This window comes from Primulina eburnea, unplaced genomic scaffold (genome assembly GCF_022965805.1).
Source record: "Primulina eburnea isolate SZY01 unplaced genomic scaffold, ASM2296580v1 ctg291_ERROPOS245047, whole genome shotgun sequence".
Lineage (NCBI taxonomy): Eukaryota > Viridiplantae > Streptophyta > Magnoliopsida > Lamiales > Gesneriaceae > Primulina > Primulina eburnea.
Genome location: NW_027331118.1, coordinates 144,702 through 215,413, shown reverse-complemented (window position 1 = coordinate 215,413; position 70,712 = coordinate 144,702). Strand labels below are relative to the sequence as shown.

Below are 70,712 nucleotides of genomic sequence, written 5' to 3'. Positions count from 1 at the left end.
AAATAAGAAAAAAGTGCTAGTCATATATTCAGAAAATATGCATGTTTACCAAATTTATTGAGATTGAATATATACATGTATATATAAGATAATATATGAATAGCACTTTTTCTTATTTTTATTATTATTGAAATTTAAATTATTTGTCTTATCTTAATTTTTTTAATGGTTTCCAGAAGTTCTGAACTTAATTAATCTATCAAGTGTTTTTAAGACTTCGAATCCTTCATCAATACATAAGCACCCTTATTATATACTAGCCATTATTAGCATATTGGATAAAGATTAAAGAAAATATATTTGTAGTTTTAAAAATTTTGGAAAGCGAATATGGTGGTGATAAAGAAAATATATAAATTTACTAAAAAATGTTTTTATGATATTCTGTATAAATAAAAATATAGTACTTTTATAATTTTAAAATATCATTGTTGGTATTTTAAAAAAAGTATCATGACATCAAAACTTGTTACTCTATATGCCTCAAAATTCAAAAGAGCATGGATACTATAGAATATACATGAATTTACTTTCGTATGTGGTAAGGGATTGATATTGAATAATTTTGTGTGTCAAATAATATAATTTCATATTCTATGGATTTTATAAATTTGATCAGTACATATAATTTCATATTCTATGAATCTATGCATTTGTAATTAATTAATTATAGAATACACACGGAAATGAATTCTTATTAATTTGTAAATTCAATGTATAAAATAGCAAATTATTACTTAAATGATTAATCAAATATTTCTTATATTTATAGAGTAATTTGCATCATCCTAAAAGCCGAAAAATGTAAGAACATTTTGTCGTTACGAATTTGTGGTTTTGGCATCCAAAAAACAAAGAAGTATACAAAGGACACAAATTAATTAATTGGATAAAGCAGCGTTCACGCAACTTTGTGATATGTCTATCAACTTGCCGGTTTTTCTAAGGACTTTAACAAACTCTATAAAATGAGCAAATTAAAGAGTTCAAAATCAAAAAATCAACAAACTTTATATAGTGCTCGATCGCAAGAATGGCCATCACCTACACTTGGAAGCTTGTTCTTGCCTCTCTTTTTATGTTGCAGTTGTGTGGTTATCAAGCAACGGCGCGCACGGTGCCTCATGCGTCGTCGATGGTCGAGAGACATGAGCGATGGATGGCACAATATGGACGTGTATACAGGGATGACTCAGAGAAGGCGGAAAGATTCAAAATATTCGAGAAAAACGTGGAGTACATCGAGTCTTTCAATGAAGCTGGAGTTCGATCTTACAAACTTGGCATCAACAAGTTTGTTGATTTGACTAATGAGGAGTTTCAGGCAGCCCGAAATGGATACAAAAGGGGCTCCCACCCGATATTACCAAAAGTTTCATCTTTCAAATATGCTAACGTGACCGCAGTTCCGCCGAGTGTGGACTGGAGAAAGAGGGGAGCTGTTACAGGCATCAAGGACCAAGGCCAATGTGGTCAGTGAATAGAAAACAGTTGGCCATAGCCAACATCGACTAATCCCGCCTTTCATTTTTCTCGATGAATACCATGTTTTTAGGTAGAAAATTTTCTCTCAAAGAAACAGATTCTCATGAAACAATTAAAAATGCAGGATGCTGCTGGGCATTTTCTGCTGTGGCAGCAACGGAAGGAATCAACCAGCTCACAACAGGGAGACTAGTCTCACTATCCGAACAAGAACTCGTGGATTGTGACACAAGTGAAGACCAGGGATGCAGTGGTGGTCTCATGGACTATGCGTTCGAATACATCATGGGAAACAAGGGACTGACAACCGAATCTAATTATCCCTACCAAGGAGTAGACGGCACCTGCAACACTCAAAAAGAATCATCCCATGTCGCGAAGATAGCAGGACACGAGGACGTTCCAGCCAATAGCGAGTCATCATTGCTAAAAGCGGTGGCACACCAACCTGTATCCGTAGCCATCGATGCTGGTGGATCAGACTTCCAATTCTACTCGAGCGGGGTATTTACAGGAGAGTGTGGAACCGATCTAGACCACGGTGTCACCGCAGTCGGTTACGGGAAAACTAGTGACGGTACAAAGTATTGGTTAGTTAAGAATTCTTGGGGAAGTAGCTGGGGAGAGAGTGGCTATATTAGAATGCAAAGGGGAATTTCTGCTTCAGAGGGTCTCTGTGGTATTGCTATGGAAGCTTCTTATCCAACTGCTTAAAAATGTAACATCCCAAATCTTGATTTTCTTCGTGAAACACTTGGCTCTAATTATGTCAAATCTTATGTAATATATAAGACATTATTATGTGATTCCTCGTCCAACTCTCCAACATGCATTCCACAATTTTACTTCAATTAACGGTACAAAATGCCACGTGAAAAAGAATTACATATTTAAAAGTAAATTTGAATACAGAAAAGTTTTTACAAGAATAAAGTATAGACATAATACCTATATTATTACAAGAAAAAGTGTTATCAAATATTATTTATATAAAAACATGGGAGTCTTAGAGTAATTACTTTGTATCACATTTTTAAACACCAAAAATACTTGTATAATTCTCAATTTTATTTATTTATCTTTATCTGTATATTAAAAATTGTAAACAAATATATCATCATTCATAAAAAAAAAAAAAAAAGAAAGATAGAAATTCAATAATTTGATAACATTTGGTAAACTATTCCAATGGTATGAATATGCGAACACTAATATTGATAATTAAATTCACTTATTTATTATAATTATAAGTGTGTGGAAGAATGATCCTCGCAAAAACAAGATATACACGAGCCATATAATATTAAGAACTTAATTATAAAATAAAATATTAATAATGTGATTATAAATCCAAACTAAATCAAATATGAAACGAACAATAAATTTCAACTGAAATTGAAACCGTGAAATCCGAAATTTACATGAAAACTAGCAAGGAATCTGCTCTGTGAACCACTTCATCACCGAAAACGGAGCCTTGATCAGCGAAAGCGCCAGCTCCACGATCACCGTCACACAGATGCAACAAGGGCACAAGCAACTCAGCAGAATTCTGCATTTCCCCCCAAAATCAAAAATCTCTCGATAAAAGTGAAGTAAATCTGTATCAAATCAATGGAGGGGCGTGCTTGCGTGTGTGTGTGAGAGAGAGAGATAGAGAAGGGGGAACCGTACCCGACGATCCAGATGACGACTCCGATTATGGAGAGAAGAAGGGCGACGAAGGCGAATGGAAGACCCAACAGAAATCCCAAAGGGCGGCATTGGCAGTCTTCACCACAACTGCAGCACATATTTCTGCAATCTCAATCTTTGTTCGAAGAACGCGTGTGGGTCAACATTGAAACTATATGGTTGTGGACGGATAATGCGAAGCTTCCCAGTAAATTAAATTATAGAATCGACGATGATTAAAAACGCGTTTGTCTATTATCTTATCTCGACATGATTATTTTTGAATAAATATATTGTGAAACGGTCTCACGAATCTTTATCTGTGAGAAGGGTCAATCCTAACGATATTCGTAATAAAAAATAATATTCTTAACATAAAAAAATAATATTTTTTTATAAATGACCTAAATAAGATATTCGACTTACGAAATATGACATGGTATATATTTAAGCTAGTATTTCAAGTAATATAAGTAATTAATAGTAGTATTCAACTAATAAATAACTAACATTCAAACTAAATGAAAGGTATAATATATAATAATAATAAATGAAAAAACAAAATAAATAATATTATTAGTTACATGACATATCAACAAAACACAATACATATTGTATCATTCCAACAACAATACGAAACACATACTAATACATAATGTTGAAAATTGAAGCAACATCAACAAATTATCAAATGAACACATAACTATTATGACAACCTCTTCTTCTTCAATCATCGATATTCCAGATACGACAATCTTATGTTGTTTCCAAAATAAAAATATATCAAACAATTATTTGTGAATGATATTAATTTAATAAACAATGAAATTGACAAATTTAAACTTTGTGACACGTTTAAATATTTGTTCATTGTTGTCTCTCTTTGGTTACAGGTCTATTCATCTCATTCCTCAAACGAGCTCTTCTATTTCTATCACTTCTTTTTCTTTCACGTGTGACGGGGTTGTGATGCAACTAAAACATGTGTGTATCTCAGTATCATTCATCTGAAACAAGTTGAAATTTTCCTCCACATGTTGTTCAGTGCTCAGACATGTTATATCATGATTGCACAAGTGCTATCGGGTCTAGCAAATTCCTTTAGCACTTAGCAGTGCAAATAGTATGAGAACATGAGATGTCAAAAATTTTCCATTTACCACACGAACATTCACATTTTACCACTTGCACATATTTCCCAGGACTTGGTCTTCCTGTAGTTGCAACCGAAGTCGTTTGTTCTCCTACACCATATTTCGTAACACAATGCTCGCTCGATCTTCTTGCACATTCATCATACTTCGACATGCATAATCTGGCCATGGTTGATTTTATTGAACCATATGACGACATTTGTGACATGTTCAATGAAGTATTGTACGCACCTCTAAAAGGTCAAGTGTACAGTCGCATAAATAAAAAGTCTACGAGCACCTTTTAACACACTGTTTAAGCACTCTGATATGTTGTTCGTCATCACATCATGACTCCAACTACCGTCATGGGTTAGACTCCATTTCTCCTTGGAACTTCCAACCAAATACCTTTGCACCAAAATGTTATTGTCCTTGATTACCTCTATTGTCACTTCAAATTTACAAATTTAGTGTTCCATACCCGCTTTCCAGTATAAATATTTCAAATGCACATATTTGAACTTAACATTAAAATTTGTGTGAGGCCCAAGCCCTTGAGCCCAATTATAATCTCGGCCCAACTTTATCCTATAAAATTTATAACCCTTCATTCTTCTCATTTTACACTATACGTCAAAAAAAATAATTCACTCTTAAAACTCTCTCTCTCTCCCTCTCTACAAAGAACGTGAAGTTCCATCTGAAGGTCTTGTCGATGCTACCTGTGGGGGCAGTGTCCCCACAGGATCTGGGCCGTTGATTTTAAAGAATTTGGTGAACCCTGCATATGAATTGGTGGACCCCGCATATGTGTGGTTAAAAGTGGACTTTTGATCTTCTCATGGGGGCAGTGCCCCATGAGGTAGGGTGAAATATTCCCTGAAAGGATTCAAGTTTTCTTGCAGTCAACCTTGATTTCAATACTAGCAGAATATTGTAAGTGGAACGTGCATTTTCTTGATACGTTTATAATATTATCTTTATGGCATGTTAAGTTTAAATATATGATGTATTGCATGACAACATATTTCAACAAACATTTTGTTATTGTCATGATCTTGTTTGTGAACTTTTCTAGTAAGGTAAAACTAGATACTTATGATCCAACCTAGGAGTTAAGCCAAATATTTATGATCCAGTCCGGGGAGTTAAGCCAGATATTCGATGTGTATTGTTTTCTGTTTTAGATCTACTTGTGAATAAGTTTTAATGATATGATATGATATGGTCATATGTAAAAATATTATATTGTTTTTAAACTTGAAGATATGCTCCCTCTAATTACTGAGTGACGACCATATAACTTACCCCTTATATTTCATTCAGATGAGAATGAGATAGAAGAGCAAGAATCAACTGATTCGGTTAGGAAATTACTATTTCTTTGTGTATTTGGCACTCATTTGAATAAGTTGAACATTGGGATTGTTTTGTTTTTGTCATTGGATTGTAAGACAAATTATTTGTTGAATATAAAGTTATTTTAGAATAAAAATATTGTTAAGATTCAGTGTTCTCGGTCAATTTAATTATTAAATTTCAAGAACAATGCCGATGTTCATGCTATGCATCTCGGTGCGTGACATTTAAGTGTTATCAGAGCCGGTCATCGGCAAGGAACACCGAGAAATAAGTGTTATGCGGGACAAAGTGCTACATGCATGAGCACCACATCTTGAACCTACGGGGCAAAGTGTTACATTACGGGAGTCACCTCTTGAACCTGTAGGAGCCACATCTAGATTCTCTGCGCCTGTGGATCGAGGGGTCAGACCATGACGAGAACGTTGCGTTCTGAAAGAGGGTTAATTGTGATACCTCTTTTACAACATAGTACAAATTAAATATTTAAAATGAGTATATAATGGGCTACAATGGATTTCTATAATAACTTGTATTAATAATTTTCATAAAACGAGGACGAATATGAAGTAGTTGCTATAGGGGTCAATTGTGCAGTTACGCAGGCGCGAGCACGGGGCTCGGGGCATGAAAGTTTGAGCATACATGTCTCAAACAACAACGATACATACCATGTGACGGTCGAAAATACAGTACATCATCAACTGCTGACGTAATTCTCTTATGCCTATCAGAAATTAGACACACATCATTTGCATCACAAACAACGTGCTGGCCGAGATTATGCAAGAACCATTTCCACGAGTCAGATGTTTCTTCATCCACTATGGCGAAAGCTAGTAATAAAACTTGATTGTTTGCATCCAGAGTGATAGTGATCAACATTTTGTACTTATATTTTGTGTAAAAATATGTACTATCAACACTAATTATTTTGCCACAATGTCGAAATCTATCTATGCACTGCTTGAAATCACAAAAAACATATCTCAATGTTTTTATCGCTCGATTTTTTGATGTGAGATTGTTCCACTCCACAATTGTTCCAAAATTGTATTTGGCCATGGTACCTTTATATTTTGAAAGTAGTTGCACATAGCTCTCTCATTTACTATAAACCATCATACATTGCAAACTTCGTCATATCTTCATATATGAGATTGTGCATTAAAATTTTTCTTTCACTTGCTCAATTATATACTTGATCTCGAATGAAGGATTACATATCGAACGAAGGATCACATCTTATAATGCCCATCGACATCTTTTTACTTCTTCTTAATTGCAAAATGATCTCTTTGCATTTTGGTGAGTGTCATGTCACCGTTGGCAATTTTATATGGCTTTTATTCTACGTCAGTGAGCCAATTTTTACATAAACACTGTAATAATAGATAAGTTTTGAAAAATATATATTCTACAAGCACACAACACATGCATGTGCTAGTTTGAAGAAAGAATACTTCTTTTACAATAGATATTACCATATTTATTGCCCAGAGTAGTGTCCGAGTAATATGTGAGCGTTTGATCAATAATCAGGAGTTCAATTCTCCTATCAACACTTTCTCGTACGACCTTATCATACATGATATGTCTAATATGATTTACTTGATTAGTCTGATTTGTAGACTGAGGTTTATTCAATGTTTACATAAAACAATAACATATGTGAGTTTTATTATCATATATATATATTAGATGCTACATATTTGTTATACAACCGGGTGAGGGCTTTTACTCTAATGTAAGATCAAATTCACACCTCTCAATGAATAACTCGTATATCTATGTAAATCTAATACGGTTTATTAGTAATCGTCTATAAAATATTGATATAATATAACTTGCTATGTATTAAGGTATAATGAAATTGGAATATTTTTTGCAAGGTTTTAAGATAAGCGTGAAGCGTGATTAAATGTCACGATCAAATCAAACTTCAAGATTCATAAATTTAAGCAAGTTTAATATGAAATTAAGCATTAAAAAGTGTTTTAGTTTTAGTATAATTTTAATTATATTGAGAGGCTAATTGGGTAGGTGACGGAGAAGATGGATGGTTTTCTTGGATATATTGCTCACCATTGGACTGTGACAAATATACATTACCAAAAATACAATTGTTTTTTTAATTAATTCAGCTCCATCTTTTAAAATTTACTAGTATAAATAAGGGTTCGTTCGATCCTACCTGTGGAGGCACTGTCCCCACAGGATTTAGATGGTCTAGATTTAGCCACATTTGTGATTTAAAAAAAAAATAGTGGACCTCATGTACTTGTGGCTAAATCTGGACTCTGGATCTACACATGGGGGCACTGCCCCCACATGTAGGGTGAAATATTCCTAAATAAGCAAGTCGAGTTGGCTACACATGCATTTTAAATAAATCATCTAATGTAGGCCTAAGAATGATATTTTTTTACTTGATTCAAGAAGAAACAACAGTATTTACAATAAAAAGGGGAAAAAACAAGCACACAGAAGGTTATTTCCAGCTCCAGACAAGCTGCACAAAACAGTACAATCCCAAGGAGAAAGGATAGAGCAGAAATGCTAATAAGCAAGTCCATAGAGGATAAGTGGTGCATGAATAAGCCATAATGCCTATGATGGCGCATACCACAATAATAGTTAGCACTTCTGCTGAATAATCCCATGTTAAATCTTTTGCATACACAATAGCCAACAAAGTTGTCAATCCTGAAATGTTGTTCATGATAACTCCAGCATAAATCTGCATCATCCAAATTCATAAAAAAAGATTAATGATGCTAGATTTAATCCTAAAAGTCAAACTTAGAGGAGAATTTTTTGGTCATATACCTCCGAAAATGTTAAAGAAGCAGATCTTTCACTTTTACGGCTTGCGGGCAAGATTGCTGCTATTAGAGCTCTTGCATTCATAGCCAATGGAACTATCACAAATGATATGCAGAAAGATGGTAAACTCATGGAAAACGACAATGCTAGAATACTATTCATTAGAGGTCCTCCAAGAAATGTCAGTACAACAATGCCAAACAGAACTTGGAATACTGATACCATAAATGCCCATTTGTCATACACTTCTTGTTTCCACATAATCTGCAAGTATGAGAGGGAGGCATCAAAGTTCAGATTATTGTTACAAAATTGAATGATGTGATTCTTATCTTTTGAACTGTAGAGCAGCCTAAGTATCACATTTGGATTCTTGTGTGTCAATATATGTAGCATGATAATCAAGCAAGTGATCTTAGATATGCATGATGCTATTGTACAATCGAGAGCTAATCCAGAGCTAAAACTAATGGTTATATTGAAAATCAAATCTTTGAAACTATATAATAGTCTAAATCCCACATTTCTATCATCGTGCCTAAGAGACAACCACATCGCAAAACAAAAACATCTGATGCTATGCAGCCTCACCTTGTCGAATTCATCTATGCTTTTCCTCCAGTCTGAGGTATTTGCAACACGAATGGCCTTCTTAAGCCATTTGGTTACTCCAGCAACAAATTCAGGTTCATCAATTATACTATTATTATCTTGATCAAAATCTTTGAACAGCTCCTTCACTATGTCAACATGATTTTGCTGAAATTCCCCAAATTTCACAGTACTTATTAATTGCTCTAGTTCAGATTTCGATATCGACTTGTCTTTTTCTGTGTCAAATTGCTTGAACAGACTGTCACAACAAAAACGTCACAAACAAGCTCATGAATTATTCAAAGGATCCAAAAGAAAAAGCGAACCAATAAAGAATAAGTTATAATTATTAAACCATTTACCTTCGAATACGCTCAATGTTTGGCCTTCCGTCCTCTGTGATCAGATATTCAGATCTAAGCAATTTTGTTTGAGCATGTTTTAAAATCTTGGACATTATCCTGTCTATCTCTTTAGGATCATCTTCTTTCTTCTCTTTAAATACTCGAAAAAGCTGCAGAAAAATAAAAGGCAAAGAATATATTTATAAAAACTGCTACATTAGTACCAAAATGCTAGTAAATACATTGATTGAGTAGCTTTCCTGCCTCATGAAAAACGTTTCCTGAACCAGATTCACCATGTTCAGATGAATTGGTTTCATCTATCCATTTCTTGCATCCACTGATGAATTCTTTCTCGGTGATAGTCATGTTACTGTCGAAATCAAATGTGTTCATAATCTCTGAAACTGCATATCTGTTATCAACTTTCATTTTCCCACTTTCAATGATCTCAAGAACCAGCTTTTCTATCTCAGTCTTTGTTATACATTTATCCGCGTCTTTATCCGTTTCAGTGAATAATCTGCCCAAAAAAAGAGCATGAATGGCATATTCAAACAGTAAAAATATTTCATGAATAATGTTTGATTTAAGTTACTTTTTTATGACAGGAGTATTGAGTTTCCCATCTTCATTCACAATATCGCCTAGCCGGCCCACGTGTTTCAGAAATCCAGCCCTTAGAAGCTCATACTTCGAGTAGTCTAAACTTCTTTGTTGAATCCAGGGATTCAAAATCTGAGCAAGAACACAAAATTTAATCATACCGGATGTAAAATCATCGCACAGCTAGTAAAATATAAAGCAATAAATTCAGGAAACCTGATAGAGAAAATATGAGAGTAGCGAAAAGATTGCAACTATGAGTGCCATTAAAGTCATCAAACGATTTTCAAATAAATTATTGAAAACGTTAACCAGCTGCACAGTTATGTAAGGAATCAAAGACAAGAGCATAATCCCAGCAGTGGTTCGAGTCTCTCCATCAATTGTAACACCGGTATCTGCAGTAATGATAGAATATTCAGCCCTTGCATATAGAAGTATAACAATTTTCTTGGCAAGTTTTAAGCTAATAGGCCTACCTCTCAAGAGTCGTAGTTTTTCTTTGGCCGGCGAACAAATCGAACCCGATGATTCAATGCGATCAGTTGATTTTTGGGGTAAGTCTCTTCTGCCAAATATCACACATATTCCCCATTGCAAAGTTAAACCAAAGACCGTCATTCCCGCGTAGATACCGACTCCCACTGAGACTTGAGATGCAGCATTCTCTTTGCTCATGAAAACTCCAGACACTGCAAAAGAAAAATCACTGAAACCTTCTTGCAGCCATTCAAAGATTTCCATATAAACCATATATTAAACTTTCAGTTTCTCAAATCTTCCGGAGAGAACTTGGAATTCATATTTGTCTAGCGTACAGAACGAGAAAATCCAAGAAAGTTACTAACCGATCATCAGCATCATCGACGGTAAGGCCATAAGAATTCGAAAAATAATACCCCCGAATTTTCCAGTTCCAAGAATATGGAAAAGCACCTTACTCCCTTTCCCCAGTTGCTTCTCTCCAAATATCAGCAGACTTTGATATACCATTATCTGGAAGATGAATCCTGCAGCATTTTCTGCACATGGAAGGAAACCATACTGATGGATGCACCCGCTGTTCGGAGGCGATGAATCGGCACTTGAAATAATAATATATGGAGACTGATTATACCCAACATCACTAACTCCATCCGAGATTAAATCATTGGAAGATTTGAGCTTTATGATTCTTCCTTGAACTATGCTGCTCAAAAGGATCAAGAGCATTAAATTTACTGCGAGAGCAGCCATTGCGAATAATGATGGAAAATCGACTCAGATTGTTGAACAAAGAAAGTTGATCGGATTCCAAACAAAGAGCAAGGAATCTATATGACAATATCTAGAATCCACCAGGCTGACAATTTGATTAAAAAAACTAGCCTATTGTGAGATGTTAATACTCGAAAACAAGAATTCATTTGTCCCGTTAAAGCTTTATAATATCCCATGATTGTTAGAACTTAAAACCAATAACGTCAAACATATAACATTGCAAGGGTGGACTTTGAATTTTCATGCAAGAAACATTCAAGATACTGTGAAAGCCTGCCTCCAATATGATTTGACTTCAGAATATTTTTAAAACTGTTTGAAAGAAGATTCCACCTCTTGGAATTTTTTACTTACCACGTTCTACTCTAATGTGGACACATATTAATTAATTATTTACACATACGACCACCCCTGTCCCTAGTGTACTAATCCAAGCATCTTTTAATTCTATAATGCATCTTATTCTTTAGATTATTATTTTTAAATTGTGTTCAAGTTGGCCTTGTTTGTTTCCCATTCAACAATAATTTTCCATTCCATTATTTACAAACAAAAAAAATTGGTAAGAACTTGTGTGAGACGGTCTCACGGGTCGTATTTGTGAAACAGATCTCTTATTTGGGTCACTCATGAAAAATTATTACTTTTTATGCTAAGAGTATTACTTTTTATTGTGAATATGAGTAGGGTTGACCCGTCTCACAGATTATGATCCGTGATATGGTCTCACACATGAGAAACACTCAAAAAAATTTAAGGTTTCATTCATTTATTTGCGCCTCACTTATTGCCTCAATCAATTTCGGAATTTTAATGTTGTCTGGTCTCTCCATATAAATTGATTGCATATTTTTTTTTTTAAATTTTACTATCTTTAAAATTGAGAAATTCTGCCTAATTTCTATAGTTTTATTACATATATATTTTTTGCGAGTCCACCCTAAGCATGAGGTAGAATACTCGAGGTATAGTGTACTTGTTGGATTCCATGCAGAAGAAATTAGCTCTGAATTGATAGTTCATACCTGGTGTATTTTATCCAAGTTCAAATATAGTGCATGGTTTATATATAATGTCCTTTAATTAGTTTAGATTAAAAGTAAAATTTGTCTGAAAATAGTTTAAGTTAATTTAAGAATATAGTTTAAAAACATTTGACAGCATGAGCAATCATTAATGATCATCTTGTTACCAATTCATAACATATGCTGCCAAGTTGTGAAGGCATAAATTTATTTTTTTGCATAGCTTCAATCCAAGGACGGAATACGGACAATAGATTCGTGAGTTTCGCATCGTTATATTGTTTAGATATCGTTTGGTATGTGTGATGTGAGAAAACATGTAGAGATAATAAATAATAGTTTGTAGATAAATAAGACAAATTGATAACAAATATGGTATTTGGTACAACCAATTAATTACCAGATATAATAAGTATTGAGTTTGATGTACATTATGATACTAAGGATTTGATTTTATTTTGAACCAAAATACCAAAACTAGCCTTGCATTTAGTCTTCCTGTTTTTTTTAGCTTTATTTAATTTTTTGTTTTGTTTCGTGAGCTTTATTTCGTTATAATTTTTGTTAGTAAATCGAACTTTGAATCTAAAAAACCAAATTAGTTTTGTTATTAAATATAATGACAAGTGCTAGATTATAATATTTATTATATTTTTGAGACCAAAATAATGAACAAAAACTTTTAGAAACAAAATTAGGGTAAAGATCAAGACGGTATTAAAATTTTGAAAATAATTGATATTAAGAATGGATGTTAGAATTGGACGATTTTTTTAAATAAAAGATTAGTTACTTTTTTGTTTTATTTTAATATCAAATTTTAAAAATAGTGATATAAAATTAATATTTTTTTACAATATGCATTGATTTCCTTTTTGTAATTTATTATCAATATTTTATATTACACACATACACACACACACACACATATATATATATTAGTTGGCATAATTATATATACTTTATATTTATATTTGATATCTTAAAAAATAAACTTATATCTATTTTGGTATATTAATTTTAAACAAAATTAAATAATTAGATATATTCGATATCGGATCCAGTTAGTTAACATTAAATATTGAATACATTATTTGTATTTTTTTATTTTAGTTACGAAATCAAGAGAAAACCCATTAAGAAATGAACATATTCGAAAATTTCAAAAATATTTAAATCTTGAGAATATATTAGCGTATTTTTAAAGAAAAAAAACCCAAAATAAATATAAATATTTTTTATGTCAAAACTATATACATTTCTATATATATATATATATATATATATATATATATATATATATATATATATATATATATATATTTATATAACCGCCGTCTTTATTTTTCCACATTAAAATTTTTAGTTACTAATTTCTATATTTATTTTGGTCCATGAAATTTAATAGATATCATAAATTAGTCCTTACGATTATATTTAATCATAAAATTAACATTGAGGATTAATTGTGTTGCTTTTTTTAAGTTTAAGGACCAAAAGAGTGTAAGACTAAATGTTTATCGTTTTACCATAAATTATAACTTGTGGTAACAGTGTAACTCAAATCTTTTAATCGTATAGCAGCTCAAACACCACGTTTCAAATGTTCTACCTAGCAGAGATAATTATCGTACCAAACAATCTACCCCCTATAATTGTGCAGACCTTTCAATCAACGAAAATCGATGTAGACACCTATTAGTTTTCATCTTCAAATAGCAATTTTAGTGGATTCGGGATTTGTATCACAAACTTTAAACTTCAGACAAACACTAGACACAAATATTCATTCAACTAATCTATTCATGGCTTATCAGTCCTACGAAACAGTGCCTTCAGGCATACTTAAAGAAATAGTTCATATGCATGCGTACGTGCACGTGTGGGGGTGTCTGTGCTGGGACAACACAAGACTTCACAGTTCAAGGTGTGCAAACCTTTCACATGGCATAGTGAGCTACTAACAGGTTAGTCGCATCCAATGAACTTCAGTGGCCAACAGGAACTGATCGACACAAAATCGTTGATTGTGCTTGCACATAATAACAAGAATTCCGAAGGGAACACACCAGTAACTTGTCAGTGAGGTATAGGATTGAGCTGTTTGTGCTGGTAAAAATGTGGAGCAGCCTCTGTTAGCCAGGAGGGATCAATAGAGATGACATTGCGCATGTATTGGCGATCAGTTGAGACAATAGAATGGAATACGATCCACTTTGGATTTACTCTGTAAAATAATTTTCAAACACAACACTCAAAAATCGACGTGCAAGAAGATTAATGAAAATGGCATTACATCTGGGTATAACCTGAATAACACAGATGAAGGATGGATGTAAACTTCTTGTGAACTTCTAATAGTTTTGTACAGACCATTGTGACTGAATGCCTAATAACAAGAACAGACAATACAAGTGATCAGTTAAAATTCATAGGAATTTTTTTCAGTGATATTATTTCAGTTCGAGAAATTTATAATTATTTAACACTTACTTCCAATCGACAAGCATTAGCGAAAAATCCAGCAGTGACTGCCTTTCTTACCACCTGCAGCATCATAAAAGGCAAATCATTTAGGTCCAGCAGAAATAATATTATAATCGCGAAAGGCTAGCTATGATTCATAACAGATTGGGATTAAAAGAGAATGTCCATCCATTCAAGAAATCTGTGCGACCATGAATGTGCATGGGAAAAGGAGGAAAGTTGGAATCTTGATGGTTCTTTAAGAATTGCAGGTAACACGGGAAAAAGGCTTGAAACCCACCACAAACTTGTACAAATAACAAAACGATAACTGATAGATATTCAATACTTGTTGAGTTGAATCTTGGTTTATTTAGCTACCATCCAATGGTGCTACTAACTTACCTTCATGTCACCTTCACAAGACTTTAAGGTTATGCCCAGGCGCTGCACAATTCGCCTCAGTTGTAGCCGAATTTCATGGACTTTTCTCTGAGAAATCAAAATGAAGTTTGAAGAGAATGACATATAACAAGTTCATTGAACGCCCCAAAAATCACAGCAACTGAATTGAGCATACCATAGCTTGGTAGTTTAAAAAGTTCTTGTGACACCAGTTTGAAGATTTTCCGGACTCGATAAATCCTTTATAAACATTTAGAAATGTTACGTGGTCACCCTGAGAACAATAAATATATTAATTCATGAATTCAAGCAAACACTGGGCTTTAATCATACAATTTTACAGTCTCATTTAATTCAATATAATGCGCTATCAGTCGAATAAACAAATATCAAGGATGCTCAAAAAAAGCATAAAAAACGAAGATTAAGTCCAGGTACAAAGAATTGGTTCAAAAACCAATAAATAAGTTTCTTAAGAAGAGATTGCTAATTAATTTCATTTCAAGTCTTTAGAACACATTTTCTCACTACTTTTTACTGGCAAGGACAGCAGTATCAAAAGAAAAAGAGTCGAGTTCATGTCCCGGCAGTCAGCACAAAAAATATGTTACTTCACTTAAAAATATCCGAAGAACAACACCAAAACTCATGACTACAGTCTGAGGATAATTTTGTACTTATACATTACTTGTCCAATTACTAAATAATCGTTCCATAAGTTTCAAATTAGCTGACATGGGCAAAGCATATGCACAGGGGAGGAGTGAGCAAAAGAAAAAATACGGACCTCAGAAACAGCAAATCTCAACTTGGCTTCGTCCATTTCTTTTTGTACTCCCTTACTGGAAAACCAGATCGACTGCATAGGTAAAAGAGGGAGGGAAACAAAACCAGACAAAAATAAACAAAAATTCACGCAATATCACATGTATAGAGAATCTTAATTAAAGTAAGGTAGCAAATAGGAAGATAATTTTACCTGTATGGATAGCACAGCAGCAATAGTAATGGCTTCCTCAGAACATCCAAAGTCGTTTGATGCTAGTATCATTTTTGAGATCATTGGATCCTAAAATGAGTATTATAGTAATAATAAGAGTTTTTTTTTATAATGATAAGAAAAAGTCGGACTAACTTGAACAATAATATTTGACCAAAAATATGGGGCTATCTAAACATTTTATTTGGAAAGAGATAGCTCATGGCAAATCAGGACTCATTCTATCTCAAAGGAACAAGTGATGGATTGATTCGGCGTAAAACTAAGAGCACTCATATTGATGATTTATGGGATGAAAACCAAAAATTATTTGAGGAGTGAGGATACATCAAAATATTGTCTACTTGTCACCAAACTGAAATATTGAACTACCACCATAACTGGTATGTCATTTTTCATGGTATATGTATTGTACATTAGAAGGCTGCCCAGAGGATACTAGTTTATTTTAAATCTATAGGAAGAGACTTAATGTATAGTTAATGGACCTTTGCATGTTGAGACCTATACAAATAGGGTAATTGTACTTGTGATGGTGGAAGCATAATGATTTGTGAAGCGAAAAAGAAAAGTGGTTTCAAGGTCCAATGATTTCCAGATGAGTATTGGGTAGCAGTGAATTAATGCGGCTAAAGGCGACTCAAATGAATCTAGAATTTTGATTCCCATATTCATGAATTTATACAATCAAACAGTCATCTGTACTGCTAGTATCCAGTATTTTTAGAGAGGACCCAACATAAACAAATGGATTCTCACTTTCTTCATGACATTGTTTGGGGCAAGTCAGGCTTCAGAGTAAATTTTCAAGTATGTTCTAAAATTCGTTAGGGGCTAGTCAGGCTTCAGAGTAGAGCCCATCACATAGGTCGTCTCCTAGGCAGATACTAAGCGCCGCTAGGCGGATTCCACAATATCAACATAATAAATCACATACTATAACCCCAAAACAATATCAAATTTAAAACGCGTTCGAAATTACACAATTAAATATCACAAATTGACTCAATTTCTCTTCCCCCATAATTTTTAACAAGTTGTTAGTCATCGGACACAAACTCAATATCATCATTGTGATCATCTTCTTCTTCACATGCAAAATCATCCTAGCGAAGTTATCTCAATCTAGATGGAAGACGAATTCCGATGTGTTAGGACAAGCCAACAAATCGCATTTCTTGTTGGACTTTAATTTAGGACCTATAAAAATTACCTTTCGTTTTTTTAGAAATTGGGCTTTAATTTAAATTAAAAGCCCAAACAATTTCAAAAAAGAAGCTAAAAAAATAAAATTAGAAGCCTTATTCGTTTGTGGCGCCTAGGACGCATAGGCCGATTAAGTTAGTGCCTAGGGCCGCCTATGCTTCCTCGCCGCCTAGGCTGGCCGACTAGCACTTTTCGGTGCGATCAGCCGATGCCTAGCACCTAAATGTCGCCTAGGAGCATGGTTAGTAAAGGCGCTCGCCTGGCTGCGTGCGATCGGTCGGCGACAGTGTCTAGCGCCTAAGTGTCGCCTAGGCGCATAGTTATTAAAGGCGCTGTGTGGCATTGGCCTGGGTAATACAACACTTTAAACAGGCGCGCCTTTGCCTAGGCATGAACATATGGGAGGCGCAAAAACGTGCACCTGGGTGCCATGTATTGAGATCTTGTGCGTACATATAAAATAATTCAAGCCCGACAAATTCTAAAGCCTAATTGGCAAAGCCCATGCATATTTAATGTTTCAAAAAAACCCTATATGCATACGTTTCATCTCCCTCGTGCTCAAATTCTCTCTTCGTCTACGAGTCGCTAACCCTCCCTCCTTCCCTTCTCTTGGGAACATACTCTAAGTCACTAACCCCTCCCTCCCTTCTCGCGGAGTGTGTTTTGTAAAATTCACATGGTCTGCACAAATTGAAACATATGGATTTTAAATAATACACGAACTCAGGCAACAGAGACATACTAGTGGAATCTCAGCAACCTGGAATCCAGCAGGAGATGTAAGTTTGGCATCATCATCAAGGACTCCAAGTGAATATAATACTTCAAGTGCTCTAATCAGTGCTTCGGGGGAGGGTGATGATGGCCAATCAAACCCCAATATATTGTCTACCCCCAGGGCTTTTAGCTATCAAGTGAAAAATGAAACAGTAGCCATTAAAATCTCAATATCAAGAAGTTAAAATGGCCAAGTTAGGACATGAAAACACAAACAAAAAAATATACAATGCAAAAAAATTTCTACAGATAAAGAGCAACTACGTAAATAGTCGAAACACAGAGAAACAAGAAAAGAATAAGCCAAAACAATATAAATAATTAACATTTTCATTTAGGATGCATGATCAACAGTAAACCACTATAAATCACTGGAAAAAAGACATCAAGTGTGCAACTTTGAAATACAGTGACGCAATCCTTTGGAATTGCCTGCTTTGCAATGGGGACTTATAACAAGTTTCTCCCTTTGCTTCATCTTTATCTTTTTTCAAAAGATAGAAGCACTAGCAACAACGAGTCGGATACTTTGAAAAACAGAACAATTATAGGTAGAATTTATCCAAGAAAATGGATAGACCGAATAAGAAAACTCACCAAATGATAGGATTCTTCCAAGGAAAGGAGAAAGGAAAAGCAAATCACGGGAAATTATAATTTTCATATTTTTCTTTTCCACAAATTAAGTATAGTTTCAGCTGACTTTTGGATCTAATTAAATACTAAAAATAAAAGTTAAAAACTACATTTATAAATCAACGATACTGCATCATTAAATTGTTGAAAACATTTCATTTCTCATAGTACCATCTAAACCACATAACTAATTAACCAATAGCTCATCTTGCAATATCTAAACAAAATGAAAGAATGAGAACTATTCACCACCCATTCTCTCACCACCAAAAGACAACGAAACTATCCTGAGGTACATAACTAGAGGTGTGTGGGTCAGATGGATGATCATAAAGCAAAAAGAAAATAAAAAGGCTAAAAGTGAACTTATTTTCTTGACCTGGAATCTTGAAGACTTGAAAGAGTAGTACAATATATATGTTTCTACAACAGGCATACCTGAATGAAGGCATAAAATATGTTTCTACTATAGGCATACCTGAATCACACAGGGAACAAGATTTGATCTCTGCATCTCTGGAATACCATAAGCAGACATCTCATTGATAAAATATTCTTCAGTATAGAGCCTGTAATTTTACCCACAACACAAAATGCATGTTGATATTTGTTCTCTCTATATATATCATTTTAATATTTTCCTATCTTTAAAAGTTTTCCAAATACAAGGGAAACTATGAGGAGCAATGAGGGATCTAAATAAATTTTTTTGCTGTACAAATCCAACAATTGACATTAATACAAGATTATTTTAAGCTGATGTCAACAGATGGCTAGCAGCTAATTCAAAACTGAATTTCCTACTGAAATATCGAGAAGGGAAAAAAAAGCTAATTCACAAAGAAAGCATTATGTTGCTTGGTGAGGATGTCACTGACGTCCTTTTCCTTCTTGGGGATCTCATTTTAAATTTTAGGTTAAGTTTTCGAACATTAACTGAGGTTGTTCCGACTAACTCTCCCAATGATCGAGTTCTTGAGGACATATATTTAGTTGCTGAGATTTTTCAAGTAAATTGTCATAAACACTATAGACATGGCATTCAAATTTTTCATGATAGATGTTTTGAACGGGGGTGGAACCAGAAATTTGTATTCGGATGGGCTAATTATTACTCTCTTACGATCCTCTCACAATGATTTCACCAACTTGCAACTTTTACGAATTGAATATGTAAACTTGGTCTAATATCTATTATAGGATCTAACATTTTCCATGTTCTCAAAATCTAAATAGAAAAAATAAAGAAATTATATTATGGGATAATGATTAACTTGTTAAAATGATGCTAGTCTAGAGATAGTAAATTTAGAAGAAATCATTGTTAACATCACATATTATTTAATTGATGATGAACCTAGGGACACTATAATTTTAGTGCATGGGACACCCAAATATAAAATTTTGGATTTGAAATTCAATTATATTTATTTTTTCAAAAATAAATAATTATATATCCATATGTAAGATATGAAGCATAATATGTATAATGTATTCTCTACATCTATCAGTGAAGTTTCCAATAATTTCAAGATTTTTTAAAATTTCTAAAATACTCTTTATACTAGTATCCACGTAGTCGTGATTTACAAAAAAAGAATTTTGAATTCTATTTAAAAAATATATTTTTTTGAATTCGTTTTTTTGAAAAAAGATTTTTGTATTCGTTTTATTTATAATCATAAAAATAAAGATAATTGTAATTATTAAAATTGATGAAGGATATTATGGTAATTTACAAAATTGGTAAGTGGTAGGATGGGAATTGGAAAGGTAGCCATACCACCGTATCATTCCCTCCGGCTTAATGTAGTATAGCGTAAAATTGGCAATGGATAGGATGGGAGTTGGGAAGGTGACCATACCTCCTTGAATCAAAACCAGTTAGCCGGACCCCAAATACCACAAACAAAACTAGTTCCTTAGATCTTGACATCCTTTGCTTAATACTCTATATAAGTGCCAGTCCCCATATGATGAAACTTGATCCCATTGAAAGAACCACATAGCAGATAAAAAAGACAATCAATGGATAAGGAATGTGAGTCAACTCACATATGTAGATGGTTTTGTGTATGTTAGCAAATTTAACAATATCCAAATCAACTGATGGTTTTGTATGTTAGCAAATTTAACAATATCCAAATCAACTGACTCCCTAATTTATCTCCAAGAAATGTGTTTTTTTGTTACGTGAAGATACTCATGGTTCTAGGAACATCTGCTTTACATTATTTGTGAGTTTCGTTAATTTAAAATTTATTCTCGTATGTATTTACTATATCAAACCTACCAGAATAACAACCACGTCAAATAGGTCAAATTATTACTATGATACCGATGATTAGAATTTAGCAAGTGTCTTTAAGGTTCATCACCTGTAACACTTTCCGGGCCGAGTTCTTCCAGCCCTGCCAGCCCTTTGCCGAGCAGATGCCTTCGATATTGATGTCACTACCAGATTTTCAATATCAGTCATCTGTTACAAAGTAAACATAAACATCAGAAATGATGTCAGGAGTCAACTTTTAATAGTTAAAGGTGCTTACTTACATCATTAAATTACAATACAATCATAGCATCTGATCAACATAGATGTTTTCAGAGATGCATGCGAGCGGGAAAAAAATAAAAGGTATTGGTCAAAGTCAATTGACCGACACTCTTGGATTTGTGTAATTGCAACTCTGACAAGCTATTCTCCATTACAGGGGTTGCCAACTTTCATGCGAAGTTGGGAGAGAAACTGGATTTCCTAACAGTCTCATTACTCTTGCAAACTGTTATTTTTATACAAGAAACTCGTAAATACAAGTTTCATCTCTCTTTAGCATATTTCTGTACGGTAGCCGACATACAAAAGTTGCTAGTTTCCAAAGGATAAACAATAATCCTTTGACAAATTCCAACGGACTTCAGAAAAAGAGAAACGAGAAGAAATGAAAAGCAACAATGCATGAAAGCAAGCAGAATGGAAAAACATACCGGATTATAGATACGTTGCTTTGTGAACCCACAATCCACGACATAGACAACACCCTAGAAGACATAGTAAGGAATGGAATTCAGCTGCCAATTAAATGTGGTGGATGTGATATTACAAATCTTCTCCTGCGAAGTGAAGATTTTTACCTCCAATGTCAAGGATGTCTCTGCAATATTTGTTGATATTACCACCTTTCTCCTCCCACGAGGGGTTGGTGAGAACACAAGATCCTACAGATAAACCGAAAAGAGAAAGGTTCTTTTCAAGATTATGTACTAAACACAAGGTTTTTTTTGTTTTCTTATTGACCAGGTAAAAAAATTAAAAACCTGATCTGCACGTGGAAGTCCAGAATACAGAGGCAAGACTATCAATCCTGAAAGAAAACAGATGGGAAATGCACAAACCAAGGGCATCAAAAGCTGAATATTAAGAACATATAGACTCTTGACTTGAGCAATTAATTTTGCCAACGCCATCACATTACCAGCGTCTAACAAATTACAAGTTCTGGTAAGAAGAGAACCACTGGTGATTATTCTAATCAATCTTTTTAAAAGAAATAGATTATCTAATTTAAGCAGCACCATCATCTATACAAGTACTATAGAGTTTCAAAAGCAAAGACATATAAGTCTCAACCCAAAAACATACTAACTTGATTTCAAAGAAATTAAAATATGATGACAGCCAGAAAGGAACAAGGAAAAAATTTAATAGTTCTCAACTATTTGAGCCTGTCTATAACACCTTTTTTCCTATTACTCTGGGAATCTTCTGTAAGCATCTGGATTGCAGCATCAATATCATCTTGACCAGTAAGAAAAACCAGAACATCTCCCATTGGTTCCTAGATAGAGATACAAGATCATTACAGCTAATATAGTATTATTTGGTACCTTACGAAAGTTAAACAAGTGATGATCAACAAGAAAAGTTGATGAGCCAAAAGTAAACTAAATTAAATTAGCCTCACAAGTCGATATTTTACAGATTATTTAAATGATCAACTACAATAATTAAGCCTTAAACATGTCACATCATCAGATGATTATAGTTATTATTTGCAATGGTTACATGAAGGAAGCCAAACCATGTCTGATATCTTACACGGCCCACTCCATAGAGGACACACAAAGCACAAACCCAATTTACCCCCTTTCTTACTATTTAATTGATAAGAATCATGGATGCAAATGTTTTCAAACATGCAAAATGAGGTGCAGGAACTATAAAACAAATGAATCCACAAGCAAACCAAAGCATTACGTAGTACAAGATAAGTAATCAAAGAATTAACATTAGATGGGGTTAAGTAGTATATTGACACTTCAACTCACATTATAAGGGGTTTTTTGTAAATCCAGGACAGCATGTATTACAGAGAAGTAGTATTATAAATCCATTATTTCCCAACTTGTTGTAAGTTTCCCTTCCTTGACAATCTTTTACAGTGTGAAAAGCAACTAAAATTTGTGTACACGCTCCAAAATCATGCATGACCAACACATGGGGCCAAAGTTGTCAAGGCCCTCTACATACAACTGCTACTTTTCTTGGTAAATATATAAATGCACCACGCTTTCAATTAATAAACACAAATTTTTATTTTGACATAAAACTTTCTTCAGCTGTTATAGAATAAACAAAAAAATCTATCTGATGAAGCTATCTTTGGTGATGTGAACCTCAAAACGAACCACAAGCAATTAAATGAACCAAAAGAAGGCTCTGATGCTCAACAATTGAAAAAGCTCGAGATTAACGACATCAAGTTGGGACTGATTTCAAGCAAGGCGAGAAATGGAAAGATTGTGCTTGGGATTTCAAAGTGGAACAACTTAATTTGAGTTCAAGATTAATCCTTTTAATTATGGGCTAGAGGACCAATTATTTCTGTTGTGTGCCTAACTTATTTAATTTTATTAATTTTCGTATTATTTTATTTGGCAATTTTTATGGGCTGAACTAAAGTATGTTTTAAGCTCGTATGTTGAAGACATCCTAGGAAAGTTGTTAAAAATATTGGCACCGGATCCCTTTATATATTATTGGGGTTCACATCATCTAACATCCAAACCATAATACCTTTTTTGAGATTACGACAGCATATTATTTAATTTTTTTCTCTTATTCAAGTCAATTCTTTCTTTTTCTCTTAGTTTGTCTTGCCTCGATCTCTTGCCGAATCTTTGTTTCATATTATTGTGTTGACTTGAAAATTTAGAATACATGAAAAATGAAGCTGATAAAGAAAAGAATAAAGTAGGATTTTGAAGTGTACTAGAAAGAAAAAGCATCCTACATCAATATTATAATTTCCATAAATATTAGAGTTAATGAAATACATCATTCCTTCTTAAAAATTTTGAACTACTGCATAAAATCCTAAGATTTCTTCCCTTAACTATATAGATTTTAGTTGGACTTGATTCCACGATGCTAAACCTTGGAATTTACAGGATTTTGCTACAAATTACGAGTTAACTGTTTTCCAATTGCAATCGGGTTCCGGCACATTCGGCATGCTTCAATTTCAGATATTTCCAAGTCCCTCATCTTCTTGGGTTTCTGCAATTTAGTCTCTGAGCTCTAAGCTGCAAAGAATTCATCCTTCAATTTTGGCCACAATCAAAGTCAGCCCAAATGAATTTTCCTCTAGTTTTTTCATTCATTTATTAATGTTTAGATTTAAGACAAGTCCTACAATCATTCTTGTGGCCCCTTCAAGTTTCAACCATATCTTGTTCTTTTAGCTTGGGTTTGACCCGTGCTTGATCTAAGCTTAGTAAAGGGCATCTGTTTTAAGCATCTTCCAGTAAAATTTTATTTCTAGTCATTTTGAGGAGCCCTTCAAGATACTAAGACGAAGTCTGCTATTAGACGAAAGGAAGGCTTCCCAAAAATGTTCCACATGGGAGCAATCAAGTTACCGAGGGATAAGAACATAGTATGATATAATCGGGTTTTCTCAGTGAAGTAAAAGTCAGACAAATCAATTGACAGGTAAAAAGTCAGATTCCTACCCAGACTTATGGAATCGACTACAAAAAGACTTTTACTCCGCTGGCCAAAAATGAATATCATTAGACTCAAGTTATTTATTTAATTTTTTTTTATCATAAACTAAGATTTATTATAATATTAATGAAGGTTACAAATTTATCAAAATAAAAAATCCACAATAGATCACGTGTATCATCTAATCACGAATTTACTAGCAACAAATAACTTCAATCTCTAACTAGGTCCGAGACGGTCATATGCTGAAACTGAGGTATGTTGATCGTCCAGCTCGCTACTCTGAATTTGATCTTGTCCCATAAATCTTCCCACGAGTCATCAAAAGATGTAGAAGGCTCCATAGGAAGTCGCCAATGACATGATTTGACAAAATGAGCTACTCTATCAAGTAGTTACAACATACCATACTCTATATTCGAGGAAAATGGTGATGATATTATTCTAATTATTGTCTATGTTGATGATATGATCGTCACATGAAGTAACTCCAGTGAGATAGGTATTACTTGCTTCATTCAAAAGAAAAAAAACTACCCTGAAGAAAATTCAACACAGAATGTTCAAAGACATTAACATACCAGATCATCGATAGAAAGTACTGTTGAAACCACCGCACGGAGGTAATCTGGAACAGGTTCCTCAACATAATAAATTTGCACATTGAATCCTCGACCCTAAAAATTCGAAACAACATATTTGATACAGAAACCACAAGAAAATGCCATTCACCAGGAAGTCAAAATGCAGATTAAATATAGCACATACCTCAACTGAAATAATAGCAGGCTCTTTATTTGGTTCAATCTGTTCATCATCTTGACCTTGACGCTTTCTGTTAAGTAGGACCGAATTTATTAAGCATAATCTCATTGGAAAAACTTCAATCACAGATAATCACCTCATAAATATAGAATAGAAACAAGGTTAAACACTGATAAAACAACACGAGCAAATGCATGGAAAAATATGATAAGGAAAGCAAAAGGCAATGATAATTGCCAAAATTAAGTATTGTAATATGTCAATAATTCAATAGTCAGATCACTTTTTCGATTAATTTCCCAAAGCCTAAAGCTTCACACTTGGCACTGATGTTCCTTGATATCATGTTTTTACATCAACTCAAAAGATGGAAAAAACATGTATCTCAGATGCCTAGACAACAGAAGCTACAAGAGATTGCTGCTTCAAAGGAGTCTTTCATGTGCGAATGCAGGCAAAAACAGTTATATCATTTGCTCCACAATATGATTGTATTTGAATGTAGCCGTTTTCACAGAAAATCATATTAGCCAGAAAAAAAAAAGAAAAAAAAGAGCTTTTTAAAAAGAAATCCCGTTATGGAGGATGCTTAAAACCAAAATCAAGATGACAGTTGGTTACAAATTCTCTTTAAAGAACTTTTTTAGAAATTAACTATAATATCGAAACATAAAATATGATTTTTGAAAAAAAGCATTTTAAAAGACCTTGGTTAAAATAAAGTACTTTTCTTTGCTAATTGTATTCAAACTTACCCTAAACTAACAAATCATTCTTTGAAGCAACTTTAAAGAGGAAATAGGCAATTTAGGTTATGGTAAGCATTGCTCTAAAGCAATAGGATTTTTAGCTCAAAAGCTTCGGCCATACAAGTCTGCTGAGATTGAATCAGTCGTGAGAAGTCTCCTTATGCTTTTAGGATATGCTCAATAATAGATCCCATTTCTAGACAGCGCGAATAGTGTATCTTCTATTGGGATAGAGAAGGTTGTGGAGACAAAGACATACAACACCAAAAATTAAAACAATTCCATATAAGTAGACATAAATACTGCTGCAGCAAATAACATCATTCCAATGCCATGAATTATACCTGGCATTAAAAAAGGATGCCATAGACTTCGCTTCAATCGTAGCAGAAGCAATGATGAGACGAAGTTCTGGCCGTCGCCTTTGAATCTAAATCAATAGTTATTGGTTTCAATAAATAGATAAGTAGGCTACAACCTAAGAAAAAATATTTCTAAATAAAGTACCTTTTTTAAGAGACCTAACAAGATGTATGTTGAAAGAGACCGTTCATGAGCTTCATCTACCATGATGACACTGGCAAAAATGATAAGTTAATACATAAACATAGGAAACCTTAACCAGGTATTAAATAACAAAACAAAATCAGGAGTTTAGGAGGCAGTCCAATAAAAAATAATAGAAGAAAAAATGGTGTGTATTTTTTTTTTTGATAGAAAACTAAAATTTTATTAAAATTTGAAATCTTTTACATAGTAAGCGGATGAGTGGTCCGCGGAATAGAAAGAAGTACAACAAATAAGTCAATACAATACGAACTTCCAATCCCTAACTACATCCGAAATAGAAAGATGGCCAGTTTGGTTGATATTTCTTGTTGAAGCCGCGACCCTGAATTTGAGCACCTCCCACACTCTGTCAATCGAGCAAGACAAGTCATTGAAAATTCTATTGTTTCTTTCGAGCCATAATGTCCAGAACGTGTGATGAACGACCATAAACCAAAAAGTCTTAGCTGCAGCCCCTTTTTGAATACCTGGATCTAAGATGAACATATCTTTCGCCTTTATCGGAAAAACCCAATAAAATCTCAGCTCTTGCATCACCTTAATCCATATGCTTCTCGAAAAAGAACAATGTATCAGTAAATGATCTTGATCATCTTCGTGGTTTCGACATAAGTAGCACCACTGCGGCCTTAAAGCCCAAGACGGCCATCTTCTTTGCACCAAATCAGCGGTCGGTAATTTGCCCAGTGCGATGATCCACGAGAAAATTTGAATCTTTTGCGGGATAGGTACTTTCCATATATGATTAAAATGTGGAAAAACAGGGAAATTATGGAATGGAAAGAAATACTCGTATAAAGATCGGACAGAGAACAAACCCGTAGAATCCTCCGACCACACCCTGACATCCCCCGAACCCAACTCTAATCTGACCGACTCTAAGACCTCCACAAGATTAGCAAACTCCCCCAGTTCAAGATCACTAAGATTTCTCCTAAAACGCACATCCCAACGATAATTGTTACTGACTTCCCAATCAACATCTCAATAAAATTTCGAATTGGTTTATTGACGACAGTGCAAATCCTAAACAAAGACGGAAAGCGTTCTTTGAAAGAAAGACCCCCTTCCCCCCAAACATCCTCCCAAAACCTGATGTAATTCCCCCCTCTCAAAACCTTCCCACTCAATAGTTGAACTGCCGGGAACGAACGGGAAATAAATTTCCAAGGGCTTCTGAAAGTCGCGGTCCTGGCCAATCCCAAATCCCATCCATTCTCTTGAAGACCATAAATGCTTTTAACAACGTTCTTCCACAACTGCTCATTTCCATCTATACCTCGCTACCACCATTTCCCAAGTAATGCTTTGTTCCTCAAACCAATATTCCCCAATCCTAACCCTCCCCTCTCCTTTGGTCTGCATACTCTATCCCACCCAACAACGTGACATCTTTTATCCCCGTCCGCTCCATCCCACAAGAAATCTCGCATCAGTTTTTCCATGATTTTTGCAACTTTCGCTGGCACCCTAAACAAGGACATGTAATAAGGAGGCAATGCACTTAAAACCGATTTTATTAGGGTCAACCGACCACCTCTAGATAAGAAAGACTTCTTCCAGTTTGAGAGTTTCTTAGACATTTTTGTAAGTACAGGTTCCCAAAATTCGAGAGTCATAGGTTTCCCTCCCAATGGTACCCTCAGATACTTGATTGGCCAGTCATCATATTTGCACCCAATTGCTTGTGCCAAACCAACAACCTCCTCCTCATCGCAATTAATCCCCAACACCACACTCTTTTCAAAGTTGATCTTCAACCCCGATTTCTGCCCGAATACATTGAGTATTTCCACTAGTTTCCTCACATGTCTTTCCGTTTGTAAGTATGCATTAAATCAAAGCCTTCATCAAGTTGACTATGTAAGCCAAAGGTGATATGGATCACCGAAGGCCTGGTCAGTATTCATCTACCTGTTAACTTTTGTTCAAAATAGTGAAACCGCATAACAGAATTCGCTAGCACAAAGCCCATTAGACATTAGTATCTCAGAATTACACTACTTGATGTAAAAAAAATCTTGATGTAGAGCAAAAGAGATCCACATCAGTAATACCACCAACCCACAATATATTGATTACTTGATTTAATCAATAGTGCTTTTACATCCACCAAGCAATAGTTATCAGAAGATCCTAGGGCATGGGTGCTTCTACATTGAAATGTATACTAGCTTAATGCACCAGATTTTGATGACCTGCTAATAATACCCTCTTTCTGAATACTGTATTTAACAAGAGGAAAACCTCCTGCAACCTCAACAATGACCCCTTTCTTGATGGATTAGTAGTGAACTGAGCAATAGATTTCACCTTGTAAACATTCTTCAGTAAGCCAAATAAGAATGGCCTTCTATCCGTACCGCTATATTACACTTCATTATTCCCAGCAGCTTCAGATCCATGGCGTAGAGGAATCAAGTCAAACACCAAACTAATCCTACCATACAGTATCGCCATAGAAGGCTCTCTTAGTAGAGAGATGACAAATACAAAAATTGGGATTCTATAACAAAGAGGAGAAAAAAACGATGAAAAATGAATATGGGCCAGGAACTAGCAACCAGAAAGGATTTTCAAAGACGTTGTAAACACGAAGCTATTCTTTGCCACCCACCTTTTTTCCATAATTCACTTTCCCAGAGATAAAGGGAAGGAAAAGCAAGATGCATGAAGCTCATAATAATATTTTGGGTTCAATGCAATAGTGACAAATTGAGGAGATGGTCAATAACACCAGAAAAATTGATGAATGGCTCCATTACAAAGGATCAAGGGACTTACAGATCTCTGAAAGGATATGTAAACATACCTATACTTGCTTAAGAGAGGATCATCCATCATTTCCCTCAGCAACACTCCATCTGTAAGAAATTTTATCCTTGTTAGATCCTGTTCAGCCGGCAAAAGAACAATTAGTTTACATGCTTAAGTCACGATAGGAAAACGATATCACAATATGAGATACAACAATCATAGAGATAGCGTTATCTCCAACAAGTAAAGTTCGAAGATAGATTCATATGCAGAGAACATGATATACACTAGATAATAGCGCCTAAATAAAAAGAAGCAATAAGACTCACATTATTGGTTAAATCTTCAAACCGAATTGTGTAGCCAACTTCTTCGCCTAGTTTAACACTCATCTCTTCAGCAACTCTGGATGCAACAGTCTGGATGCCAATACAAGATGAACATCATAGTTTTATCAAAATGTAGAATGTTTTTGGCATCAATCAAACTTAACTCTTCCTGAGGCACCACAGCACAACATATAGGTAGTCATTGAGTAAAAATTTCAGGTTTCTCAGGTGCATTAGTTCAAACAAATCAATGAAAGCACTAACATGAATACGAATCAGTTGCAAATACTCCCACGACACTGAGAAGTGAGAACACTAAGATCCATTCATGATAAAACATTACCACTAAAACAAGTAAATAAAATCCACAAGAATCTCATAATGTAACAAAGATGTCACTGAAATTGACAAAAAATGGAAAAAGCCAAATAACAGCAATGCAATTGGAAGTACGCAACAAGGCTCCAAAGTCATACCTGGACAGCCAACCTCCTTGGTTGTGTGCATGCTATCACTCGACCACCCTCAGCCCATCCAGCTTCTTTAAGATACTGCCCCCAGAGTGGCATAAAAACATTAAACTCCGAATTATAATACTAGAGAATAAGAACAATTCACAAAAGTTAAGAACAGTAATTCAAACCATAACAATCCAATCATAAAACAACAGACCTGTGGAATCTGAGTCGTTTTTCCACTTCCAGTTTCGCCTACTATGATGGTAGTGGCGTGTTTCTCTACTAAATATAATATGGCCGTTCTATATTTGTACACTGGGAGCCGCTGCCTCTGCTTATCCATGCTCATATGGCCATATCTGTACTTCAACGTATTAAAAAAAAAGTACCACTCGTAACCGAACAAAACAAATAAATAAAGACCAACTAAACTCACCCAGAAGATGAAGAACTGGAGGTGTTGTAGAATATAACACCACCTTCTTCATCGTCCAAAAGGCGGGGATTTTCGGTCCCTGGCTTCCAGAATCTCGTCATTACCAGGAGAAACAATCAAATTGATTCGCTCAATGAAAGATGAAATCTTTCTTCTGTTCTTCACCCGTTGGCATTGGGAAGCGAGAAGTGATAGCAGACAGAGTGCGCGTGTTTTGTTTGTCGAACCTAATTGGATTCAGATCTTTTTGGCTCCGACCCGGATTATTATTTATTTTTTAAAAAATGTTACATTTTGTTTTTCTCTCATATAATTATATTATTTGTGGATAATATTTGGCAAACAAATAAAATTATTTATTGAAATTTATTTTTACATTAAATTTTGTGAATTTTAATGTTTTGAGGATTTTATGTGTTGGCTTTTCTATGATAATTCCAAATACGAAACATATTTTTTCTATGATAATAAAACAGAAATTGTTTAGAATCATATTGACATTCGTAATGTTTTGTGAAAAAGTATTGGAAATATGATATTTAATTTTTTTTGTTCCGATTCTCGACGAACCAATGCCCAAAGCCTTTTTTTAAAATAAAAAAAAGAAATATTTTTTCTAAGAAATTGCAGTCGGACACCAATATTTTTCTAACTATTTGCAAATGAAACATCGCTAATACAGTAATACGATCTGTTTCGAAAGTTATAACGAGCTGAAAACCTATGCTAAAATCACTCGAATTATATTTATTATTGAAACAAAACAAAACCAAAACAAACGTACATCATATTCTCCATTGATAAAAACTCGTATGAGACAATCTCACGGACCGTATTTTATAAGACGAATCTCTTATTTAAATCATCCATGAAAAAATATTACTTTTTATTGTGAATATCAATAAAATTGACCCATGTCACAAATAAAGATTCGTGAGATCGTCTCACAAAAACCTACTCTTCTCCAATTTACTTAAAGAATAAATAAAAAGACATTTTCTAAAACAAAAAAAATTAAAGTATTATATTCCACACATATATTACGTAAATCATGAAATCATGACATTGGAGCATTTGAAATACATATGCATGCAATTCATACTATTTAAAAGAAGTCTAGGACAATACATTTAATTAAACTCTTTTTCCTAAACTATGTTAAATCTTTTTCCTAAACTATTGACTGTTTTTCCCCCGAAAATCTCCATACATGTTACTCTGCAAAAGCATGAACCTCAAATTAAGTAAACAGAAAATTCTACCATAATCGCTCGTATCAAAATTGCTCGAGAACATAAAAAACGCACAGCTGGATCAAGCTATCGGAATCCTCTGCCACTCCCACGGCCACCATGTCCCCTTCCTCTACTCCGAGCACCACTTCTCCCTACAAGATGCTGAAGACCCGCAGATCTTGAAAAGCTGTTCTGTGTACTCCCAGGTCCACGTCCCATTTTTGCAGGACTACTTCCAGCGCCATTCTGAGCACCAAGAGGACGCTTTCCTCTGAAGATAAAAATTGATGCAAATTATATTTAAGGTAAATTTGTTGACATACGTTTCCAATATTAGCATAGATGAGATGTCAATTTCAGTTGGATTTTTAGCTGCAATTAAGATTAAAATATAATTGCTACAACCTAAATGAGCAGGTAAGAGTCATACCCGACAGTAGCAGAAGCAGTTGGTGGTAAAGGTTTCACTGCTTCTTTCCAAGATAATTTAACTCTCTTGTCTCCAATAAATGAGGGTGTCTTGGAATGAAGAGGCTAATTATGGAGGGAAAAACGAAATAATTACTCGTGAATAGTCACGCTCCAAATGGCAATACTTAATGTTATTTCACCAACCTGTGTCATAGCCAAAATATTGTTGCAAGTTCGTAACCCTGTCGTGGTGTTCTGCTTTTGGGTTTTCTGCATGGTTAACATAGATGTAAATTAATCAAATATCACGGTTAACAAGAAAATATACAATGGTGGTCAGTAATGTGGACTCACAATTGTAGCCTTAGCCTCATCGGATACAGCAGCCCTCAATATTTTATTATGATCTGCCATTCCCTGAGTTAACTTCTTCATGGTTGCACGGACTAGATCTTCAACACAAATCAACCTGATGGATTCACCAAGTTTTTCTTCAAATACCGAAGCATGAAGACTTAGATAATGCACGAAAAATGAAACATAGGAAAGCCTCCATCCTAAGTAGCGTAACAGTATATGACACCAGATAAAGATAGGCCAACCTCCCCCTTCCATAACTTTTAGTCCGTGCATATGTTCATTGTCAGGTAGATAACCAACAAGCCCTAGGGTTACCATAATCTATGGGAATATATCTCGATATAGCTTCCTCGACCATTCACATATATCTGCATACTTATCACTGATTCTCTACCTCTGAACCTGTTGAACTTGGAACATGATTGAGGTTTGGCAATGTATTCCCCCAATTTCAGCAAGATCCACTCTAAGCATTCGAAGTCCACTTCCAGCTCATAAGTTGCACTTCTAGTTCTCTCCTTCAAACACACAGTTCGGCCCATCCTTACCCTACTGATTAGGAACAATTTCTGCTCTATTTTTACCTCACAAACTGACATGATTTTTCCCCGATGCGTCCCTCTGTTCATGACTGAAGTGGTGACGGAATTATTGTGAAGACCCCGATTCAAAGAAGAAAAGGTCGATTTCCAAAGAAGCGGTCATGAGGCGAAGCATTACTGAAGCTCGTGAAAAAATTTTGTTTGATCAGACCGCCGTCAGCGCCAGTGAATGGCAGAAGTGTGAACGAAAGTATTCAGATTTTGAAGTCGGTGAATGAACGCCGAACGGTGAAGAAATTTCTCTCACTGATTAAAGAAAAAGGTGAAGAAATAGAAAAACCAAATTTCCTGCAGCACGATTAAATTCTGACCTTTTATTTTAATGAACAAACTCATGAGTTCTCATCAACCCTGCGAAGGCATTTAGAGGGATTCACCAAGGGGATTCTTTCTTGACAAAGATGCGGTTCATGGTTATCGCAGCTGTCATTTTTCACATTTGGAGTACAAGAAATCATTGGCTATTTGAGAATGAGGAACAAAAAGTTGATGACATATTTAGGATTTTTGTTCATCATTGTATGAGGTTTTGAGTTATATATATCTGTTAGATATCATGTCAAGTGGTTAGTTGTTGGTTTCAAGGATTTAACGCTCTTGTAAAACTCCTGGGCATGTCAAGTGTATTTGTACCCATATTTTTTACCTTAATGATGTGACCATTTCATGTCCAAAAAAAGTACGATTTAAAAATAAACACATATGAGTCAATTTTTCACGAACACCACATTTCAATTAGGAGAAAATTATGTATAGAAAAAGTGATAAATCAAATAAACTCACCTCTCTGAGAAATCTTTGTACTGCTCAGAGAAGTCTTCTCCGATCCTATCTGAGGGTTGCCCAGTCACGATTTTGTAACCACATAAACTATTAGTAGCATTAGGTGCCTGTCCCAACCAAAAATGGAGGATGAGCAATGAACATGAAATGTGAAACACGAAATTAGTAAAAGATGTAAGGTCAAGGAATGTTAATGACCTTATGAGCTAAATGATGGAAGGTGTACAACAAGCACTCAACAGAAGTAAAGTTCATTTCTTCTCCTGCTTTTCTTAGAGGCATGGTCTTCTGAAACATCATAAAAATGCTGCATGAGGCATAATGCTATAATCTTCACGTCAGAAAAAATACCCAAATAACTAAAGATTCAAGATTGCATTCTTGTGAATGAAAGAGAACATATGTTTCTATTCACGCACAGATTGAGAGAGACAGAAAACTGTTCCCCAGCGGCCAGCACAGTGAAAAAAAAGGATATGAAAGTAATCAATGTTAAGGTGGAGGTGGATGCGACAGATAAGTTTCTCTTTTAACCTTTTCATGTACAAATTGAACATTCATAGCAACACCATAAAGAATGCGAAGTTCAGATTCTTGAGCTTGCCTTTAAGAGTTGAACAACAGATGGGAGAATATGTCTCGAGTCTTGCGGAGATGTCCAAGGTGAACCCTCAGCAAGGTTTTTAAGCAGGTCTACTTTTCGTTCATCAGGAAACTGGCAACAAGCAAAAAACAGTCATGTTCCTGACTCAGAGATCTAAAATGAAAGCACTATGTCTTGGCATTTTCAAGCAAGTCTAGCCACCAATAAGGAGCAGACAGCCAATATTAATTCACTGACATCTGAAGTCTTAAATCTGTGGCCTATGTAACTGCTCTTAAACACAAATAAACCTCCAACAAAATTAAACAAAAAAGACTGGGAAATTGTGGATTGTGATTGGATATGCAATCCTACAGACCACAGAAGCTCGTCTGGAAGACAAAATCTATTTGATTTCTTATCCTATAACATACAAACACAAATATAAAAAATCTAAACAATATCCACACCTACTCATAGTTCCCAAGGAATAAAAAACTTCGTATAAACTTGAGTATGAGGCAGACCTCGAGAACCACATTATCAAATGAGGTTTGTAAGTAATTTAGTGTTTAAATACCCCTTTTTTTAGGTAAGAAATATATTTTTTCTATATATAAGAAACGATATTTCATTAAGATAAATTTATGATAGAGTTTACAAAAGGCGGGAAAAACATCCGCTATTACGTAAAAGATAAAAAATGTCCTGATCCCATCATCAGCAACTACCAATCCCTAACCAAATCTGAAATCGATAAATACTTAAAATCTGAAAGCTTCCTAGTCCAAACTGCAGCCTTAAATCTGATATTTTCCCAACACTCGTGAGGCAACTACCACACTACAACAAGTACCACTTCTCTTGTCGAGATCACAATCAGTATTTAAAACAAATATATCACGCGTTGATCTCGGAGCAACCCACACAAAACCCAATTCATTCAGAGCTTTAGACCAGATTATATCCAAAATGGGCAAAAAGTTGGCAAGTTGGAAAAAGTCTTTTCTATCGAGGGGGGGATGACTCACTTTGATTAAAGCAGTCTTATGTGTCATGCCTTCATACTTTATGTCGTTATTCAGGGTCCCTAATCAGGTGGCACAAAAGATGGAAAAATAATGAGAATTTTTTTTGGAATGGAACCAAAGGGTAAAACATTGTCATGTAATAGGTTGGGAACAAGTTTGCAAACCAAAGGACAAGGGTGGGCTCGGGTTGGGAAATATTGGCTTGAGAAACAGAGCACTTATTGAAAAATGGTGGTGGAAAGGTTCGGTGGAAAGGGGACTTTGTGGAAGAACGTAATTTTCAGACTTTATGGTTTTCAAAATAATGGTTGGGACTTGGGGTTGGCGGGGAATTCGACTTTCAGAAGTCCTTGGAAATGCATTTCTCGATCTTTCCCAGCTTTTCATCAGATAGTGAGGGAGGGTGTTCAGAGAGGGTAATATCATTCGTTTTTGGGAGGATGAGTGGGTGAGGGGTGTCCCGTTCAGAGATCGTTTTCCGTCATTATTTCATATTTCTTCTTTGACTAACAAACCTATCATTAGTTTCGTAGATGTCAGTAACAGCGGGGGGACCTCTTCAGTGCGTTGGGATTTACGTTTTCGAAGGCATTTAACCGAGATCGAAGAGAGGGAGTTTGCTATCATGTTAGGGGTCTTAGACACCGTTCGGGTTCAATGGGGTGTCGGGGATTTTAGAAGGTGGTTAGGGGACTCCTCGGGTTTGTTTTCTATAATATCTTTCTATAGTTCTTTCTTCACAATTCAAAATTCCCAATCTTTTCCGTTTTGTCAAAATATTTGGAACGTACCTATCCCTCGGAAGATTCAAGTTTTCTCGTGTATTGTGGCATTGGAGAAATTACAAACTTCTGATTATGTGCAAAGAAGGTGGCCTACTTGTGATCTGTGTCCACAATGGTGTTGCATGTGCAGAAAACATGAGGAGAATCAAGATCATTTGTTACTGCATAGTTCATTCTCTTATAACATTTGGACAAAGGTGCTACAAGAGTTGGGTTTTCAGTGGACATTACCGAAAATTGCAAAAGAAATGTTTACTATGGAACCGAGTTTGCATCAAGAGAAACAACACAAAAGATTCTGGTATATGATAATACACTGCACATTTTGGTCGATTTGGTTGGAAAGATATGCAAGAATTTTTGAAGATAAGCACGAGTCAATGGATGAGGTATGGGAAAAAATAAAATTCAGGGTTACCAGTTGGTCGGTTGTACTGAAAGAGTATAAACATTTATGCATTTCGGAATTAGTTAGGGATTGGAAATATGTTTGGTCGTGAAGGCCATGTAATTTGGTTTTTCTTTTCGTGCGTGCGGATTGCTTATCCGCTTGTTCTAGACCTTATTAATAATTTAATAAATTAATGTTTCCTCTCAAAAAAAAAATGCAGAAGCGAATGAACTTTAGTCTCCTCCTCATCCTAGCAAAGAACACACCAATTCAGACAAAGTGCACACTGAAGCCATCTTTTTTTGCAATGTATCACAAGTCAGCAATTTTCCCATAGCCACGGTCCACGAGAATACTTGAACCTAATATGGGATCGATACTTTCCAAATAGATTGAAAGCAAAGGAAAATAGAAAGCTATTGATTGGGAAAAAAAGTCATAGGAGATTTAACAGAGAAAAACCCTGAAGAACCCACTTCCCAAACCCTGAGGTACGCGACACCCATATCCGTCCTAACATTGTCTAAGATCCCTCACAATGACCTCAACTCAATCACTTTGTCATAACTCAAATCCCTTCTGAAGTGTAGATCCCATGACAAAGAAGAATTAAAACGATGTCCATCGTCATGAATGAACCGAATAATGGGCTTGTTATGAAGCGAATAAATCTGAAATAAAGTGGGTAAAGGTTTTTAAACGAAGAATCTCCCACCACTTATCCTCCCAAAATCTAATAATATTCCTCTTTTAACCATTGTGACTAAAAGATGAAAAGCTGGGTAAGGTCGAGGAATAAATTTCCAGGGGCTTCTGAAGGTTACATTCTTTGCTAAGCCCACATCACATCCATTATCTTGCATCTCCAATTTGCTCTTAATAACCTTTTTCTACAACGGCTCCATCTCCACAGAGCATCTCCACCACCATTTCCCAAAAGTGTCTTATTCATCAAACAGATATTCCCAATACCCAAGCCTCTTCTATCTTTCGGTATGCAGAAATGTTCCAACGCGACCAAATGGCAATGTGAATATCCATCAGCTTCGTCCCATATAAAATATATCATTATCTTTTCCATTACCATCGCTACACCTTTTGGTACTTAACACTTCTGAAATCAGAGTTAATCAACCATCACTTTATAAAAATGTTATTTTCCATCTCGTTAACTTCTTCGACATCTTACACACGACATCCTCCTAAAATTTTGTTTCTCAATACTTTCCCCCAAATAGAACCCCAAAATATTTAAACTCGACTTATGTACAGTTAATTCCCAACAATGCACTCTTTTCCGAATTGATCTTTATCTCAACATTTGACAAAATGAGTTCAAAATCTCCAAGAAAAACGCAAGTGATTGTCAGTCTTAACAAAGAACAAAATATCATCCGCAAATTAAATATGTGATACCTCTACTTTCTCTCTACCAACTTCCAATCCTTGGACATCATTCGTCGTTGCCATAGCCTTATCCACCAATCTACCCAACACATTTAAATAACGAGATTGAACAGGAAGAGCGAAAGTGGGTTCCCTTGCGTCAGCCCTCTCTTCCCCTTGAATTTTCCCCCCGGCCTATTTAAATAATGAGATTGAACAGGAAGAGAGAAAGTGGGTCCCCTTGCGTCAGCCCTCTCTTCCCCTTGAATTTTCTCCCCGGCCTACCATTTATAAAGACCGAAAAAGAAACAAACGTCATGCATCCCTTCATCCACTTTCTCCATCTATCCCCAAATCATTTCTGTTGTAAAAAAAATTCCAAAAATCTCTCGTCCTCATTATCATAGGCATTCTCCATATCTAAAAACACCCACTATTTCTTCTTTTTATATATCATCTCCTCCACCACTTTTTTTTTGATAGGAAACAGATATTTATTATTAATATATGTTAATGTCCGTTACAGTCAGTGGACTAGAAATCCACTACTAATGAAAAGAAACCACAACGTCTAACAATAGATGTAAGACCAATCTCTTAATAAATCAGAAATCGATAAACCGTTGAAGTCTTTGACTGATCGAATCCAGTTAGCTATATTGATCTTGATATTCTCCCAGCAATCTTCTTCATTTTGTTCAATCTCTTGAAAGATTCTTCTATTTCTCTCTAGCCATATCGCCCAACATATTCCGTGCATCACCACTCTCCAAAAGATTTTTCCTTTTTTGCCAAGCAACTGTCCAAGGTCTGTAGCAAACAAGTCCTTTGATGTTTTCGGAGTAACCCAAACCAGTCTCAATTCTTCCAAAGCCCTGGCCCATAGTGCACTACTGAAATTGCAATGAACAAGCAAATGATCTTGTGTTTCCGCATCCTTACGACACAACACACACCAGTTTGGAGAAAGAGCACAAGTAGGCCATCTCGTTTGAATCACCTCGGATGTTGGTAATTTTCCAAGTATTGCCGTCCAAGAGAAGATCTGAATTTTTGTTGGAATAGGTGTTTTCCAAATGATATCGAAGAAGCTGAATTGTGGTGTAGAATTATTAACATTGAAGAGTGAATTGAAGAAAGATTTGACCGAAAACTTCCCCGATGGATCCTCCTCCCATACCCTGAAATCATCAACCCCTTCCACCATAATTACCCTGTCCAAAATACCTAGGAACACAGACAATTGATTGATCTCTTCATCTCGAAGTGATCTACGAAAATGTAGATTCCATGAAAGAGCAGTAGATGAGTTAAAAGAGACGAAATGAGATATGGTTAAGTTACGACCCTGTGAGATGAGATATAATGAAGGAAACAAGTGACGGAAAGATGATTCCCCCCACCAAATGTCTTCCCAAAATCTAATTTTATTTCCCCCTCGAACCTCTAGTCGCACAAATCGGTGATAAATCGGGTAAGCTCTAGAGATGAATTTCCACGGACATCTGAAAGTTACATTTTTCGCCAATCCCGCGTCCCAACCATTTTCTTGTAGGCCATACTTACTCCTGATTATTCTACTCCACAACGTGTCATTTTCAACACTAAACCTCCACCACCATTTTCCCAATAATGCAATGTTTCTCAAGCAGATATTCCCTACACCTAACCCACCACGCTCTTTCGGTCTACTAACCTTCTTCCATCCAACCATATGGCAATGTGTTTCGCCCTCATGTCCATCCCACAAAAAATCACGCATTGTTTTCTCCCATCCCGCTGCCACTCCTTTTGGTACTTTGAAGAGAGACAAGAAATAAATTGGCAAAGCACTTAGTACCGCAGCGATCAAAGTTAATCTCCCTCCCTTGGACAAGAAAGCCTTTTTCCAGATTGTTCTCCATTGGCTATAAGACAACGATCAAGAATTTGTATGCCTTCAACAAATATACATTGATTCTCTGCTATTGTTGTACTCAAAACTTTCTTCGATTTTCTCGATAAAATTTAAGCAATAACCTTATACAGACTCGTTATCTAATTGATAGGCCTAAAGTTCTTAACCTTAATTGCATCTTGTATTCTTGTTTCTTCGAGATTAGACACATGTACGTCTCACTGGTTATTCCATTTACAACACCTCCCTCAAAAAAATCATGGAACACTTTCATCAATTTTCCTTCGACCGTATCCCAATATTCTTGATAAAATGCCATTGTAAAACCATCTGGACCTGGCCTTCGATCAATCACTCTCGAACACTGCCTTTTAGATCTCCTCCTCTGAAAACGGCATGTCCAAATCCTCTCCAGCCTTACCATGAATAGGACTCCAATCCACTTCATCAATGTTCCACCCTCCCCGTCAAATTTTCTGTAAAGATTACTGAAGAAACTTATTATTGAGTCTTTGATGTACCTCTCATCTAAAACCACCGGCCCATCCTTCAATTCCAACTTATTTATCAACAACCTACATCTTCGGTAATTCAATAATGAGTGAAAAAATATTGAAATTTGGTCACCGTCCCTCAGCCACTCCACTTTTACTTTTTGACTATCAATCTAATTCTTTCTAAACATCAACTCTTCCAATTCACTCCTCGTTTCCCTTCTTTCCTTTGTTAAACCAACTGTCTAATTACTCTCCATCTCACGCTCGTCCGACTTTCTTATTTAGTTTTCTAACTCCGCATGTCTCACATTCATATCCCCAAAAACCTCTTTATTCCATTTATTTACGTCACTTTTATTCTTTGGAGTTTCTTCGTGAATTTGTACCGTTCCCACCCCAGGCAATCTGTAATGCTCCACAAAGATGCTAATGAAGATTTAAAGTTTTTGTGTTTCAGCCATGCATTCTCAAATCTGGACGGAGACGGTCCTCATTGTATCTTTGAAGTGTCTAACATAATTGGAAAGTGATCTGAAGAAATTCAAAGTAGAACTGTCTGTCCGAAAATAGGGAAAATATTCATCCGACCCCCTAAGAACAAATACTTATCTAATCTACAACAAATAGGTGTAACCCTTAGGTTAGACCAAGTGTATTTATCATCCAATAAAGGTGGATCACGCAACTCCTATTCCTTAAATCAATTTATCAAAACACAACATGTTTGTGATTATGGATGAGCTATTCAACTTTTTACTCAAAGTTCTTACGACATTAAAATCCTTTCCCAAATACCACTTGTCACCGCAAATTGCGCTCAACCCCATCAATTTATCCCAAAATAATTCTCTTTCCCTTGGCTTACATGCACCATAAATTGTTGAAAACCACCATCTGATGTCACCACATTTCAATTTCGATCGAAATCGAGAACTCCCCAATCAAATTCTCCTTGACCTAGACCACTCTCAGGTCCCATAGGCCATATCACCAAAATTTCTCCTGACCTTCCTACAACCAATAAAAAAACTCATTCAATAAATCTCGTTTTCCACAGACTTGCAACAAATTGACAATCCACCGACTCTTTTTGACTTCTAATAACACCACTATGTTCGGTCTTCTCTTGCACAACACTGTACGAATTAACCCCCTTCGTCTGCAAAACCCCCCCCTCCCCTCGCTTCCCTTCCATTCTCTTCCCCAAAAAAAAATGTTCCAAGAGCAAATCTTCATAAAATCACTACAGAGACCCCATGAGACGATCCTTTCTCATAATTCACCCCACACTTCAGCTCTTGACCGACTCTCCCCTTCCGCACCCACTTCTACTAATTGCACTCCAGACTCCTTTACCTCATCCTGATGCCTACTCCCCAGCACCTCCCTTCTGAAATTTTCACCCTCCTTACCTGGCTCAACATCCAACAACGGTTGCTCTCCCCCACCTAGTATCCCTCTAGACAGCCCCAGAACAGACCTAGTTAAGATCAAATAAGCAAAATTGATAAAAACATATGAACACTCTCAAAATGGACTCAAGCACAATAAACATCCATTTAAAATTGTACAAATGAATAAGAATAAAAATTCTACCAAGATTTAACAGATTCTTGAATACCTAAGTTTCTCAAAAGCATACAGGAGCAATCCCGCTGCTTAATTTTCCCAATTTTCAAACGCTCTTGATATACTTAAACAGTGGAATGTTTCTCCATTCAAATACATAAAATAATATTACAGGTAAAATGTCACTGTCTAAATTTCTCAAATTCCCAGCAGTATTATTATTGATACTCAAACATTCTATAACATTTCGACTTTAGCCATGCTCATACGACATAAAATCTACCCTAAATGTCTGGAATTTTGCATGCTGAAAAGGCAACAGCTACATATTATATGACTCGTTCTTTTCCTTTCATCCATAAATGTATGTTCTTGTTGCAAATGCAAGTCATTCTCGATTCCAATGAAATAAAAGTTCACTAAAACAACAAGTCCTTCCATAAAAGCACACAGCGCAGTTGAAAATGTTAACCTTATCAAAAACAGGAAACATGTGTTTGTTCAAGTAGTTGAAAAACTTGCTGTTGGATGCACCCCTCTGTAAAAAAAAGTATGAGTTACACAACAAACATCATAAAATAACATCTAAGAAAGGGGGCCCATGAGGAAAAGCTATGAACCTCAAAAAATGGAAGAGCCATAAACAGACAGGAAATCATTCTATCATTGTGATCTCCATCTGCAACCTGCACATCAGAAGATTCCGACAATTGAGCAGAGTATAAACTGGGATTTGGAGGTGGATTTTTTTTCACAAACTGATAGTTCACAACAATTTGGAATCAGCACCAAACTCCAACAAGATGTGCATACATTAACAAAAGAGTGGACGAAAACAGCTATTAATATCTTTAATCATATCTCCAGAGAAATACTCACATTGAATTGTGCATCAAGATCAGCTTGGCCTTCAATTATTTCAATAAGTTCTTGTACCCGCTCCGGGGGAGCTTTCTCGCCAAACATGGTCAACGTTTTCAAAAAATCCATAAACATCTTAAATTCAGCTCCTGTCACATCTTGTAGACTCTGCAATTTAATTCCACCAAAAATGCATATTCTTGAACAATCACATCCGTTAAGAACTGCTTTTTACTTAGGTTTTTTTAGCAATGATATGGGATTCGTTAATGTTAAGCTAAAAAAATTGAAAACAGGGTAAAAATTGTAGTGGCATGTCAATGTGTGTTAAAAAGATGTTAAATTTTTTTTTTTATAAGAGACGAAATGTTAAAAAGATGTTAATTGGGACATGCACTTTTCATAATATCCAATTGAGACAGGAGTATTGCATCTATTGTCAAATAAATGCACGCTTAAAGGACGCGCACACTTCATCAATTTTAAGGTACTTTTGACCTTTTGCAGACTTAAAAAGAATAGAATAGAAAAGCGTAAAGACTCTTAAGTGACTATCTTGCTTCAAGTCATCACCGGTGTATTTTCTCCACTTTCTTCCCTGTTTTCTCTCCAATGTTGCCCTGAAAGTTTTCCCCCACTCACTGTAGTATCACCATCCAACCATGAACTACCATTGACATTGTTTTCCATCCTTTCCATAAACCATCATGATCACAATCTTTTGTATTTACATTTTGTACTTCTTGAACTAAGTTTCATGTTCATAGACCGAAGGTAATGGCATTAGATTGCCAGTTCAGTTGGCTGACAATTGACACTTTGATCAAGGTAATTTCACCAATACCCATAAAACTGGTGGAATTTGGGGTGGATTGTACCAGTCATGCAACGAATGCAAGAAACCCAACAATTGTATACCAATTAAGATATCATGAAAAGCATGTCTACCAAAAATGACACTTTTTGGAACATATGGGTAAAAAATATTTTTTACCCAAAAATTTTTTTACCCAAAAAATAGAAAACCTTATCAGATATCAATACCAAGGATGGAAGATATGCAAAAGGAGAAATGTAAACGACCTTTTTAATCAGATCAGTAATGTGCCTCTCCATTTGCTCAGCTGGCCTCAAGAGCTCAGCTTTGAGTGGGAACACCTGAATAATAGATTATGATGGAAGAAAATTCCAAAGCACTACAAATCATTTACTTCAAAAGACCAAAATGGAGAGAGACGTTCAACACAAGATTAGCCATGTCATCCAAGTATGTAGCTTCTCACCTTGTCTTTAATAAAAATTAGGGTCCTCTCACGAAGATTTTCATCTGTTATCTGCTCATCAACACTCTCAATGTGCTTAAATAGGGCTGTCAAAGAAGCTGCAAGAAGAACAAAAGAGTATTATGATCTCTCAATGATTTCAGACAAAAACAAAGTAGTAAGACCACGAAAGAGAACCCGCATAAATCCTCCCCTTTTATAAATCCACAAAGAATAAAAAGAAATGAGATGAAAAGGTTAAACAGCAAAAAATCTAAATTTTAGTTGATTATGTAGTAAAATTGAGTTTGTACAGTTTTCAGCGTGAAAAGGAAAATCAGAGAATGAATAGCCAATTTCAATTAACTATCAAGCTATCATGATGATCATCAGTTCAATTCAAGTGTCAATATATGGTGATGGTCATGGCTAACATATTCCATTATGCCAAGCAGAATGATAGATCACAACCTTAAATGATCACACACTTGTTCTAGAAGCATTTAGGCCCTTGTCTTCCAATGGGAACCCTGGTACCTTATGCTTGCTAGTTGTCAAGCTGGTTAGTTATACAAATCAAAACTATAGTTATAACCACAAAGTATACAATGAATTCAAGAAATAGTCTAGCACTAAGCCAACCTCACGGGTTGGGTGCAACACCTGCAAGATACTATAGTACTGTTCATTCTTACTAAATCCTTGTGCAGTTGTGCCAATAATATATAAAGTGAAAATACGCACCGGACACTCATATATTTCAAATATTAATAGAATTACCTTTAACATCCTGCCTCAGTAAGGATAAAAGAGCTTTATTTACTGCATCACGCTCCACATTTTCCTCTAAAACCATCATGAAGACAAAAGGTTATATAAAAAGCAGCGCATTTCTTCACTTCTAGTGGCAGCGTATTTGTAACATTAAGTGCATGACAAATTTCACGTCAGTATTAGATACTCCAGAGAACTTCATACCAGCAGTGAGGAGTTGGGCAAGAATGTCGACGATTTTAGAAAGATGCTCGGGTGTATCTTTGCAGAAAAGTGGAAGCCCTCGAATAGCTTGCACCCGAATCTGAAAATGCGGTAATTAGAAACGACAAAATTTGGCTAATACGGACTAACAATTTCAGGTTTATACACATAGTTGAACTCTTTGGCACAATTAATTAACATTAAAGGAAAAAGCTAACCCCAAGTTCTTCCGCTTCACACAAGTCAAGATGCGCATCGACAGCATTAACAGAGAGGCCAGGGAAATACTTAAAAAATCTCGGAATCAGCTGCGCAGCTAATTGCCTCGCCTTAACGTTACTGCTTTTCGCGGCCTTTATTATGTTCTCGTAATCCTCGGCGTGCTGCTCAGAAAGCACAAATTGTACAATTAAAACCTAATCCTCCAAATACCTCAAATTTTGAACTTCAATTAAGAACCAAGAACCGCAGAATCCAAAAACACTAAAAGTGTAGAAACTTTTGAACCTGAAACTTGTCTTTGACCTCATTGAGACGTTCTCCATACTCATAAAGCTTCTCAATGTCTTTCGCATCGTCGGAGGCTTCTGCCATAGCAGTCAGTGTAACGTTTGAGAATAGAGCGACAGCCTGGCTGGCTATAATTACACGATGGTACGTACAATAAAAAATTAAATAAAAAAAAGGGAAAAAAAAAACTCAAAGCAAGACTTTACGACTTGGTTTCATCCACCAAACTATATTGACTTATGTTACATAAAAAGTTAATTTTAAGATCTCAAACTTAATAAGATGGTATAATTAAATATCCATTCACTTATTACAAAATTAACTTTTATTTTAAATAATTTACAATTTATTCTATCCATATTTTAACCTACATAAAATTTAAAAAATTGGAAAAATCATCTCAATCATTAGTTGGTGGACAAGATACTTTTGACTACCCAAATAACCCCGGTTTATCAGTAATCTTCAAAATCAAATAACATATTATAAGAATACAGCAAATTTTTATATTAATAATGAAAAATCATCTACTTAAATAAATATTTTAATTAATTATCAATAATCATAATAGAAAGCATTTTTAAAATTATTAATTCAATTTTATATCTATAATTTTTCTATAAAAAATATTTTACATAAAAACTAATCTATACATACATAACATGGTTACAAATTACTAGTTTAAAAGAAAATTTGAGAATGTAATCATACAAAATCCAACAACTTAGATTCACTGGTATAACAGCTCAACCCATAGACACTCACATCAGTACAACCCTTCATGTTGACTTATCGCTTAGTATGAGGCTATGCGTTATCACTCTTGGTTAACAACAGCTAACTTTTATACTAATGATAAATATTTGAAATCCTAACAAAACTGCTCATAATTCAAAATTTTTGCATCCCTTATTGTTATTATTATTATTGTAATAATTATAATTATTATTTTTGTCCTAGTAAATACTTCAAATGGCAACTCTGGAATTTATGCAATCACTATAGGCTGTGCGATGAAGATAATTGGCAAAAACATTCTATCATAAATTACAGTAGCTGTAAGCCTGTAAGTTTAATTTTTGAAAAAAACAAAATAATGTTTAGTTATCATCTATTGTGTTTTTAAAAATACTGAGAATTTTGATGCCCCGATCGATATATCATCTATACCATTCATGCATAATTCATCTATAATAATACGAGTCAAAGGTTCTTATTTGTTTCAATCTTTGTACTGTTTTTAAATATATAACCGAAACCAATAACATGCAAAGAGTGTGTGTGTGTGTGTGTGTGTACAGTACTATGATCATGGTAAGAGTGCACTTGACAAGTTAGATCTCAATCTAAGTGGTTCAGGACATCTCCCTTCCAAGGAGGCCACAGGGATTCAAATTTCTTTATGTATCGTTTGGTTCGTATGATAGGATAAATAAATGATATATAATAAAAATGATTATAAAATAAAAAATAAAAATAAATAACACATTTTATATGATATTTGACATAATTTTAACTTTTTGATTATTTTTATTAATTATTTTATGATTACTAAAATGTCATCATTATATATTAATTAATAATATAGATTGAATAAATAAATAAAATTTCTAAAATTAATTTGTTTAAAAAATTATAAATAAAATTAAAATATTATATTAATTATTAAATTTTCATTAATTTCAATTTCCAAAACAACTAAAAAATCGATTAACATTATAGAAAATAATTAAAATTTTATAATAACATAAATATGCATTTATTGTGAAAATTAAAATAGTAATACAAATTTGAATATTAAATCATGGTTAATAACAATTATACCATATAGCAGAAAAAACTCTCGTTTGCGGTTTGTCTAATATGATAATAATTAAAATATGATCAATAATAATTAAATTATTTATAATATTAGTCAAATTAAAAATTATATTTAAATATTATTAAATTTGTTGAATTTATAATTATTTTAAACTTTAGGATATTAATGAAAAATTTAAATTAATCAAACATCATCTCTTCTTCCCCAAAAGATTATATAACCATCAATAAGAGGATAATATTGTATACAGTGCGGGCCGGGTGAGGACTGAACAAACTTATCAAAATCTTAATCATGCACACCAAACACATGATAAGTGAAAGATTAAAAATCAATAACTCATTATCATGCACACCAAATAATACTTTAACGTATGGTATGACAAAAGAAATTATTGTAGACTACCGATAAAGAGTAAAATTATTCTTTCTGGTTGATGCCCCAATGATTAATGGGGTCGGGGTCAATGGATATACATACATAAGCATACAACAATCCTTACCAGCCTCCGAATGTTAGTAGTTCAGGTCGACAGGGAGCAAAACAAAGTTTATCTGCATCAAGCAATTTCGAAAACATTTTGCTATGAAAACTAGTAAATTATTACAAATTAATAAAAACAAATCAAAAACTATTAGTAAACTTTAGTTTTTAAACTAAACTAGTATTTAATCCGTGCGTTGCACGTGATGATATTATTAAACATTAGTAAAAAAATGAATAGATATTTAAATTGAAGAAATAATATAATTATAAAAAAATAAAAATAAAAACTATTTTTTCGCTAATTTTAAAAGACTTTCTTAAATACAACGCATGTCGATTAAATTTTTTGGCTAATAATCACTATCATATATCAAAATTTTAGATTGTGTTAGCCTAAGACAACCACCAACCTTAATACGTATTTAATTCTTTAATTTTCGAGAAGCTATATATTATTATTTTTTAACATGTGAAAAAATTATTTTTAAATTACATTCAATAAAATTAATGAGAAATTTTTTTTTAAAAAATTCACTAATTTCGTCTAAATCCATATTCACAAACAATTTTGTGAAATGGAACGTCTTTGACACATTTGAATGAAAACAATAATTGTTTCATCAATATCTTTATCCAAATGGATTGTTATTTTATATACAAAATCTCTTTATAATATACGCAACAGCCTATTATTACGAAAGAAAAATGAAATATATGATCATAAGTAAATTATGTATAAATCCGAAAAGTTATTTTATTAAAATTTACTATGTGCATTCTAAAACAATGTCAATAAATTTGATAAAGTATCTTCTAATAAGATATACTTTTTTTTAGAATTGGTTTAATCATTTTCATTACGGAACATTTTATACTATCATGTATACATGAACTTTATAATATAGAAGAAAATTATCACATTAGTAATACGTAATAATTAATTTTTTTAGAAATAGAAGATAATATTTTTTACTTCTCGATCATGAAATACAGATTTCAGACTTAATGTCTCGTTGTTTTCATATGTAGGTAGTTAGTTCATAACAACGAACAAATCTAAATTTAAACATTACATTTTGGAAGGATTCAACTCATATATGGTGCTGAAAAAATGAGTTATTTCATAATTCAATTTTAGAGTAGATAAATTTAGTAAGATAAATAGAATAAAATTGGTTTCTAATATAATATGCAATATTGCATTATTTATAATTTATAATTCAAATAAGGCATCCCAATGGACAAAAATTATATATTGGATGCTTTTGATAGAATTATACCTTACATTAACTCTTTCAAATTATGGAAATCTCGAATTGCATGCATTGTGTGTCAAACATTTCTGATTATTGATGGTAATATATATGTTTATTGAGAGTAATTTAATATCCATTTGAAACTCTTTTAATCTATCTCTTTTAATTTTTTTGTGCTCTCTTATTTGAATTTTAAATAAGACAATTCAAGATATACAATATACATATGGCTTTGGAAGAAAATTACAATGCATTAATTCTTTCAAATTAAGGTAATTTCGAAATAATATGCACTTGGGATAAAAAAAAAAATTATGATTATTAAATGATAATTGGAAAACCTTGTTATAATGATAACTTTTATCACTCAATCAATTTTATTTTTAAAAAAATTAAATAAACTAATTAAATATTTTATTTTTTTTAGTAAGTAATTTGGGTAAGAAATTACTGAAAATAGCAAAATATATTTTTGAATAATTACTTCATGACTGATACTGAATATTACAATCATTTGTATTTTAAATTTATTTATACAGTTTTTAATTAAATTTATTGATATAAGCAATGCAAAAATTTTAATGTAGTTAAGTTTTCAATAGAGTTTAGTTTCAATTTGAATAAAAAAAAAATAAAAAAAGATATAATACATAAATTATATTTGAATTAATATAAAAATTAATTAAATTAAAAATTGAATTAAATGAATTGATATAATCAAGTCAAACAATAATTGAAGTGATCATTTATTGCAGTACACATATTTCCAATATTCATGATATATCTTTCCTTTTTTAGAAATAATATTTTGGCGAGAACTTTCTTATTTTGGCAAAAACTCTACTTTTATATATATATATATATATATATATATATATATATATATATATATATATAGATATAAATGTTTTAATCGCATTTTGTTGAGAACTCGATTAAAAACAGATAAACCTAAGTAATTATTTTCATCCTATTAAAAACATGATAACCTATAACCTATCAACTTTTACTAACTATAGAAAGTCCACTGGCAGTTTCCTCACAAGCAAAAAATTGTATGTGCTTAGAATATAGATAGATTTTGTTCACAGCCAATTATAGAGCAAAATTAATGAAAAAACAAAACAGAAATTACCGATAACAAATCTTGCTAATATTTAGAGACCCTGTGATTTTGTTGAGAGGATGGTCGCAGCAGTAAACAGCACTTCTTTACCGATAAAGTTTAACTCCAAACTCCTGTAAGATTATATTTTTTCGCAAATTAATAGAACTTGAAACAATATGAGCTGACTTGATATCTGTACAGGTCCAACAATCCAACAGGAAGATAATATGATGCAATAAATTATTAACTTAACACGACTAGTGATATCATAAAGGTATTCCGAGAAACCCATGAAATATAAACAAAGACAAAAAGTATAGGAGCTGAAGCACATATGATCAGGTTGAATCTTACCGATCTTCTCTTTTAAGACACATAAAAGCAGATATTAAGCTATTGCAGATTTTCACTGAGGACATACTCTGGATATCTTCTGGGGAAACAGCACTACCATCAGAGGCACACTTAAGTTGTAGCGCTAAATATGCCTGAAAATAGTGCAATACGCAGTCATTTAAAATACACATCGGCGTTGCAACTCTTTTACACCCTTCAATACAACACAGAGGTGACAAACTTTAACATAACTCAGGCAAGAAAATAAGTTTATATAGGATTCTCATTTTATCTCATTTATTTATGGATTATTCGAACAATTACATTGTAGGACCGAGTGTTTGCTGCTTTAACAAAAGTTATAGTTGTTGCTAACGATACAAATCTAATCTTTCAAACTGCACAGTAGCTCAAAGACCCCGTTTCGATTGTTCTACCAAACGGAGACAATTATTACACTCCAACATACATGGAAATGACTAATGGGACATTACAGCTCTAGTTGCACATGCAGCCCATCATCTTAATTAGATAAAATGATCAATCTATTCAGGAGTTGAAAATCAGAAGTGTAGAATATACTGCCATATATGAGAGGAGTTATTACCTGAAAAGCATGTGCCAAGAGTAACTGAACAACCTCTGTGCAAATTTTTTTAATGATACTCCTAGTGTTATTACTGTTTGCCAGATACTTCAAAATTCCATCAAACGTCTCATCATTGACTGGACCATTTGACCTCCTAGTTTGGACAGAAGACTGCAACAAATCATACAAGGAAGTATGCAGTTAGACCTTGTTTGAGGACTTATCGCCAAGAATGGAGTTGATACTATTACTCGAATCTCTATAAATAATTTACTCTTTAATAGTAGTTATCAACATTCATTTACTTGCTTTAATATTGTTTTCTTAATCGATCAAAAAACTTCTGCACTCCTAACTCAGTTTAGCAAAATCATTTTAAAAATGATAAAAAGAAGCCAAAAAACCTAATTTACCCCACTTTTAAGTTCTTACACAAACCAATAGCACATATTAGTCGGCTTACCTTTGGAATGTACTTCTGGAAATATTGTATGATAATTTTAAGCTTCCATTTCGGTTCATCAAATACCTGCAAACATTTGAAAGTAAAATTCCAATATATTCATTATTCCAAAACCAAGTCACTATTTGATATCCACTAGATTTTTACCACTACAAAGATAAGAAAATAATTAAAAGCGAAAGCCCGGAACCATTTGTTATTATTTTCATTGATAGAGTAAGAAAACAAAATAAAGATTTATGACATGACCAGGAAGATGATAAGAGTTCTTTCTAGCTCCAATTTTTGTAGCACAAAACTAAATATTTAAATCAAATTTGAGGATAAAAGACACATTTGAGCTTATGCAGCTCAAATACATAATTTTTAAACATATAAGCAGACTAAATAGGATGTCGATGTAAGTCAGCTACAAAACTTCTCATAGGATTTTAAATTGCCCCAAGTCTAAAATCGTGCAACAATAAGCTCTGTATCAGGTATTAGCTCAAGCCATAATATCTAACAAGATCTACTTTTGCCAAGTGCACTGTTAGGGACTTGGCTGTATTGGGCCTTAATAAAATGTGCCAAAGTCATAGGCTAGTTAGTAAGAGAATTCTAGAAGTATTAACTTGAGGAAGATGATAAGAGTTCTTTCTAGCTCCAATTTTTGTAGCACAAAACTAAATATTTAAATCAAATTTGAGGATAAAAGACACATTTGAGCTTATGCAGCTCAAATACATAATTTTTAAACATATAAGCAGACTAAATAGGATGTCGATGTAAGTCAGCTACAAAACTTCTCATAGGATTTTAAATTGCCCCAAGTCTAAAATCGTGCAACAATAAGCTCTGTATCAGGTATTAGCTCAAGCCATAATATCTAACAAGATCTACTTTTGCCAAGTGCACTGTTAGGGACTTGGCTGTATTGGGCCTTAATAAAATGTGCCAAAGTCATAGGCTAGTTAGTAAGAGAATTCTAGAAGTATTAACTTGGGGAAAAGGAAAAGAGAATATAAGAGGAAGTTGGTTTGAGTGGGGAAGAGAGTTATTTTTTTATCTGTTGAGTGGATTCAGCAGCTTTGACTAAGGAAAATACTAGCATTTGGCTAGGGTTGTACAGAGAGTTTATCTCTTGGAATATTTACATTTCGTTTGCAATACAATATCATTTCTTAAATTGTGGTTGCAACATGCACCAGTGGCAAATTGAACTTCTCTAATGGATGTGTGAACTAAAGCGGGTGGTGAGGGAGAGATCACCTGAAGAAAGGAGCACCGGATGTCATTGTCATAAATAAGTTCATCTAAAATGATCTCCACGACTGGAGTCCTGCACTACGCCCAAAATTAAGATGTACCCCGTGTCTATAAAACTTCAGCAAAAATAGGTTTAAAATAATCAACAAAATTTGTACCTAACACCATCAGCCCTGGTGGTAAGGCCTTGCATATCAGCACTGCTGCGTGATGAATCCAACTCCATGACCTGTATATATGAAGTGTGTTCAATAAAAGATTAGTTTCCCATCCAACCACGTCTAGAATGAGAAGTTTAAAAATTCACCATCAAGAAAAATTTATTCAGGGCAGCACATGTGGACTTTTTTGCTTCAGGCAATGCTAATGCCGCGGCTGTCTTGCTTTCTTGTGATGATTCCATTGAAGAACTCTCGTGGTATCTCAAATCTTCAAACGACATGGCCTCTCGAGACAAGACATGCATGAGCGACAAGCAGTCCTTTATTAAACTTTTGTACAGAATTTTCCTTGACCCCTGCAATAAGATTGTATTAAACAGTCTAAAGAAAAGCAAAAACGTCTCTGACCACTTACTACAACTAAATATCACGTAATTCATATCTACATCAAGACCATGGATTGCATACCAGAAGCATGTTCACAAGTGACTCCCTCAAAAAGGTCCAGTTCAGTTCTTCTGCTAATCGCAAACAATAAATGTGGAATTTATATGAACTTCTATGAAATAAAATAGGAAAACAAAGAATAACTTACCTTTAAATGCACAATTTCGAGGTAGAAAATCTCCTTCAAGGAATATGATGAGATACTGAAGCAGTAGCATATTCTTCAGGTACTAGAATCAGAACAATTCAATTGGTGATCGATACACGCACAATTTTTCTACTGCATTCATTATTAGAAAAAAAAAATGTCCCCTCCCCCCACACAAAAAAAATCAAATAAATAAATAAATAGAAGTTTCAAAACAATGGAGGACTATAAGACTTGACAATCATCATTGACATCTGAAAAATAAGTACAAATGGAAAACTTGCATTAGCTGACGTATGAACTAACAGGAACTAACAGGGAAGATGGAATTGAGAAAAGCCATGGGTTGCTCTAGTAACACCATGCAGATAAAATCTCAGTAATTGAAGCAGGGAGAATTCCAAAGTATATGAAACCAATGCCAGAGAGATGATCAGAAGCACTAAAGAGATTGCGCAGACACCAGGCAATAAATGTCAACGGCTTTATATTATCATATTTATAGATTTTCTACTTCACACATTAACAACCTTTGAGAATGAAAGAAGAATACCCCAGTGTCAGCTATCTTTAAAAGTTATTTTCCCAAAAGTCACTAACCATAAGTTCCATCATTTCAGATTTTCTCACTTTATCCACTGTAGCAACTTCTTGTATCAGAGAATGAAAACCCTGAAATTGACAATTGATATTTTACTAGCTTCAAGAATTGCAAAATTAAGCTATTGCGATGGAATGTCACCAAAATAAATATAGACGTGAAGAAGTTTGTTTCCCTCCTTAACAATAAGACGTTTAAAAAACAGCATCAGAGAGATGAACAAATTTACACACCAAGGAGTCCACTGACCCTCTTGAGGGTTTGTTGGCTTCATTATTGTAAGGGTCCAACCCAAAAGTAAATGGCAGCCACGCCTGGTATAAAGTATCTTCTTTTAAAGCAGATTGTAATTTACAACAAAATAATCGGTTCATGAATCATAGTGTAATTAATTACCTCTTGAACTACAGATAATTTGAAAAGATTGTTTGAAGATGAAGATGATTCTGACTGTACTTTCGACAAGAAAACCCGAGGAAAATGCTACATCAAAAAGATCATTAAACCAAATGCAAATAAACAGAATATAGGAAACTAGGAATAAAAAAAAAAGTGAAAAAAACACCACCTTATGCAATTCAATGAGAAGCTGGTAACTTTCCATTATTAGATCTAGTGAATCCACGTCCTTTAGAATATGAAATATTGCCTCGAACATTTTCCTGTTCACCAAAATGAAAAATAAGCCAGTGGATGCATGTAGTAAATTCATAAATTATCAATCTATCTTCTCTCTTTTCTCTGTGCGTATTTCACCATTTCCCCAAAAGAGCTGTATAATACACAAACATGCGAATCAACTTCTCGCTAGAGACTAAACTTCATGAGAATTCCCCATCAAATACCTGGTAGGCGCGCTTCCATTATCAGAGAGAAGAGAAGCAGTCCGAACAGCTTCAAGAAAAGCAAGCCCTAACCAAGAAAAAATAGTCAAAACCCCAACGGAAAAAGACGATCAGAATCTTAACAAGAAAGAAAGAAAGAAAGGAAAAAACGCACTGTCATCCTTGATGTGATGACAGAATTTGGAGCGACTGAAACCGGAGTTGTCGAGCATGGCCATAGTGTTCTCTTCCATTCCTCCGTACGCCCCTTCGCCAGCAATCCTTCGCATCTCCATATCCCAATTTCCAGAGATTCTCAGAATTGAATCCTTAACAGAGGGTGAGAGTGGCCGTACAAGGATTGTTGTGCTTCATTTATCGTTGGTACGAAACCCAGTTTGTTGTGTAATTTTCCCGCCTACTCGAAACATTTCTGAGGTGGAACTGTTGAAGTAGAGCTGCCGAAATTGGGTATTTTTCTGAATTATTTTTAAAATATAATAATAATCTTCTATATTATATTTCAAATATATTTAAGACAATTTTTTTACCACATCTATTTTTAAGTGTTTTAAATTTTATCTTAAGAATATGTTTTCTTATATTTTATAAATTATATTATATTGTTCTATGCCTTTTTTCGTTTACCTTTTCTGTTGTTCTTAAATGTTAGAGTGGGTTTAATGTGAGACCGTCTCACGGATCATAATATGTGAGACGGGTCCACCCTACTCATATTCACAATAAAAAGTAATACTTTTAGCATAAAAAGTAATATTTTTTCATGGGTGACCCAAATAAGAGATATGTCTCACAAGTACGACCCGTGAGACCGTCGCAAGTTTTGCCTAAATGTTATATATTTGAGTTTTGGAGATATAACAAGTAAATTTATCGTGATTTATGAATTCAAATATCTTGAAAATCCAAATTTATAGTTTTTTTTAAAGAAAATAAACTTAAATTTTAGAGTAGGTCTCTTGTGAGACAGTCTCATGAATTTTTATATGTGAGACGAGTTAACCCTACCAATATTCACAATAAAAAGCAATATTCTTAACATAAAAAGTAATATTTTTTCATGGATAACCCAAATAAAAGATACATCTAACAAAATACGATCCATGAGACCGTCTCACACAAATTTTTGTCTAAATTTTATCCTTTTTTTACTACAAATGTTTATTATTTTGACCAAATAAGTGAGCCTTATATTGTTAGTGTTGCAGAACTTACAAGACTCGTGGTTTTTAATTAATTTTTAATCATTTAGTAAATCACTTTTTTATATATTTAACAATCATTTAACATAAAAAAAAATGATTTTTGAAACAATTATTTGAAAAATAAAAATAACATTATACATAAGCGATAAATAATATTTAGATGTTAAATTGAATATTAGCCATGGGTGTGCCACATCACTAGTATTAATAATATTCAGATGTTAAATTCCAAAATGTACACTTCATTTGGAGTAAGCCCTGTGCATCGATTGAAATTTAAAAAAAAAATAAATAAATAAATAAACAAACAAACGCAAAGCCTGCAGAAGAAGAAATCAAGAACAGCGTAGAAAAACATATCTCAACACTAATGATCAATGAGATGATGAAATCAAGAACAGCGTAGAAAAAATTCTGAACAAGTTGCCCACATCAAAGGAAAAGGGTATGCTACAACTTGAAGAATAACTGGGTATGGTTTTTGTCCGAATACAGTACAATGGAAGAGAACTGAAATGGGAAAAAGGTTTTAACATAACTAGCAGCATGAGAATATAATATTGATTACGTCATCTTCTACCAGCATATATATATATATATATATATATATATATATATATATATATATATATATATATATATATATATATATATGATTATTTGCGAGCTTCCACCTTCTTCTGTTCCTTTGCTGCATGGTATATAAGTAAAATGAGATCAGTTGGAGAGAAAAAGGGGAGAAGAAATCTGCGAGTTTTGGAGACTAACCAGCTTTCTCCTCCTCTCGTTTCTTAGCAGCTTCAGCCCTTTGCTGTCGTATAAGGGCCAGGCGATCTGCAAATTATAGAAGAGAAGAATACACCCCATGACAAAAACTATTATTAGCTTTACCGAAAAAAGGTGAATAGTATTTAAAACTTAAAAATCGAGGACGTCTCGGTGAGTAGATGGCTCCATTTCAGATATTAAGATTAGATCAAAAACAATTAAAGTCAATGTTACTTCAAATTATCAGTCCATTTGAGGTGGAAACAGAGGTAGAGAGATTATTCGAGACAAAAAGGAAGGTTGAGGCTTGAGTATGGTAAAAGATAGGCATTCTATTGATTCAGATATTGAATTGAAACTCGCATGCAAGATCGACCTTTTTTGTCAGTTAATAACGAGAACAAATACCAAGATAGAAAAGATACCAGTTCAAAGGTTGGTAAAAAACGTGCTACTACACACGACACATTTAACAAAAAAGCTTCAATCCACAATGCAACAAAAGAAAAAGATTATTTGATAAAAAAAGAAGCAACGATTATTGCATGAGTTTCCAAGGCCCGTGTGCCAAGTTAGAACAAGCAAAATTGTACAGAGATAAGAAGAAAGAGAGTTCTAACACTCAAACAAGGATAAGGTACAACAGGGTAGCAGGTTGAAAAACATTACCCAAGTCTTTCCTTGCTTGATCAGTTTTCCCTTGTTCTTGCAGCTTCATGTACCTTTCATGAGCTTTCTGCTTTTCGATCTCCTCTCTGAGAACAATGGCAAAATGAAGAATATACAGGTTATTACAGTTGGGAGTATGATTATTCAGAGTGCTTATATACCCTGCAATGAAAATCTAAAGATCGGTATAACATAGTTCGCTCCACCACCTGTTTTTAAACTAGCCATATAGTCAGGGATCCACAAGGAATGACTAAAAAAAAGTGCAACCAGCATCTCACACCCCACCTTTTCCTCCAGAGACAGAAAAAAGTGAGGCTAAGCGAAGCAAATACGGAGTTGCAATTCAGAATAATACAATGTAGTAGGGCAAGTTCACTAGAAAATAAATTCTTTAAGCTACCTTCTACAGATTTTATCGAAAATATAAAGGCCAAAAGCGAAATAGAAATGGAAAAACCAATTAAAGAGAGAATATTTATAATCTTGTCTCAGAAATCTAATAGCAGATTAATAATAGAAACAACAAATATTCACAACCTTTCCCGCCTTGAAAGCTCAGTTGTTTTCTCCATCTGTGAGGCAAAAAAAAAACAACAATTAGAAAATTATAAAAGGACATCTCTTAAGTTAGTGAATGAATAATTGGAGTAACATACATCAACATCGCGTGCTTTCAAGTTCTTTGTCTTCACCAAATTAGGATTTTCAATCTGAATGACACCCTCTGCACCTTTTTGTTTCTGTCAACATTACTAAATGAGTAAGCATGTGTTCCAGTCTAGTCATTTCAACCGAAACCAAAAGTCTCAACAAAATCAAATCACAATGTACTAACTTCAGGTTCATCCTCAGACTCCTCTTCGGATTCAATATCAGATCTCTCATCTTCTTCCACTTCAGCCACTTCCTGTAACAATAGTCGTATATCTAAATTACGAGAACAAGTACAATTTATGCATATCTATTGATTTACAAAAAGGGGAGGAAAACATTTATAAATAAGATGTGTATAAAAATAAGGATGGAGTAAAAAGCAATAAATATTGCTGAATAACGAACTCTTAACTTAGCTCATTTAGTTGGATAGACACCTGTTTATTAGTATTTTAAATTGTAGGATTGGACTCGTTTATTTTCTGATTTGTTGAGATGAGTTGGGATAAATCTTTAAAAATAATTGTACTGTATTCCTTTGAACGATACGAGGGGGTGGAAGTCTTTATTCAGTGGAGTGGGGATTCGTCGGGTATATTTTCAGTTAGCTCATTCTACGAGTGTTTCTACTCTGATAATCTTTATCCTAAATTCAATCTTTTCGATGCTATCTGGAAAGTCCCTGTACTGAGCAAGATTCAGCTTTTCTCTTGGACAGCCTCTCTGGGTAAATTACCTATCTCAGAGACGATTCAAAAAAGATGCCCCGGGATTGCTTTGTGTCCAAGTTGGTGTGTTCTATGCAAAAAAGATTGAGAGACTCAGGAGTCAGGACCATTTTCTCATCCACTGTCCATTCACGTCCTCACTGTGGGTTAAAGCGTTGCAAGAGATGCGGTTGTTGTGGGTGATGCCTAAAACAACAAAAGAATTATTCAGCATGGATTTGGGACGGACTACGGGTAAGAGAGGTATTTTGGCAAGTTGTGGTTCAGTACATATGTTGGACGGTATGGTTGGAGAGAAACCAAAGAATTTTCGAAGAAACAGAGTCAAATATGGACAGATGCTGGGAGAAGATAAGGATTAACGTTGCCGTGTGGATTGGAATTCACAAAGAATTCAAGAATGTTTCAGTTTTTTGATTTATTAAGACAATGGGATTATGTGTATCACTAAATTTTTCCTTTTAAATTGTGGTTAATTAGGACAGTGAACTTCTAGTCCACTGCTGTAACACTTATTATTATATCATTAATAAAGTATTGTTTCCTATCAAAAAAAAGTATTGAAAAGTAAAAATTATAGAGATAGAATGAAAGAGAGAAGAAGGGCGACACGATTGAATTGAAAGCCGCTTGAGCAGAAATAGAATGAAAGAGACGGACAAATGTATTTAGGGATTTAAAAGCCTAGCCCAATTTATTTTAAATTATTTTCTTTTTAGTCCTTAAAAATTTTAATTTTTTTAATTAACCCGTAAAACTTTTAAATATTTGCAATTTTGCCCAAACGTATCCGAAAAACGTATCCATGCCATATCCATGGTGTGTCCTCGCCGTGTCCAAAACGTATCCGGCTGGCCAACCCTAAACAAAGTCAACAACACGGATTTTGAGGTATCCGACACGCGTATCCACGTGTCGTATCCGTATCCGTATCCGATACTTTAAAAAACAATTTAAGGTATCTGTGCTACATAGTTCATGAGTAACAATATATAAGTTCAAAGTATATAAAACCTCAATTCTAAAACTAGAAAAATGAAATCTAAAATTCACCTCGTCTTCTTCATCAAGATCAAGATAATCTTGTTCATTTGAAATTGCATAATGCTCAGCATCATTCTCTACTTCATTTTCTTCATCAAAGTCGAATCCATCCTCTTCATCAACAAGATTATGTGTAATAGATGTTCCTATAGGCTTTTCCCACTAGACTTAGATGTGGACGCCTTCGAGCTTCCAGTAGGTGTACATGTGGCCGTCATTGAGGCCTGCGTATATGTAGGGGACGCCTTCAAGACCCCTTTGGATTTCCTCAATGTATAAAGAGCTCCATCTCCTCCAACAACATCTGCAACATCTTGCCAAGTCAAATCATCACCTTCGTGAACAAAGTCATGTTTTTCATCCTTCAGTCTCCCTACCAACCATTCATTTTCATCATCTACTTAGCACAATATGATAGGATTGATGGTATCACGACTATCATATCTAAGCCTCAGAACTCTGTTGTACTTAATGAACACCAAATCATTCAGGCGTTTTGCTCCAATCTGTTCTTTTTTCTTGGAATGAAGCTGCATTTATTTATATAAGTTCGACGAGCCACGAACAACAGAAGAGGAGAAGCAGTGGAGAATCATAGGGTTTATGTTAGGGTTGATTGGGAGATGCGGAGAAGATTGAAACAGAAAAGGAAAGGCAGCGTTGAATAGAAAATTAGAAATAGAACTGAGCCTAAAAATTGTGCAAAATATGCCTACAAAACACGTGTTACTTTAAAAAAATGTTTTGTAGCTTTGCTACGATAGCGACGCGAGCTATCGTCTCAAACGCTATTTTGATTATAGCGACAATGGCGCTCGCTACTTCGAAGATTGCAATGCGCATAATGTCCCATAGCCACGGATCGCTACTGATAAATATGCTTGTACATACTGCATGGCCATAACTATTTACAATGGTCTTAATATGTGATGATGTTTATATGCGGAAAGAGAAATAAGACTCCATCTCTAACAGTTCGACTAGTCCAGATTCCACAGATCCCAAGTTTCGGGCCAGGTGCGTCCGATCACATGACTGGGGATTGGTAATTTTTTCACTATTTCTGTCTGCCCTTGCTTGTAATATTCTGTTAGTTAGTAGGCTCAATAAGGATCTCAATTGTAGCAATAAATCCGGGGGTTGATTCTTGTGCTTTCCAGGATTTGGCGTCAGAGAATACGATCGGAAGTGTTGAGCTTTGTGCAGGATAATATCTTCTCAAGATGGAGGTTCCCGAGAGTCACCTACCCAAGAGTGTTCCTAATTACTCCTTGTCTCACTTTGTTTCTACTTTGAATTCAATAAGGATAATGATATTTTATTATGGCATTATGCCATTACCATTTAGGACATCCGAATTTTTTGTACCTTTCAAATTTATTTCCATTATTATTCAATAATAAAAGTTCTTCTCTAAAGTGTGATATTTGTCAAGTGTCTAAACATTCCCGTACAACTTTCACGCTTAACCGTTATAAACCATTTACATCTTTCTCCCTCATACACAGTGATATCTGGGGTCCCTCAAACGTAACAAATCTTAGTGGCACATGCTGGTTTATCCTATTTGTTGACGATCATATGTGTATATCATGGGTTTTCCTAATGAAAAATAAATCCCAAACAGCTCAAATTTGCAAAAAATTCATTCCGTGATCCAAACCCAATTCTATACCCAAATTAAACTCCTACAAACTGATAGAGCGCGTGGCTAATTCAAATATATTTTGGGTGGGTACCTACAAACACATGGAATCATACACCAGCTCGTGTTAACACATCGCAACAAAATAAGGTCTCTGAGCACAAAAACTGTCTCATCCTTTAAGTCACCTGTTACTTACTTTTTACCCAAAATCGCCCTACATTGCCACTAGGAATGTCATTCTGACAGCCACTTATCTTATCAATAGGATGCCTTCAAAGGTTACTCAATTTTCAAACTCACATTCAAACTTTCTTTAAATAAATCTCTTCCTGCCTCACATCTCAATAACTATATCTCTTTTAAGGTTTTTGGATGTTCATCCTTCATTCACATACATTCCCATAATCGCGGCAAACTTGAACCACGTCCTATCAAGTGCATCTTCCCTGGTGACTCTCCGAATCAGAAAGGCTACAAATGTTATTCCTATGTCAACAAAAATTATTACAACTCCATGATTTCACTTTTTTTGAATCCGGACCATTCTACCCCAATTCCTTGGTTCAGGAGGAGACTTCCAATATTGAACCACAAAATTGGGAATCCATACCACAATCCAATCCACACATCGAAACACAAGAACTTGATACTTCACATGTTCCAACACAAGTCCCTCATAAACTAAACATCAATGAGCCACCTCTTACCTATTCACGAAGAGACCATCCTCTTCTAGAGAATATACAAACTCATGCGCAAACTCAACCTATCCCAGAATGTTCCCCACTGCAAAATTCAGGTTAAAACACACAAGATGTAGTTGATTCATATACTCCTGTGATTGAGAATATGGAACATGATAACAGACTCATTGCATTGAGGAAAGGAGTCCAAAACTGTACGTTGCATCCCATAGGTAACTTTGTCTCACTTGAATGTTTTTGCTACTGCTTACCATGCATTTCTTTCCGACATAGACCAAGTTCAAGCTCCATCCACCATTGACGGGGCACTAAAAGACCCTAAGTCGAAAATTGGCATCTTTGAAGAGATTAGGGCAGTGGAAAAGAATGATACATGGGAAATCACCGACTTGTCGCCTGGGAAGAAACCAGGTGGATGCAGATGGATCTTCACGGTAAAACATAAGTCTAATGGAAGAATAGAAAGGTTCAAGAATAGACTTGTAGCCAAGGGGTACACGTAATCATACGGCATTGACTACCAAGAAACTTTTGCCCCTGTTGCCAGGTTCAATATAGTCCAAGTTTTGTTGTCACTTGCGGCTAACTTTGATTGGCCTTTTTATCCAGCTCGACGTCAATAATGCGTCCCTCGATGGCAACCTTGAAGAAGAAGTATACATGAGTAATATACACAGTGAATAAGGTATGCTGACTATGGAGTTCTCTATACGGATTCAAAGAGTCACCTAGAGCATGGTTTTATCGATTCACTAGTGTTTTAAAAAGGGACGGTTACACCCAATGTCAATCTGATCACACATTGTTTTTACAGGTGATTATGTGGATGAAATAGCCCAAGTGAAACTCTTGCACGCAAAGGAATATGAGATGAAAGACCTTGGACACATTAAGTATTTTTTGGGAATAGAAGTGTGGCAAGACCCTCCCTAGGCATATCAATCTCACCGAGAAAATATGTCTTTGACCTTTTGAAAAAAACTGGTACATTGGGATGCAAGCCTACGGATACACCAATGGATCCAAACATCAAAATAGACATTAAAAGAGATTGTTCTCCAGTTGACAAGGGAAGATATCCAAGGCCAGTGGGCACACTAATATATCTGGCATATACATGACCAAAAATTGGGTTTGTGGTAAGTATAATCAGTCAATCATGAACAGTCCAATTGAGGAACATATGGACGCTACATATCAGGTATTAAGATATCTAAAAAGAAACCTTGGGAAGGATTGCTTTTCAGAAAATGTTCACTCCGAGAAAGCGAAGTTTACAGTGATGCAGATTGAGCTGGTTCTCCTACAGATAGACGTTCCACATCAGGGTACTGCACATTTGTATGGGGAAACTCGGTGACCTAGCGAAGGAAGAAAGAACCAGTAGTCGCTTCGAGCCTTGGCCCATGTAATTTGTGAAGGAATGTGGATCACGAGACTGCTAAGCGAATTAAAGGTGGAAGACAATTATCCAGTGAAACTCCTCTGTGACAATCAAGCAGCCATTAGCATAACCAAGAACCCAGTTCATCATGATCGTAGCAAATATGTTGAGGTGGATCGTCACTGTATCAGTGAGAAGATTGAAAGTGGGATTATCAACCTCAGCTACATTCCTACTCAGTAGCAAATTGCGGATATTTTAACAAGGGCTCTTCTTAGGCCGAATTTTGAAGAGCTGTGTTCCAAGGTTGACATAATCAATTCATATGGTCCAGCTTGAAGAGTGTATTGAATAAAAACTCTTACTTAGCTCATCTAGTTGGATAGGCATTTATATATTTATTTGTATTTTAAATTGTAGGATTAGATTGGTTTATTTTCTTATTTGTTCTTGATTTGTTGAGATAAAGTTATGATAGATCTTTATAAATAATCGTAGTGTATTCCTTTGAACGATACGTGAAAATAGATTTTTCTTCATAAACTACATATATATTAAAGAGTGGATATATTAATTATAATTAAAAATCAATAGAAGTCCATCACTTGGCTAAGTGAGCTCTTATAATTTGCAGATTACCAAAATCCTAAAAGCTCGTTCGATATTATCCTCGTGATGACCAGATTAATTACGAGTTATCCATGGAGAAGATCTCTACTACATTCGACACCATTTATACCTTGGCTCTGGTTCTTTAATATCTAGCGTGCTTAGGCAGACATAGCACATTTCACCATTCTATAATATAATCCATGAATAACCACAAGTGAATTGCCAAGCACATGAGAGCTATAAACAGCTAATATCAACTACATTGGTTAGATTTAAAGTAATATTTCCTCAGCATTGGTACAGAAAAAATAACATCCCAAGGTATTCCTAGCAAAGCTGGATAAATCAAACGTAACATATCCAATCTCAGCAAGTACAGACGTAGAGGGAAATCTAAAGCAATACAATTCACCTGTTTAAATGTGCGAGGACGAGATGCAGATGTACCAGCCACTGAATTAATAAAAAAAAAAAAGAACGAAAAAAGTTACATACGATAAGATTTCATGAGAAAACATTAAACATCATGAGGATAAACTTAAACACACACACACCATCAGACACATCCATTTCTCCACTGCTTCCGTGATAGAGAGGAGATATAGCAGCAAAAGAAGGCCCGATTAATACAATGGGCCAAGAAAGAGGCCCAATTAACAGGGTTTACACTAGAAGGCCGAAAGCCCGAATAGGGATTTTTTTTGTTTGGGGGGGGAGGTGGGGTCAGTTGCATTCACAAGGGGAGAGCAGTTAAAGTGAGTGCGGATTGTGAGAAGGGAGTTGGAAGAAGTTATTTTTGAAATTTACGTGCCTTTAGGTTGGGGCAAGAAAGAGAAAAGATGAGGTTCTCTTAATTTTCGCTGTCAATTTCATTTGAAATTCTTGTATTTAGTACAATCTATTTTCTAAGTTGAATAGAATTCATCTTTGCTCACATTATTCTCTCTCCATGTACACCAGCATCTAACCAACTCCATGCACTATCAATTTGGGGACATGCCCGCGCACACCTTATCGAATTTTCGTGGATACATGGAGAAAACAAACTAAAAAAATTGTGCGTGAATGAGAGATATTGCGTGCATGAGAGAGAAAGAGAGAGTTCTAGAGAGGATCATTTGACAAAGGTATATCTTCTGTACTAATAACTACATTAAAATATTATTGTTCCTTGAGTTCTAGAGAGGCTTAGTCAAAGGTATATCTCTGGGAAAGCCCAATCTATACAACTAAGTATTGTAATAATATTGTCGTGCCCCAATCACATCAACAGGTCTCAAACATAAAAGCATCTTAATCGATTAATCCAACATCAACAAACTACAGCACGTTCAAAAACCACTATTGAAGTTATCCATTCAAACCTATCAGAACCAGAAAATTAATAAATGTAATAAGCCTTCAGCTATATTATTTTTGTTGCATTTCAATCGACCAAATTTTGAACATAGATATTAGTATAGCCAGTCCCCGCAGTGGAACGGAAATACGAGGACTCCAAAACAATTAGCAAGATCCCGCATCAAACTACAACCTCCAAAGTATAAATGAAAGAAGTATAAATGAAGGAAGCGCGACAGGACTAAAAAGATATAGAAAGACACAAAACAAACACCTAAAAAACCACAAATACAGAACAAAACAGGATAATCCACGAACAACTAGTCAAGAAACCAGTTCAAGAATCACGACTGACCCGTCTTCCCTCACCAGTCGCGGATACTAAATCAATTATAGATCTTAAAACATCCCCCGATATAACGATAGATAGAACGGAAAACGAATAGATACACCAAAGAAAATGAGAATTGCGGGCCAAAAAAACATACTCATCTGTTCAGGCGTGGAGAACTGGCGGCGGCCGGTGGGCTTTCCCTTGAACTTCCCTCTTCCCATTTCAGCACGTGTGCTCTCCTCGATCCAAAGAGAAGGATTCCTTATCTGCTTAATAATCAAGCAGAAAAAAAATTCACGACCCTTTGGATTCAAGAAGCTAGCAGATTCGAATGGTTTATTCTCTCTCCCTTTGACTGAATCGAATTCACCTTTCTGTGAACCCTTTTCTATATAATTTGTTTACCCCAACTCCCAGCACCTTTAAAAAAAATTTAAAAAAAAAACTATTATATTAATAATATAATTTTTCAATAAATATTTTTAGCATTTTCAAGACTTTCAATGTATAAAAATTATTTTTGTTCATGAATCAGGTTATATCAGAGATCAAACTCATAAAATTATCTTGTAAGACTATAAAACGGTCTAATAAAAGTTTTTTTTGTTTAATATTACCGATCTTGGTATAGCTAAATAAAGTTATCGACAGTTGTTTTAGAATAATCGATAAAAAGATACGAATGATCGATTTTCATAACAAAACGAAAAATTTATAGTATGATTAACAAAAATAAAATATTACAAATTTCATCGGAATATATTATAAAACTAGATTGAGTCTCATGTGAGACCGTTTATTGAGAGTGGCAGTGTTAGTGGGAAGAAAGACTTCCTGAAAGCTAAGGGGAAGAAATTCAAGAAAGCTGGAAGTAGCTCATCTAGTTCGAGTGGCTCTAGACAGACTGGTCAGGTCCAGAGTTACACAGGACCCTACTGTAGCACTTGTGGAGGGAAGCATTCCACCGAGCAGTGCCGAGGAGTGTTCGGAAACTGCCGCATTTGTAAGCAGCATGGACACTTTGCCCGAGTGTATCCACAGAGAGGTGCCCAGGGATCCCAGGCAGCTGAGTCATCTGGATCAGCGGCTCAGGCAGGTAGACGATCTACTGCCGTTCATTCCTTTCAGCCAGCACCGTCTACTCAGTCACAGCAGAGGCCAGGAGGGAGCCAGACAGCGAGCCAGCCTCCTCGACAGCAGGCCCGACTATTCGCTTTGACTGAGGAGCAGGCACAGGATGCACCTGATGATGTCGTGGCAGGTAACTGTTTTATTTTTTGTTATCCTGCATATGTACTGTTTGACACTGGTGCATCGCATACTTTTATTTCTGAGAGGTTTGCATTGAGTCATGCATTACCTATTGAGTCATTGTCGGCGGTAGTGTCTGTCTCTTCTCCGTTAGGAACAAGTTTGATATCAGTGAAATCTGTGAAACCTTGTATACTGCAGTACGATGGACATACGATTGAGCTAGAGTGTATTGTGCTTGGTTTATCTGATTTTGATTGCATTATCGGTATCGATATGTTGGCCAAGTACCGAGCTACAGTCGATTGCTTCCATAAGATAGTTCGATTCAGACCTGAAATGGCTGAGGAGTGGAAATTTTATGGTAAGGGTTCTCGTGCTAGAATTCCTTTGATATCTGTTATGAATATGACTCGACTATTGCAGAAAGGAGCGGATGAATTCCTGGTGTATTCAGTTGATTTACTGAAATCAAGTCCATCATTGGCGGATTTACCAGTGGTGTGTGAGTTTGCTGATGTCTTTCCAGATGAGATTCCTGGATTGCCTCTGATGCGAGAGATCGATTTCAGTATTGAATTGATGCCAGGTACAGTTCCGATTTCGAGAGCTCCTTACCGAATGGCACCAATCGAGTTGAAAGAGTTGAAAGAACAGTTGGAGGATTTACTTGCCAAGGGGTATATCAGACCGAGTGTATCTCCTTGGGGTGCTCCAGTACTGTTCGTGAGGAAGAAGGATGGGTCGATGAGACTTTGTATCGACTACCGGCAACTGAACAAGGCAACGGTAAAGAATAAATATCTATTGCCTCGTATTGATGATCTGTTTGATCAGTTGCAGGGCTCTTCGGTGTATTCCAAGATCGATTTGAGATCTGGATACCATCAATTGAGAGTCAGGGAGTCTGATATCTCAAAGACAGCATTCAGAACCAGGTATGGACAATATGAGTTTATTGTCATGCCTTTTGGTTTGACGAATGCACCGGCGGTATTTATGGGATTGATGAACCGCGTCTTTCAGAAATATTTGGATGATTTTGTTATCATATTCATTGATGATATATTGATTTATTCAAAGAATATGATTGAGCATGCTAATCATCTGAGGACTGTGTTGAGCATTTTGAGGGCAGAAAAACTGTATGCTAAATTGTCGAAATGCGAGTTTGGCTGAAACAGGTTGTGTTTTTGGGTCACATTATATCGGGAGACGGTATATCAGTTGATCCCAGTAAGGTTGAAGCCGTGATTAGTTGGCCGAGACCTACATCTGTGCCGGAGATTCGCAGTTTCATGGGTTTGGCAGGATATTATCGACGATTTATTAAAGATTTCTCGAGTATTGCCAAACCGATTACACAGTTGACACAGAAGAATGCTCCATTTATGTGGACAGAAGACTGTGAATCCAGTTTTCTTGAGTTGAAAAAGAGACTGACCAGTGCGCCTGTGTTGACGATTCCTTCAGGCACTGGTGGATTTGTCGTTTATTGTGATGCATCTCACCGAGGATTGGGTTGTGTATTGATGCAGCAGGGGCATGTGATTGCTTATGCCTCGAGACAGCTGAAACCCCATGAAACTCGTTACCCAATTCATGATCTTGAATTGGCAGCCATAGTCTTTGCTTTGAAGATATGGCGACATTACCTCTACGGTGAGAAATTCGAAATCTATTCGGATCACAAGAGCTTGAAATATCTGTTTTCGCAATCAGAGCTGAATATGAGACAGCGGAGATGGCTGGATTTACTGAAAGACTTTGATTGTGAAATCAAATATTATCCAGGGAAGTCTAATGCAACAGCTGATGCACTAAGTCGAAAGGTATGTGCACTATCCTTATCGACTATGGGAGTTTCCAACTTAATAGAAGACTGCTGTTTGTCTGGATTAGCTTTTGAAACAGATCATCAGCCTCTGAGATTGTTTGCGATTCGAGCTGAACCGACATTGATATTGAGAATCAAAGAGGCACAGAAAAGTGATCAGAATATACAGAAGTCGATTGCAATAGTCAGAGCTGGTCATCAATCGGAATATCAGGTAAGAAATGGCATTTTGTATGTGAATAATCGTCTGGTTATGCCGAATGTTTCGGATTTGAAACAGCAAATACTGACAGAAGCGCACAACAGTCGCTTTAGCATTCATCCTGGTGGCAGGAAAATGTATAATGATTTAAAGACACAATATTGGTGGAAACAAATGAAATCTAATGTGACTGAATTTGTAGCCAAGTGTCTGAATTGCCAACAGGTGAAAGCTGAAAAAAAGAAACCAGGAGGATTATTACAGAGTTTGTCCATTCCTGAATGGAAATGGGATCACATTTCTATGGACTTTGTGACGCAGTTACCGAGATCCTCCCGTGGTTATGATGCGATTTGGGTCGTGATTGATCGATTGACCAAATCAGCATGTTTTATTCCATACAAGATGACATATTGTAGTAACCCGATTCCTAATTTGAGTTAATTATTGGATTAATTATTTTCGGTAGGATCGGAAGGACCGAACCGGGTTCGGATCGTCCGAAGAGGGTTCGGAGCGTCCGAAGGTGGTTCGGATCGTCCGAGACAGGTGGCTGGACACGTGGAAGGGTTCTGGACACGTGGAAGAGTTCGGATCATCCGAAGTGGGTTCGGACCGTCCGAGACAGGTGGCTGTACTCGTGGAAGTCATGCAAGGTTCGGATCGTCCGATCAGGGTTCGGACCGTCCGAAGTGTACCGGATCGGATCGTACGAAGTGGTTCGGAGCGTCCGAACATTGGCTATAAATAGAGGCGCGAGGCTTCATTTGTGACTCGCCATTTCAGAGTGTTCCAGAGCAT

The 70,712-nt window shown here is 35.0% G+C and overlaps 7 protein-coding genes across 13 annotated transcripts; 1 reads left to right on the top strand and 6 right to left on the bottom strand.

Moving 5' to 3' along the window:
* Positions 1–1,033: 1,033 nt before the first annotated feature.
* LOC140820916 (senescence-specific cysteine protease SAG39-like) lies at positions 1,034–2,494 on the top strand. The gene is made up of 2 exons (XM_073181298.1): positions 1,034–1,472; positions 1,610–2,494. The coding sequence occupies exons 1-2, from the start codon at positions 1,034–1,036 to the stop codon at positions 2,197–2,199; spliced, it is 1,029 nt and encodes a 342-aa protein (XP_073037399.1). The 3' UTR covers positions 2,200–2,494.
* A 289-nt stretch (positions 2,495–2,783) lies between these two features.
* On the bottom strand, positions 2,784–3,388 carry LOC140820917 (signaling peptide TAXIMIN 1-like). The gene is made up of 2 exons (XM_073181299.1): positions 3,160–3,388; positions 2,784–3,037 (listed from the first exon to the last, which is right to left on the bottom strand). The coding sequence occupies exons 1-2, from the start codon at positions 3,276–3,278 to the stop codon at positions 2,914–2,916; spliced, it is 243 nt and encodes an 80-aa protein (XP_073037400.1). The 5' UTR covers positions 3,279–3,388; the 3' UTR covers positions 2,784–2,913.
* A 4,670-nt stretch (positions 3,389–8,058) lies between these two features.
* LOC140820913 (sodium/calcium exchanger NCL1-like) lies at positions 8,059–11,496 on the bottom strand. Its single transcript, XM_073181293.1, has 9 exons — positions 10,876–11,496; positions 10,507–10,719; positions 10,244–10,425; positions 10,020–10,159; positions 9,686–9,944; positions 9,440–9,591; positions 9,075–9,336; positions 8,487–8,747; positions 8,059–8,397 (listed from the first exon to the last, which is right to left on the bottom strand). The coding sequence occupies exons 1-9, from the start codon at positions 11,261–11,263 to the stop codon at positions 8,149–8,151; spliced, it is 2,106 nt and encodes a 701-aa protein (XP_073037394.1). The 5' UTR covers positions 11,264–11,496; the 3' UTR covers positions 8,059–8,148.
* A 2,494-nt stretch (positions 11,497–13,990) lies between these two features.
* On the bottom strand, positions 13,991–31,102 carry LOC140820903 (probable pre-mRNA-splicing factor ATP-dependent RNA helicase DEAH9). Of its 2 annotated transcripts, none has more exons than XM_073181277.1 (23): positions 30,877–31,102; positions 30,655–30,799; positions 30,459–30,533; positions 29,983–30,072; positions 29,709–29,788; positions 26,834–26,903; positions 26,671–26,756; positions 25,581–25,647; positions 25,394–25,489; positions 22,542–22,641; positions 22,121–22,167; positions 21,938–22,021; positions 21,791–21,844; positions 21,184–21,284; positions 19,284–19,374; positions 18,153–18,299; positions 16,163–16,252; positions 15,971–16,042; positions 15,359–15,457; positions 15,184–15,270; positions 14,806–14,859; positions 14,622–14,701; positions 13,991–14,539 (listed from the first exon to the last, which is right to left on the bottom strand). In XM_073181277.1, the coding sequence occupies exons 1-23, from the start codon at positions 30,975–30,977 to the stop codon at positions 14,392–14,394; spliced, it is 2,064 nt and encodes a 687-aa protein (XP_073037378.1). In that variant the 5' UTR covers positions 30,978–31,102; the 3' UTR covers positions 13,991–14,391. The 2 variants fall into 2 exon arrangements, with proteins under 2 accessions (XP_073037378.1, XP_073037377.1); XM_073181276.1 differs by having other exon boundaries at positions 18,135–18,299; positions 30,877–31,101.
* An 808-nt stretch (positions 31,103–31,910) lies between these two features.
* On the bottom strand, positions 31,911–46,185 carry LOC140820921 (apoptosis inhibitor 5-like protein API5). 3 transcript variants are annotated; one of them, XM_073181304.1, is made up of 17 exons: positions 46,015–46,185; positions 45,726–45,890; positions 45,508–45,607; positions 45,310–45,375; positions 44,551–44,648; positions 44,351–44,425; positions 43,286–43,435; positions 43,027–43,092; positions 42,879–42,944; positions 34,872–34,982; positions 34,466–34,555; positions 34,268–34,374; positions 32,877–32,991; positions 32,727–32,792; positions 32,542–32,645; positions 32,184–32,382; positions 31,912–32,094 (listed from the first exon to the last, which is right to left on the bottom strand). In XM_073181304.1, the coding sequence occupies exons 1-16, from the start codon at positions 46,099–46,101 to the stop codon at positions 32,196–32,198; spliced, it is 1,653 nt and encodes a 550-aa protein (XP_073037405.1). In that variant the 5' UTR covers positions 46,102–46,185; the 3' UTR covers positions 31,912–32,094; positions 32,184–32,195. The 3 variants fall into 3 exon arrangements, with proteins under 3 accessions (XP_073037403.1, XP_073037406.1, XP_073037405.1); XM_073181302.1 differs by having other exon boundaries at positions 31,911–32,382; XM_073181305.1 differs by lacking the exon at positions 42,879–42,944 and having other exon boundaries at positions 31,911–32,382.
* A 2,058-nt stretch (positions 46,186–48,243) lies between these two features.
* Positions 48,244–55,919, bottom strand: LOC140820911 (negative regulator of systemic acquired resistance SNI1-like). Its single transcript, XM_073181290.1, has 16 exons — positions 55,682–55,919; positions 55,528–55,594; positions 55,251–55,344; positions 55,079–55,165; positions 54,916–54,996; positions 54,682–54,753; positions 54,082–54,163; positions 53,955–54,004; positions 53,633–53,842; positions 53,484–53,554; positions 53,329–53,398; positions 52,078–52,143; positions 51,633–51,785; positions 51,044–51,177; positions 50,717–50,820; positions 48,244–48,393 (listed from the first exon to the last, which is right to left on the bottom strand). The coding sequence occupies exons 1-15, from the start codon at positions 55,800–55,802 to the stop codon at positions 50,739–50,741; spliced, it is 1,440 nt and encodes a 479-aa protein (XP_073037391.1). The 5' UTR covers positions 55,803–55,919; the 3' UTR covers positions 48,244–48,393; positions 50,717–50,738.
* Positions 55,920–57,164: 1,245 nt separating this feature from the next.
* LOC140820906 (uncharacterized) lies at positions 57,165–67,036 on the bottom strand. Of its 4 annotated transcripts, none has more exons than XM_073181284.1 (9): positions 66,776–67,036; positions 65,359–65,399; positions 59,008–59,079; positions 58,829–58,912; positions 58,710–58,744; positions 58,170–58,255; positions 57,501–57,566; positions 57,387–57,423; positions 57,165–57,342 (listed from the first exon to the last, which is right to left on the bottom strand). In XM_073181284.1, exons 1-8 carry the CDS (start codon positions 66,840–66,842, stop codon positions 57,389–57,391), a joined length of 486 nt encoding a protein of 161 aa, XP_073037385.1. In that variant the 5' UTR covers positions 66,843–67,036; the 3' UTR covers positions 57,165–57,342; positions 57,387–57,388. The 4 variants fall into 4 exon arrangements, with proteins under 4 accessions (XP_073037385.1, XP_073037384.1, XP_073037382.1 ...); XM_073181283.1 differs by having other exon boundaries at positions 57,165–57,338; XM_073181281.1 differs by having other exon boundaries at positions 57,165–57,332.
* Between the last annotated feature and the right edge of the window lie 3,676 nt (positions 67,037–70,712).

Bases quoted from the DNA above. Each gene is read 5' to 3' on its own strand.
- LOC140820916 (XM_073181298.1), top strand. From the start codon at position 1,034: ATGGCCATCACCTACACTTGGAAGCTTGTTCTTGCCTCTCTTTTTATG. The intron at 1,473-1,609 runs GTCAGTGAATAG...TTAAAAATGCAG, and splicing joins CAAGGACCAAGGCCAATGTG to GATGCTGCTGGGCATTTTCT.
- LOC140820917 (XM_073181299.1), bottom strand. From the start codon at position 3,278: ATGTGCTGCAGTTGTGGTGAAGACTGCCAATGCCGCCCTTTGGGATTT. The intron at 3,038-3,159 runs GTACGGTTCCCC...GGGGAAATGCAG, and splicing joins GTCGTCATCTGGATCGTCGG to AATTCTGCTGAGTTGCTTGT.
- LOC140820913 (XM_073181293.1), bottom strand. From the start codon at position 11,263: ATGGCTGCTCTCGCAGTAAATTTAATGCTCTTGATCCTTTTGAGCAGC. The intron at 9,337-9,439 runs GTAAATGGTTTA...TTGTTGTGACAG, and splicing joins AACATTGAGCGTATTCGAAG to TCTGTTCAAGCAATTTGACA. The intron at 8,398-8,486 runs GTATATGACCAA...TGGATGATGCAG, and splicing joins CTTCTTTAACATTTTCGGAG to ATTTATGCTGGAGTTATCAT.
- LOC140820903 (XM_073181276.1), bottom strand. From the start codon at position 30,977: ATGACGAGATTCTGGAAGCCAGGGACCGAAAATCCCCGCCTTTTGGAC. The intron at 29,789-29,982 runs GTGAGTCTTATT...CCGGCTGAACAG, and splicing joins TTGAAGATTTAACCAATAAT to GATCTAACAAGGATAAAATT. The intron at 21,845-21,937 runs GTAAAAATCTTC...TATGTCTTCTAG, and splicing joins AGACATCCTTGACATTGGAG to GGTGTTGTCTATGTCGTGGA.
- LOC140820921 (XM_073181302.1), bottom strand. From the start codon at position 46,101: ATGGCAGAAGCCTCCGACGATGCGAAAGACATTGAGAAGCTTTATGAG. The intron at 43,093-43,285 runs GTGAGTATTTCT...TCTGATGTGCAG, and splicing joins ATCTTGATGCACAATTCAAT to GTTGCAGATGGAGATCACAA. The intron at 32,646-32,726 runs GTTGGTGAAATA...CTCCATAATTAG, and splicing joins ATATTTTGGCTATGACACAG to CCTCTTCATTCCAAGACACC.
- LOC140820911 (XM_073181290.1), bottom strand. From the start codon at position 55,802: ATGGAGATGCGAAGGATTGCTGGCGAAGGGGCGTACGGAGGAATGGAA. The intron at 54,754-54,915 runs GTGTGTAAATTT...TGTCAATTTCAG, and splicing joins GAGGGTCAGTGGACTCCTTG to GGTTTTCATTCTCTGATACA. The intron at 51,786-52,077 runs GTAAGCCGACTA...GATTTGTTGCAG, and splicing joins TCCAGAAGTACATTCCAAAG to TCTTCTGTCCAAACTAGGAG.
- LOC140820906 (XM_073181284.1), bottom strand. From the start codon at position 66,842: ATGGGAAGAGGGAAGTTCAAGGGAAAGCCCACCGGCCGCCGCCAGTTC. The intron at 58,913-59,007 runs GTTAGTACATTG...TAATGTTGACAG, and splicing joins AGTCTGAGGATGAACCTGAA to AAACAAAAAGGTGCAGAGGG. The intron at 58,745-58,828 runs GTATGTTACTCC...TTTGCCTCACAG, and splicing joins TGAAAGCACGCGATGTTGAT to ATGGAGAAAACAACTGAGCT.